Below are 71,471 nucleotides of genomic sequence, written 5' to 3'. Positions count from 1 at the left end.
GACCAACTAAGAGACATCTTAATCAAATTTAAAATTGGAAAATGAGAGGACTCAGTTTGCCTTTAACTGTGATGAGGACGGAGGGGTTCTGCTGGTTCTGCAGTTTACTTTTGCTCTTTCCTGTAATCAGAGTATAGTGTTTCTTTAGTGGGAGTTAGCGTGAAGCAAATGCTAGCGCTTCAGTCTCAAACAAATCCTCCTCTGACATTTAAGTCCTGAAAAATATTTTTTTGAATCTTAAAGAGTTAAGTGGAGACAGCATAAATCTGACTTTTGCCCCAAATATTTGGCATGCAAAAATCAACTGGTCCTCTCTGAGCTCCCTTTGAATCTACTGGACATTTAAAATAGAATGTTGAGTAGTTTGGGGTTGCAAGGCCAAGAACTCCAGGCCAAAGCTTTTAGGAACTGTTTGCTTTACACTAGAAGAAAAACTTCATGTCATACAAGTTTTGTCCATGAGATGGAGCTGTTGTGTCACAAAAGGAAATGTCCCTTTTAGCAATTGCTCAGAAAATCTCAAGAATAAGAGGAGATCCCCTTCCTGTGTCCATTCCACCCCTATTTTTCTATATATGATGAGTGTCCTTCTCCCATCCTCTAACCTCACGCTTTGAAGAAGGGCATATAGCCTTCTTCCAATGTTTATATTGTGCATATCCTATTGAATCTAGTTGTTTGGAAAGTGTGTGCTCCCACCATTTTCTCAATGTCCTACCTATGGCTGTTTTATTTCTGAGGCTAATCTTGTCTATCTGTCCTCATGCAAATAATTCTGGAGTGCAGGGGAGGGAGATGGAGGCTTCGTCACTGCTTGTGAAACTGCCAGCGTCCTGACACTGCTGAGGTGGTCACTCAGGAGCCAAGGAGAACTTGACTTTGAATCCCAGGGCACGAGTGCTGCTAAGCAGAGCCCATCACTTCTGCCATCTCGGACCACTCACCCTGGAGCCAGAGCTTACTCTGTGGGCACACATGCCCAGCCCAACCTGGAAAAAAGGACCATCCTGACATTTCCTTATTCAGAACTATTGTGTGTGTTTCCTATTGGGACATCCACCTTATATATTTTCCAGACATTTTCCAGATTGTTTATTTTAATCCCTTCTCCTTCCACTTCCTACAAACAATTGGGGGGGGGGGGAGGATAAATAAGTAAAATAAATCTCTTTTAAAAAGGACACAACTATTTCTACTCTGGAAAACATTGTAGAGTTGCTTACATTTCCCTTTGAAAATTAAAAAATGTTGTATTATTGATTCTCTAAGCAAAATGGTGAGGCATTATACTATGCTATACTCTTCTATACAGTTCTATAATTAAGCTATAACACTGGAGAATTCTAGCTCCAGGGTTTCAGAGGAGGAAAGGAGTTCCAGAGAGGTTCATTGCAAAAGTTGTCACTGTTATAAGACTTGAACTTGTTGGGGCTGGCTGCCCCAAAGCCCCCACCCAAGATTAGAGAAAATGGACTGCAAGTGCTGATTATTTATCAGCATTCAAGATGGAGATGCTTCCTCCAAACTTCTATTTCTTGAATTTTAGTAAATGCCAAATATGAGTACTAGAAGGTTGACCAGGGGAATGGATTGTCTACATTGTCAAAAAAGCTAAACTCTGAATTTTACTTAAGATTCAGCTTTTCTTCTCCTTTAGAGGAGGGGGAGCTTTATTTTACTGAAATAAATTCTTCGTGCCTCGCCAGCTGCAGAGCTGGCCAGCTGTTTGTTGTAAGCATCCTGAGCCCCGCCTTACCTGGCTGGCTTAGGTTTGGGAGCAAGGCTTGCTCTGCGATGTTTGGCTTGGCCAGCCCTCGCCTGAGTTGGCGCAGAGTCCAGTCCCAGCAGCTCTGTCTGTGGACATTCTATTCCTTATATACAAGCACCCAGAGACGGCATCAACAGCACTTCATTAAAAATAAGACACATGTTGGCATAAACGCTGCTTGTCTGTCTGGAGGAAGAGAGTGCTAACTAAGTCCCGGTATTGTATACAGCACACCTTTTATTTTCTTATTTTATTTTTTGTGTGAGTGAAATAGACAAAGGTTTATTTTCATATTCATATTCCAGATCATACATTTTATCAAATAATATAAGAATGGAGAAGCTTGTAATTCCCACATAGTCTCGCTACTTATGAAACAAAATCGTCCCAGTGTTTTAAGATGGGAGGATCCAGGTGAAGGTCTCTGCTACGGAAGTAGCACACTGAAGGTGGACGGGTTATTTAGATCCTTCTCAGAGGAGATGGAGTTATTACAGATTTGTCCCCTTCGAGACAGAGTGTGGCCGAGTGTTGGCATGAGGGCACAGAAGGGACCCCAACTTCGGTGCCAGGCATACCTGCTTTCAAAAAGTGCAGTAGTCTCTGAGGCGGTGCCACTGAAGCCAGGAACTGAAAGATGCAAAGAGCATAAGGGGAAGAATGTTCTGGAAATGCTTATTAAATGCCCTAAGTTAAAATCTGTAATTCAAACATAAGTTACCTCTTACTTGTAACAACATAAATTAACGATGATTCAGCCAATTGTGCAACTCTGAGTAGAAGAACAGGAATATGTCAAAGTCTCAATGCTGAAAGAGTTGGTATGCCCATGGCTCCAAAATTACAGACTCTGGTAAAATCGTGCAGAAAATGGTAAGGCAAGTATCAGCACCTCTGTGCACCTGGAAAACTATTATAAACAAAGGAGAAAGGGATGTTCTCATACAACAAGCTTTACCTGGGAGGAATGCCTGAGCTGCTTTCCTCAGACTTTTCCCAAATGCTTGACGAGCTTGGGATTCTGACTCTTCTGTTCACCAACTGTACAACTGTAGATTTGCCTAAACCCTCTGAGCTTTCGGTTCACACAGGTGAGGGGAAGATGGCATGAAGTAATGTGTGAGTGTCTTTGGTAGAATGTGCTTCGTGTTCTACCTGGGGGTAGGTGGTATTATCTCAGTGGCTTCTCATGACATCCCAGTGTGACCGTCCACAATCGCCAGGCAGGGCTGGATTGGGGAAAGTATTGATTAATCTTTATTTCCCTAACCTCAGAGGCTCCTGGAGAGATCCTAGCTGGCGCATTCTCAGAGGCTGTTTCTGGGGGTTCTGAGAAGATGTGGCCATGAAGGTAGTTCTCCCAGGGAGGCAGGGGCTGCAGGTGGGTGACCTGGAGAGACTGTGTGTGAACTGAGGTACTCCTCCCTGTGCTCCATGAGCAGTGGATCCAGTTATGTTTTGTTTTTTAATATACATTATAATTTTATTTTTTAAAGATACTTAGGTTACATAAAAAATATAGGGGATTCCCATATGCCCCACTCCTACCCTTTCCATATTTCCCCACATTAACAACATCTTTCATTAGTATGGTACATTTGTAACTATTGATGAACAGAATCAGAGCATTGCCACTAAGCATGACTGTTGTTTACATTGTGGTTTACACTTTCTCCTGCATATTTTTGTAAGTTATTACAAGATACATAATGACCTATATCTGTCATTACAATGTCATTCAGGACAACTCCCAAGTCCTGAAAATGCCCCCATATTACACCTATTTTTCCCTCTCCCTTCCCTCAGCACCTCCAGTGAACACTGCCTCCACATCATTGATAAAAGTTCTTCCATTGCTAGAATCCCAATAAGTCCATAGTAGAATAATAATAAGTCTACTCTAGTCCATTGTTCATTCCCCAATCCTGAGGATTCTGGGATGGGGATGCCCACTTCACCTCTAATTGAGAGGGGGCTTAGATGCCATGGGGCAGATGGATGGGACTATCCTGCTTGCAGTTGCAGACTCCTTCTGTTTCTTGGGATGGTTGTTTTGTCCATCATCATCTCCTGGATCAAATTTTTGATAGGCTGCTTGCAAAGAACCACAGTCCATCTTATGTACTGAGATTGATCCAAGCAGGGCCTTTTGCTCTTGGTCAAGTGGATGGAGAACAACACTTACCTGTAGTAAAAATCTCTAGTCAGGCATTTGCTATCGGCATAAGTGATTCCAGCCAGCTTTCCACAGTTTAATTTGTAGACATTTAAAAGACAGAGAGAAAGACCATCAGCAAGATGGGGGCAGAGTAAGGAGCTCCTAGAGTCAGCTCTTGCTACAGTGCAGTTAGCAAACACCAAGAGCTCTCTGGAGCTAGCTGAAGCACCTGTTTGGGGGCTCCAGGAGCCCAGAGGAGCATCCTGCCACATCCTAGAAGGAATGGAAGGAAGAGATTGCCCATCTGCAGAGAAGACTCATGAGTAGAGGCTCCACACCCCAGAGGCCGGTGCCCATCCTCCACTGGAGGCACAAGCTGCCTCGGGAGCTGTTCTGTGGCTGGAATTGAAAGCTCCACTTCCCAAAAACGGAGGAGGAAGAGGTGGTTGGGCACCAACTTCAGCTACTGATGAGTAAAATTCAGTGGCCTAAGTATAATCCTGAGAACAGCTAAAGTTTGAGCCTGTCCAAGTCAGAAAGAGTCTCGGAGCTGCCATCTTAACTCTGCGCCTGGAATGAGGGGAAGCAGGGTGGACTGAGAATCACAGTGCAGGAGGGACTGGTTTCTTTTCATCCAGGTCAGATTGCAGCTCTAGCCTAGGCCCAGACCCACTTCTGAGAAGGAGGAAGCTGCAGGGACCTGTTCCAGTCTCTCTGGGAGATTACCAGCCAAGCCATGGAGGTTGGTGATTATCCCACTCTGGTGGCATAAGCCGCCCCAGGAGCTGCTCTGTGGCTGGAATTGGAAGCTCCATTTCCCAGAAACAGGGGACGATGAGATGGTTGGCTGCTGATTTTGGCTACTGATGGGTAGACTCGGCTGGCTAAGGTATAACCCCAGGAAGAGCTGGGGTGTGAATCTGCCCAAGTTGGAAAGAGGCCAATGGCTGCCATTGTGACTCTACCTGCAGCCAGAGGGGAAGCTGGGCTGACTGCAAATCACAGTGCTGGTAGAACCGGTTTCTTTCACCCAGATGGACCTGTAGCCCTAGCCCCACCTCTGGCAGGGAGGAGGCTGGCAGGCCCTGCACCGGCCTATCCAGGTAACTGCAAGTACCTTTGGCTGGCACAGACTAAAATTGGGGCATCTACAAGGACAACTGCAGTCATCTTGGACCCACACTGCTTAGATTGCTGCCTACTCCTGAAGCTTCATCCCTACCCCAGGCAGGGAAGAAAGGGGCATGAAACTTCATCAGCCTCTCTGGGCAACTACAGTCTAGACCTGCTCAACTTGGATTATTCCAAACAGCTGTGGCTCTGTCCTACCCCTGGCAAAGGAGAAAGTTGGGAGAGGCTGCAGCTTCATTGGCCTCTGGTGCAATGAGGGCAGCTTAAGCCTTCACAGCTTATAGCACCAGTTATAACCTTGGCTCCTACTACACAATCAGCAATGGGGAAAGGGCAGGAAGCCCTAAACTAAAGAGAAAAACTACACCCAGAATAAATACTCTAGTAATCTAGATGCCAAGACACCAACCAAAAATTACAATCCATGCCAAGAAACGGGAAGCTATGGCCCAGTTAAAGGAACAAGATATGCCTCCAGATGACATAAAGGAGTTGAGACAACTCATCATAGATGTTCAAACAAATCTCTTTAATAAATTCAATGAGATGGCTAAAGAGATTAAGGATATTAAGAAGACACTGGATGAGCACAAAGAAGAATTTGAAAACATACATAGAAAATAGGGCAGATTTTATGGGAATGAAAGGTGCAATAAATGAAGTTTAAAAAACATTGGAATCATATCATAGCAGATTTGAGGAGGCAGAAGAAAGGATTGGTGAACTTGAAGAAATGGCCAATAGTGAACATATAAAAAAAACAGATGAAGAAAAGAATGGAAGAAAATTCAACAAGGTCTCAGGGAACTAAATGACAGCAAAAGTCATGGAAACATACACGTCATGGGTGTCCCAGAAGGAGAAGAGAAGGGAAAAGGGCAGAAGGAATATCTGAAGAAATAATGGTAGAACATTTCCCAACCTTATTGAAAGACATAGATATCCATGTCCAAGAAGCACAACATGCTCCCATCTGAAAAAATCCAAATAGACCAACTCCAAGACACATACTAATCAGAATGTCAAATGCCAAAGACAAAGAGAGAATTCTGAGAATAGCAAGAGAAAAGCAATGCATAACATATAAGGGATACCCAATAAGATTAAGTGCTGATTTCTCACCAGAAACCATGGAGGCAAGAAGACAGTGGTCTGATATATTTAAGATACTACAAGAGAAAAACTTCCAGCCAAGAATCTTATATCCAGCAAGACTGTCTTTCAGGGTGAGATTAGAATATTCACAGATAAACAGAAACTGAGAGAATTTCTAACCAACAGACCAGATTTTCAGGAAATACTAAAGGAAGTGCCAGAGTCTGAAAAGAAAAGACAGGCGAGAGGGGCCTGGAAGAGAGTCTAGAAATGAAGATTATGTCAATAAAAGTAACTGAAAGTGTCAAGAGAGTGGTGAAAATAAAATATGACAGATAAAACTCAAATAGCCAGGATTAAACTTAACCAATGATACAAAGAACTTGAATTCAGAAAACCGCAGCGCAATGTTAAAAGAAATAAAAAAGTCCTAAATAACTGGAAGAATAGTCCATGCTCATGGATTGGAAGACTAGATATCATTAAGATGTCAATTCTACTCAAATTGATATACAGATTCATTGCAATCCCAATAAAAATTCCACTGGCATTAAAAAAAAAAGGAAAACATGATCATCAAATTTATTTGGAAGGGCAAGTGGTCCTGAATAGCCAGAAACATCATAAAAAGGAAAAGTGAACCCTTATCTCCAGACTTTAAATCATATTACCTAGCTATAGTGATAAAAACAGCATGGTACTGGCCTAAAAACAGACACATAGACCAATGGAATCAAATTTATGGTTCAGAAACAGACCCTCATATGTATGGGCAAGTGATTTTTGACTAGCGTGTCAAGCTCACACAGCTTGGGCGGAACAATCCATTCAACAAATGGTGCTGAAAGAATTGGATATCCATAGCCAGAAGAAGGAAAGAGGGCCCCTTTCTCACACCTCATTCAAAAATTAACTCAAAATGGATCAAAAACCTAAAAATAAAAGCAAGAACCATAAACCTTCTGGAAGAAATTGTAGGAAAATATCTTTAAGACCTGGTGATAGGTGGTGTATTCTTAAAGGAGATAAGAGGAGGACTGAGTGTACTACTGATGTTTAATGTATGTAGAAGTTTTAATTAGCTTTATTGTAAAAGTGTGGAAATATATAGAGTGGGTGGTGGTAACACATAGCAAGTAACAGCTAGTTTACACATAGGGATGTGGCTGAAAATGGTAATCTAGATATGTAAATGCTAATTGATAGAATGCTAAAGAATAATCTAGGAACTGAACAGCACAGTAAACCAAGAGGTGGATGAGAACTGTGGTTGATGGTACAGATGCAAGAGTGTCCTTTGTTAGCTAGAGCAAACGTACATCACTACTGCAGGGTGTTGGGAATGTGGAGAAGCATGGGAAAAATTCAGCTGGAGTGACCTGTAGACTGTAGTTAGCAGTAATAATATAATATTCTTGGATCTATGTGAAAGGTATACTATGTTGATAATAAGGCAGTATAGAAAAGGTGAGCCAAATGTACATTATGGACATGGTAACAATCAGATGATATTATCTTATCTGTAGCAAATGTTCCACCACAGTGTGGTGTGTAGATGAAGGGGTATTGTTTGGGAATTCTGCTCATGTGCGTGATTGTTTTCTAAGTTTACAACTTCTGTCATAAAAAATATATTTAAAAAATAATAATAGGGTGGCTTGGGGAAAAACACACTAAATGTAAGATAAGGACTATGATTAGTAGTAAATTTTTGACAATGTTTTTCATGATTTTTAACAGACATCTCAGGACAATGCAAGGTGTTGGTAGAAGGTTGATATAGGGGACTCCTGTATGATGTTATACATGTTTGCTTTGTAAGTTCACAGCTTTTACTATACACTTAATTGTTTATGTACGTTCATGTATAAATGATATAAAGATAATAATAATAGGGTTGGTTGGGGGAAAATACTTTGGTTAGTAGTAATATTTTGACAATGCTCTTCAATCTTTAGTTAAAAAGGTTTAATAACAATGCAAGTTATTGGTGGTAGGGTGAGTTATGAGAGTCCTGTATAACGTTTTTTATGTATGTTTTGTAAGTTCACACCTATTATTATACACCTATTGTTTATGTATGTTTAGGTATGAGTGAATACTTCAATAAATTAATTAAAAAAAAAAGACAGTGGGAAATTTTAAAAGTTAAATCTGATGTAGCTGGATCCCTTAGATGAATTGTCCTAAAGCACTGACTGGCCTACTAGTTCCATGGAGTGGCTGGCTTCATCCTATGTAAAAGGACTCTATTTTGCTTTAGTCGTGCAATAGATTCACTGTTTGGGCCTAAGAAAGAAAAAAATAAACATAGCTACGACCTTTTGAAGAAAATATAGTCTTAAAAGCAACAACAACAACAACAAAAACAACTTATAAACAATTAAAACTATGTTTTTTTGTTTGTATACAGAAAAGCAGGCATGGAGCAGGCGAGGAGGATATGGGGCTTAGGCGGTGAGCGGGGTGCAGCGCTTCTGGACTTCCACGTCCGCTGGCCGTCCCCGATCACAGCGTCAGTTACCACGGCAGAGTCCCGTGTGCGTGTTTCAGTCGACAAACGTGCTCACTCCCTGTCGCAGCCCTCGAAGGAAGGAAGGTGCTCAGGAAACCGGCATCCTTGCAGCTCCGATTGGCCTTGATCGACAGCCTCTTTTCTTTTCTCTTCCTCTTCACTAACGGTGGTAACGTGTACTGAATATTTCGTAGACTGTAACCAGGCAAATATGGCTTATGTTGACCCTCTAGTGATTCCCCAAATTTGATGGCCCTAGGTCCAGCCACCCCCCACTGGAATGTCTTCCCTGTGCACCCTGCCGTGAACCCCAATCCCTGGCGAACAGCTGCCAAAGCTTTGTATTAAAAGTATCTTACCGGGAAGCGACCTTGGCCCAGTGGTTATGGGCATCCGTCTACCACATGGGAGGTCCACGGTTCAAACCCCGGGCCTCCTTGACCCATGTGCAGCTGGCCCATGTGCAGTGCTGATGCGCGCAAGGAGTGCCCTGCCATGCAGGGGTGTCCCCACGTAGGGGAGCCCCATGCACAAGGAGTGCGCCCCTGTAAGGAGAGAAAGTGCAGCCTGCCCAAGAACAGGCACCGCACACATGGAGAGCTGACACAAGATGACGCAACAAATGAAACAGAGTCCCATGCTGCGGACAAAGAAGAACACGCAGCAAATAGACACAGAGAGCAGACAACTGGGCGGGGGGGGGGGGGGGGGGGGGGGAGGAGAAAGAGAGAGAAATAAATAAATCTTAAAAAAAAAAAAAGTATCTTACAGATTTTCTGCCTGTTAACAATAGCTAATACTTTGTGCCTTGCTCTGTCCTAAGCTCTACTCTATAATGTATATTAAATCACTAGTCTGCAGTTTCCATATGAAGCAGCTACTATTACTAATCCGTGTCATAGATGAGAAAATTCAGGCGCAGAGAGGTTACGCCATATCCCCAGGAACACACAGCTAAATGCCAGAAGTAAGATTCCAACTCAAGTTGTCAGACTCTAGACCCCAGGTTTTCAATTTTAGTTTTCTTTATTTACACTTACGGTCCATAAATGAAGACTAAGTTAAAATTCCACCCCCGCCCCCATTTCTATAGTCTGCTCTGTACTAGTCTAAATTTAACCCTGCCACCCCACCTATCGCCACTAGATGGCAGTAGGAACGCCAGGTCGATCACTTCCTCCCGGCGCGGGCTGAGGAAGACGAGACAGACGGCCTGGCACGTCCGACCCGGAGTGGGAGGAAGCCACTCCAGCGATCACACAGCCTGGGGTCCGCCTTGCAGCGAGGAGTTCTCGGACTTCCAACCCAAACACTCAGAATCATTTCAGGGGCACAAAGCTCAGGCTACTGTGCTCACACACAAAAAATCGCAGACTGTGTAAAAACGAACTGCATAAACCTCAAAAGCAAAGAGCGGGCTTAGAAAAGCAGTGGCCTCCAAGGAGCGCCAGGCGAGGCGTGCCTCTGCGGTCCCCAGGCTGAAGCAGGGCGGCATCGCCGTCCCGAAATCCTCAAGATCGAGGGACAACAGGCCTAAGGGGGGAATACAGCCGTGGGGCAAAGCAGACGTTATTACTGTAGTTATGGACGATCTTGTAACACTGATATAAAGACAGTGATCACCAGAGGTTCTGAGCGGAGGGAGAGGGGAGAAGAGGTGGCACATGGGGCATGTAAGGGCGTTGGGACGGCCCTGCACGCCATAGCAATGATGGATACAGGTCACTATGCATTTTGCTGAAACCTATAAAATTGTACAGTGCAACGTGTAAACCATAATGTAAGCTACAGACCATGGTCAGTAGCAATGCTTCAATATTTGTTAATCATTAGTAACCAATGTACCACACTCATGTCAGATGTGATTAATAGGAGAAAACGTGGGTGGGGAAGAGGGCTGGGTATACGAGAATCCTGTATACTGTCAATGTAACTTTTCTGTAACCTAAAACTTCTTTAAAAATAGAGTCTATATATGAAGCGAAATAAGGAAGATGTCAAAATATTATAGGATCAATGAACAAAGGAAAAAAGAAGGTCCTGGGCAGAATTAGCCATGAGAAGACGTATGCCATCATTGACCTGCGCGAGAAGAGACCCTGACGTACCATTGACTGTCGGGTCTCGCTGCCACATCTCAGACACCCGGACCGTATTTTCTCAAAGGTGTGGTGGCAGTTTGATAATATTTATGAAGTCCAAGAAAAATGTTTGGTGATGTTTGCAAACTGGTCTGTTCCTCTGAGCACCATCCCCTTGGGTTGTTCTAGATCCTGAGGAGAAGTCTTTGATTAAATTAAACGAAGATTAGGACTTTGGTCTGACCGTGTCATTAGGGCCGTAGGGTTGAGTTCCCACCCCCTTGGTGGGGATAAAACAGACTCTCACACGGAAGTAGATATACAGAGAAGAGGATCCTGTGGCCCCAGAAGAGAGATGAGCCTGCTAGACTACAGCTGACCTTGTGAAGAGAACAGAGGAGCTGAGTTCAGAGAGAAATGAGCTCCAGGAAGAGAGACGAGCCTCATGCCAGCCTACAGCTGAGATTGGAAGAAGCTGGGACCACAGAGCCTCAAGAGGAAGAGGAAGGCTGAACCAATGCCCGCCATCTTGCTTCCACATGTGGCAAATGACTTTGGATAAGAAAAAAACTCTTACAGTACCTTGAAGTGGACTCCTTATGGCCTGGTAACAGTAAGCTTCTACCCCAGATAAATACCCTTCATAAAAGCCAACAGAATTCTGGTCCTTTGCATCAGTACCACTTTGGCTGACTAATACAGGTGTTAGAAAAAGACATCTCACCTCTCCCAATCAGCAGCCATCCCCAGGTCTGGGCTGATACACATCCTGTAGTGGATTATGGTTTCTCCCCTTGAGAAGTGCCTGCTTCCCCATCCCTTGGTTGACTTCTCTGGTGGATAGAACACAGCAAAAGGACTGCTAGGATAGTGGTAAAGCCAAGGCCTCATGGGCTTTGCCCTGTCCACTCCACTTCTCAAAATGTTCCTGCCACTGTTAGGGAAGCCTGGGTTTGGACGTAGGAGCAGTGAGCACCTATCCCACTGCTACGAGCACAAGACCCCAGACGCTGGCTGGGGATGGCCTTGTGAGCAAGCTCACAGGATGGCAAGAACAATAGATTGTCATTGGATTAAGCCACTTGGTGTTGGTGTGTTTGTTACGCAGCAAGATGCCTGACAGAAATTCTTTCCATGACCTACCAGGCCCTACATGGCCCTACCTCAGTCCCCTCTTTGACCTCACCTCCCAATCCCCACTAAACTCCAGTTCCTGTGCCCTCTTTCTCTTCCTGGAACACATAAGTTGGGGCTGTGTACTTGCTGCTCCTTTCTCTGGAATGCCCTCTTCCTGGGCTCCCTCACCCCTTCAGATCTTCTCACCTCATCTAGAAGCCTAACCTCTCCCCCTCCCCCTAGATGTCCTGCACCACACTCCACCTTGTCATGCCTTGCCCCTTACTGGGTTAATTTTCTTCAAAACATTTATCACCACTTGACATTGCTGTTGCATAATTTCTTTGCTTCCCTTCCTTCCCATCCCCTCATCCACCGAGCTCCACGAGTATGGGAATTCTCTTTTGTTCACTTTCCCAGCCATGATAAGAATAATGGCTAAGACATGCATGGGACTTATTATCAGTCAGACACTTTTTGAGGAATTCCTTAACTCCTCACACACAAAAATTCATGAAGTAGATACTGTTATCACCATTTGACAGGTGAGGAAACCGAGTCACAGGCAGGTTCTGTAACTTGCCCAGGATAACACAACAACTCACTATCAGAGCTGGTATTTAAATCTGGGCAGACGATTTTATAAGAGGTACTCAGTAGATACTTGTTTAATGAATAAATAAATGGATGAATGAGTTGCTTAATACTTCTGCTGTGGATGGGCTACTTTAGGGCAGAGGGAATTGTTGCCTAGTGACCCTGACTGATAGTACTTTCTACATTTATTAAAATGAAATTCTTCCTCAGCCTCCCAGTATTACAAGTTAACAGTCTAATTTTCTTTGCCCCTTTTTTGATTCAAATTCAGGAAAGTTTGTAGGGTGTAAGATCAATATCAATATGCAAAAGTCAATTATGTTTCTATTCACTAGAAATTAATAATCTGAAAATAAGATTTTAAAAAACTATTCAATTTATGGGGGCACCATGAAGAATAAAATACTTAGGAATAAACTTCACAAAAGAAGTGCAAAATTTGGACTCTGAAAACAACAAAGCATTGTTGAATGAGATTAAAGCAGACCTAAATAACTGAAAAGGCATCCATGGATTGGAAGACTTAATATTGTTAAGATGTCAATAATATACAAACTGATCTATACATTAAATGCAATCCTTATCAAAACTGGTAACTTGTCACTAAAGTTCATATGGAAATTCAAGGATCCAGGATAGCCTAGTATCCTTAAGAAAGAACAAAGCTGGAGGACTCACATTTCCTGATTTCAAAATTTACACAAAGCTAAGGTAATCAAAACAGTATGATATTGGCATAAGGCCAGACACATAACCAATGGCACAGAATTGAGAGTCCAGAAATCAACCCTTACATTTATGGTTAGTTGATTTTCAACAAGGATACCAAGACAATACTATGAGGGAAAAGATAGTCTTTTCAACAAATGATGCTGAACAGCTGGATATCCAGGTGAAAAGAATGAAGTTGGGCCCCTACCTCACATCATATACAAAAATTAACTCAAAATGGATCACCAACCTAAATTTAAGAGCTAAAGTCATACAATTCCTAGAAGAAAAAAGAGGGTAAACCTTCATGACTTTGAGTTAGGGAAACCTCTCTTAGATATGGCACTAAAAGCACAATTGGAAAAAAGAAAAAATAGATATAGTGGACTTCATGTTGCAAACGATGCCATCAGGAAAGTGAAATGACAATCTGCAGAATAGGAAAGAACATTTTCAAATCTTCTATCTGATAAAGGTCTTGTATTAAAAATATATAAAGAACACTTAATAATGAAAACATAGATAACCAAATTAAAAATGGACAAAGGATCTGAAGAGAAATTTCTCCTGAGAAGATATTCAAATGGCCAGTGAGCACATGAATAAAATGCTCAACAACATTAGCCATTAGGGAAATACATACCAAGACCATAATGAGACACCAGTTTCAATTAGCTTGTACTTTCTCACCAGCTACCTGGCTCTGTGATGGACATTTTCACTTGTATCATATGATACACTCAAAATTCCCCAAAAGGAGTAGTTATTGTTCCCATTTTGAAGATGATGAAACTGACATGCTCAGAGTTTGGCAGCTGGTAAGCTTGGAGGCAGAGAGTCAAACCCTGTTTTTTAACTTGGCCTTGAAGGCAGTATAAGAGTGTTGTCTCTGCCTCCTAACTCTCTAACGTTGGGCAAGGTGGTTGTCCTCTTTTGTGCCTTAGTTTCCTCATTGTAGTAGGAGCATTAACAAAAGCACCTATTTTTGTTGATTGTTGTGTGACTTAAGAGTAAATATCCTAGAGTGCTTTCCTGAGCATATAGTAATTGTTCAATAAATGTTACTAATTTATTGTATTAATAGTATGTCTTGAGGTTGTATTGTCTGTAATTTACTTAATATCCTTCAGTAATTGCATTATGATAAATAGGTGTGTACACCTGAAAACTACACCTTATGGGCAATTCACCTTTGAAGTTCCTTCATCAGGAATCTACGCTGGTTATGTATTGAAGGATCCCAATCAATAATCTGCACTCTAGGTAATGAAATGCTCTAATAGTGATTGAAGTGATGAATGCACAGCTCGTGATTATGTCAAATACCATTGATTGTACACTTTGAATGGATTGTATGCTTTGTGAATGCATATCAAAGCATTGATTATAAAAAAAGGAAGACTCCTGTAATTTGCTGATGCCAATTCTAGAGCTGACATCGGCAACTTACAGCTCACCTCCTGTTTTTGTATGTCCGGTTCTATTGGAATCCAACATACCCTTCCTTTAGATATTGCCTAAGGCTTCCTTTTCCCCTGCAATAGCAGACTTGGGTAGGTACATCAGAGACTGTGTGGTCTGCAAAGCCAAAATATTTATCTGGCCCTTTACAGAAAAAGTTAGCCACCCCTTGTTCTAAATAGGCAGTTAGGCAAGCCCTTCACATGCTGCCATCTCAATCTGCACCTGAGAGTTGACTATTTGGAAAAAAGAGTGTTAAAAAAAATTCCCCTGATTCAAAGGGCAGTGGTCAAGATGTGTAAGCTGTAAAGAGCACACAGGCTTGCATGAATGGAGCAGAAGCATTTGGGGAGCCCAATGGGGGAGCACCCTGGGTCTACCTCTGATTGACATTGTGTTCCCCCCCATTGCTCCAAACCAATGGAGGATCTGCTACCTGATCCCCTAGAATGTTAGCTGAACTGCTGCCTCAGCCTCCACTCAGCGTGTCCCCCTAAGTGTCCAAAAGGGCAGAAAGCAGCAACCTCATCGAGCTTACAGCAAACTGAAAAGTTCTTGCTGTTCAATGTGTGTGTGTGGGGGGACAGAATTGGGTAGAAAATGGTTTAGGGCAGTTTGACACAATTACCTAAGTAGTTCCTGAGCACTGAGCACTGTGGATAGAATACTTAAAAAATATAAAATACATAGATTATCAAGATGACAACAGTTATCTTGAGACCAAACTAACGTGGAAGAAACCAGTAGGGAGCATTTACAGACTAATCCCTGCATCGTGTGACATATGTACAATAACACGTGAGCTGGGGCATGGAGGTCCAGGGTTCATATAGGAAACATCGAAGGGGATATCCACACAAAGAGTGCAGAGGGGAGGGGCATGGAGAGGGAGTGGGTGGGTGTTGAGAGTGAGAAAAGTTGAGGGCAAGGCAGTCAGAGATGAGATGAGGGAGTGAGATTCTAGAGGACCCCTCAGAAAGGCAGAGGCGTTGGGTTCTTGAGCGTCAGAAGACAATATGAGGACGGCACTGCAGGGATAAGGGGCCAGCTGTGTGAAGAGGGGTGGGAAGAAGCCCATGGGAAATGTGACAGTTTGAAGCTGGATGGACCCCAGAAGTTTATCTTCTTAAAGGTAATCCATTCCTGTGAGGGCAGACCTATTGCAGGTGGGACCTTTTAATTGACTATTTCAGTTAAGGGTCCTTGGATTAGGTTACCTAAGTCAGGTATAGCCCAGGGTGCGTCTTAATCCTCTTACTGGAGTCCTTTATAAATGGGAGGAATATGAAGTGAGAGAGGAAGTCACTGAAGCCAGAGACGGAAAGCAAGGAAACCCAGAAGAGAAGGGAGAGACCAGCAGATGCCACCGCATGTCTTGCCATGTGACAGAGGAGTCCAGGAGTACCAACAGCAGGTCTTCAGGGAGAAAGTACTGCCTGATGATACCCTAATTTGGATAGTTTTACAGTCTCAGAACTGTGAGCTTGCAGTAAGCTAATAAATCCTCATTGTAAAAGCAAAAGCATTTCTGGTATATTGCATTTTGGCCAGTCTAGCAAACTAAAAGAGGGGGCCACTCATGATGGTGAGGAAAGGGTGATGTCTTGTACATGCTGAGACCCGTGCAGCAAGACCATATCCACAGGACAAAAAGGGGCACAGATGAAAGCAAAAGCCTCAAGTGACCCCACTGCCACTGCAGTCCAAAAATTCCCATCGTTCTTCTGGATATCCAGACTCAGGGATTCAAGGGAGATGCACAGGTCCAAGTGCCACGATGAATCTTTGGTTTCTTATTGTTCAGCTTTTGGTGTGTTTGTATCTGTTCTCCTTTGGTATAAAAATGAGAAGCGGGATGTGGCCAAAGTCACGGGCTGGAAGCCCAGTTCTACCATGTCCTGGCTCTGCGGCCGTAGACTGCTTAGTTCGTCTGTGAAAACTGCCTGGATCTACCTGCCTCTCTGGATGGGGGCAACATCAGAGAGAAGAGTGCCTCCTAAAGACTGGGTGTTCAGGTGTCTGCAGAGGAGCCGAAGCTGGCTCCAGGCAGGGAGAGTGAAATGCCCGTGGTAAGGGGGGAGGCTGGCCTTCGGGAAGGGGGACTGGATGGTGTGTGAGGGGGGCAGACCCGGGCTTCGTGCCTTGGAGGGGAGGTCACCCAATGCTTTGGCAGCAGGACTGGGGTGGATCTTCCGGAGAGCCCTAGCCCCGCCCAGGGGGCCGACTTGGGCATCTGCTTCACGGGGAGGTTTGGAAGGCATTTCACGGCAGTGACTTTCTCATCTTGGAGCACCCAGGTTCTCCTCCGTGCTGGGACGCCTGGTTCTGATTAGACCTCCTCCCGGGTGGTCCATCCTCCAAGACCTCGGGGCTGCTTTCTCTTTGGTGGTGAATGATCCTGGCAGCTTTGGTTTTTCCAACCGTGCAAAGCCATGTGGGGTAGAAATTTGAGAGTCTTCTCATCACTGTGCAGTCAACACCAACTGCCTCCCTGCTTACCAGAACAGCTGATGTTTCCCCCAAAAGAGAGTGGGATGACCTCCTTTGCTCATTTGTGCCCAAGGGGATCTGCTTGTCTTACTCTGGCTATTCAGCGTATTGTTGTTTTGTGCACATTAATAAAAGTTACTCTGAGAAAAGCATTCAGCATGGCATGATAGAAAAATAGTGGGCTTTGGAGCCTCAAATCCAAATATCCTGGTTGTACCAGTGAGCAATGCTCTGTGTCCTTGGGTAAGTTCCTTCCCCTTTCTGAGCCTTTTTTCTTATCTATAAAAATTGGCATGATGGTGAGCCCTGTTGGGAAGATTAAAGAAAATGTATATAAAGCATCTACTATGGTACTAGCACTTTAAATGTTCTATAATAAAGATAAAAATTAGCACATATATAATTAGCATATATATTAGTATATATATATATATAGAGAGAGAGAGAGAGCGGTAGAAAGACATGACAAACTGTGGGTATCTCATTTTTGTTGCCTGGTGAATTGCACGACCAGTGGATGCTTAGACATTTTCTATGACCCACAGAGGTCAATGCACTTGATGACCCCACAGAAGCCTGGAGGTGGGTTGAGTCAAATCTTGTGTCAGATGAGGGTATGCTAAACAACACTCCCCCTTTTTGTTCTGGAACTTGAGATTCTTACAGGAGATTGGTCCTTTGTAATTTCAAAGGAGATTTCTCTTCTGTTTGAAAGAGACTTCAAAGCCCTTGAAATAGGATCTTATCTTCTAGTTATAGTTTTAGTGTCCTGGAAAATTCTAAAGATCACCTTAGATTTAGAGAAATTTAGAGAGGGCCCAAACACTTCACTTTTGATGAGGAAATGCCCAGAATAGTTAAGTGACCAGCCTAGAGCTGCTCAGCTGTTGGGTGGTCAGCAGAAATCACTACTACAATGGCTAAATTTATTGAACCCCTACTATGTGCCAGAATCTGTTTTGAAGCAGTTGGCCTGAATGATCTTGTTTCATCTTCACAAGAGTGTGTTTGGCCCCATTGTATTGGTAAGGAAATAGGGACAAGTCTTTGGATTTCAGCCCGTGGTTTTCCCATCACAGGATAACCCCGCCATCCAGCTTTGTGGAAGGGCCTTGGACTTGGTAGATATGTATCAAAGGGAGTAGCTGTCAGTGTTTCTTGCTTATATCTTCTGCCATCTCATAGCTCTGGAGACTGTTCTGTGGGTCTGGAGAAACAGCTCCAGTAAGTGGGGATTTGCATTTTTTTTGGCAGCCCCACTAGAATCATATTGTGATTGGCAATAAAACAGCCAAGGGAGGAAACATATCCTGATTCTTGTTTGAGATTGGTGTTGCCTGTGAAAACCACATGGGCTAATTCTCGCCTCCATTCACAAAGAAGATGGAAGGGAATTCCATAGAGAACTTAGCACTTTCATCCTCCACACAACTGGAGTTAGCCTTAGAAGGCTACTTACTGGTCAAACACTCTACAGCACCTCATTGACAAAGCCTAACTCAAAACATGCATGGCAAGGAACAAGAATAAATCTTTATTTGGGCATGTTTCTATTCCACATTCAAGATTTAGTTGTCTGGGTGTACTCGACAGCAAATCATTTTTGGTGGTGGTGGAAGATTGCAATCTCAAGAAGAAACTGTCTCAGGAAAGCAGGTACTTAATAAGTTGTCAGGTGTGTGTGTGGGGGTGGATTGTGCCTAAAGTGAGGCTGGGGGTGGGGAAGAGGTTGCATTAAATGATGCCTTCTCAGGGGCCAGCAGTCTGTTATAAATTGTCTATGCTGTTGTGATGGTTGGATGCTGTATGGATCTCAGAAAAGTAGGTTCTTAAGGTTAATCCGTTCCTGTGGGTGTGAATCCATTGTAAGTAGGATCCTTTGGTGAGTAGAATCTTAAATTAAGATGTGACTCACCTCATTCAGGGTGGGTCTTAATCCTCTTACTGGAATCCTTTATAAGAGAATAAAATTTAGACAGAGAGAGAGAAAGCCATGGAAGCAAGAAGTTGGAAGCAATGAAACCCAGAAGAGAAGGGGAGAGACCAGCAGATGCCGCCATGTGCCTTGCCATGTGACAGAGGAGTCCAGGATTGCCTCTGCATCAGGTCTTCAGGAAGTAAGTATCATCCTGATGATGCCTTGATTTGGACATTTTCACAGCCTCCTAACTGTAAGCTAATAAATTCCCATTGTAAAAGCCAACCCATTTCTGGGTTTGCTTTTGGCACTCTAGCAAATCAGAATAGCCATGGTTTTCCAGGCAGGCAGCAAGAGTCACACACCTTGGCTCTCATCCTCTACAAGAAATGTTGCTGCTGTGAAAAATGGCTAATTTGAGCATCCTAGGTCTTTCTCATTGTGGTAGTGAGTAACTTCTGTCAAATAGTATGATTGCTTTTAATTGCAGTATCTAAATAATCCATAGTAATACTTTCACCTTCATACTTTCCAGGTTCTCTCCCTGTAGAACCTTTACACTTTTAATAGCTTCTGGCAAGAGCTCTGGGCTGTGAATTGAGTGCAGATCACAGTCCTGATAGTTGGTTGTCTTGATATTCTTTCCTATTTTTGGATTGTTTAAGCAAGACCGGATCTACAGGAATCTCCTTCATTGCCCTGATCACTTTTCCACAATCACATCATTGAATGCTTGTGTTTATTTCATGCCGCCTTCTGGGCATTGAACCATGCCCCCCACAAAAGACAAGTTTGAGTCCTAACTTTCCAGCCCTGTGGCTGGGAACCCATTTGTAAATAAGACTTTTGAAAATGCTGCTATTAGGTAAGTTATGGCCAAACTGAACACGGGTGAGCCTTAATCCAGTGTGGCTGAGGTCCTTATAAGCAAAGGAAATTGGACCTGGAAGTAAAAGCCAGAAGTCAGAAAAAAAAACAACAGAATGAGGGGATTGCCATGGATGGACGCAGAGATGCAAGCCAAGGAGCCCCAAGGATTATGTCAAGCCAGCATCAGAATGCTACAGGGTATTAGTTTCCCAGTTGCTAAAACAAATAGAATGGATTGGCTTAACAACAGGAGTGTATTGGCTCACGGTTTCATAGACTTCAGCAGAAAGCATGATGTGGTAAGATTCTGATTTTAAACTTCCAGCCTCTAAAACTGCAAGCCAGCAAATTCCTGGTGTTTAAGCAGCCCTGGCAAACTAACACTCTTTCCCCAGGCCATGTGCTCTGTGAAGGTGAACCAAATCTATTTTGTTCATCTTTATATCCCCAGGGTCTAGGATATAGAAGATGATCAAAAGTCATGAATATGATTTAGAACTTGAGGGGACCCGAGTTATGAACAAATAAGCTTAGAACTCTGAATTGTGGCAGAGACTCTCTGCTTTGGGTGCCTCAAGTGGCCAGCCGTGCTCCCCTACGGTCAAGATGGAGATACCTTTATACAAGTGAGTGTGAAACTCTCTGCAGTGAGTCAGCAGAGGCATTCACCTATGAAACTTACAGGCATACCTGGGAGATATTGCATGTTCAGTTCCAGACTACCACATTTAAAGCAAAGTGAGTCACATCAATTATTTTTTTATTTCCCAATGCAGAGAGAAGTTATGCTACACAATACTGTAGTCTATTGTGTATGTAATAACATTATGTCTTTTTTCTTTTTCTTTTTTTTTTTTACCATTTTTATGCATTTAATAATCCTTCAAAGGTGGTCTTCCCATTGCATTGGTATCAGGAAACCTGTCCTATGGAATTGTAGTTACTCCATTGCTTGTCCAAGAATTTTCTTGATTTCATCCTCAGTTGATCTGCACAAACCTTATGAATAGATTTTTCTTGGTGAGGATGAGCTTTTTACCACGTGCATGCAACTAGGGGCAGATTGAAACATGTTTTCCTGGTGAAAATGTAGAATTAGGAGTTTGAGCCACCAAAAGCTTTTCATTAGCTATATTATTATTTCAACACTCTCTTAAACACTCAAAAGCTCAGGACTCATTCCTATTATTGAAACTCTTCCTTCAAATACATTCTAATTCTTGAAAGTGTAAAAATATATAGACTTACACTAATTTCTCCCATTCACCTTTTCTTGGATGCAAAATTGTACACCAAAGATTTCATACCAGGGGTCTGTCATTGAAATTTAGCCTGCAGATTAATGTTATTTAGCTGTCACTGTGCTTAAAAATAGGAACCTGATATTTAAAAATCAGGATATTTGACATGATAATAACGTGGATTTCTGATTTATCTTTAGAAAATCAAAATACCCCACATGCCAACAGCTGACTGTAGTTGAGCAGGGCTTTAGATGGCTTGTGCAAGCTCCTGTTTACAGATCCATTTCTGTCTGCCTTGCTTCTCGGTGTCTGTTGTTCAATTCCTGAAAGTGTGTGCTTATGGGTGATTCATTTTCTTCTTTTCAAATTGCCATGAATACTGTTTAAAATTTTTTTATAACAATAAAAAAACACAATAGCTTTTGAGGAGCATAACTTATCATTAGCTCAAAAATTAATCTGTATCTCTTCTTAATCTATACTCCCAGAATTAATGAAAATTTGAGAATGAAAAAGTAGATGAAGAGAAATGAAATGATAGTGATTTAGATGGCTAAGGTCTTTCCTGATCATCTCTTTGTTAACTAGTTGAGTTATTCCATGTTTGACTTGTGGTTTCCAGTGTTGGCAGATGTGAGTATGCCCTGGAGTGAAGAGCTGGGGAAGCAGCCACGGTACAAACATCTCATTTTTCATCTGGGGAAGATGAGTCGTCACTGGGATGGAACTCCTCTGTGGCCTCATTCGGCTCCAGCCTCATTTGTGAGGGACTGACGACAAACCAGCTGCCATCAAGAAGCGATGTAACAGTTCGGATAAACCAAAGACTCTGGGAACATAATTTCACCAAGAGCCACAAACAATTGCTATCATCTGAGGCTTCAGTGTGTTCACAATCAATGTGCTTTATGTACAAGGAGTGCCCTGTTGTCCTGCAAACCTAACCCGTCCTTTCACTTGTTGCATAGTGCAGATCCTGGCCAGTTAGCATTCGTATTCCAGGGATGCTTTGCCTTCATCTTGTTGTGTAAATTTGGAGCCATATAAGGAATTTTTCTTTAGGTTGATTTTCTTGAGAATATATTTATTCAGGCAATAAGATCTCCAAATGACTTGACCTTTTTTTTTTGCCAGTATACCAGAGTTTCTCAATTTCTATCAACCTGTATGACATTTGGGGGCAAATAATTGCTTGTTGTGGGAGACTGGCCTGTGAATTGTAGGATGTGACCTCTACCCACTAGACACCAGTAGGCCCCTTTCCCCCACTCTGTGACAACCCATTGCCAAATGCTCTCTGGGGGTAAGGGGTGGAGGGTGTTTTAATCTGCTGGGCTCCCAAAAGCAGTATATTAGAAATGGGTCAGCTTTTAACAATGGGAATTTATTAACTTACAAGCTTACAGTTTCAAGGCTGATAAAATGGTCCAAATCAAGGCATCATCAGGTGACGCTTCCTCCCTGAAGACTGGCTGCTGGCAATCCTGGGTTCCTCTGTCTCAAAACAACGCACATGGTGGCACCTGCTGGTCTCTCTCCTCTCGTCTGGGTTTTGTTGCTTTCAGCTTCTGGCTTCCACGGCTCTCTCTTCACCTGAATTTCATTCTCTGATGAAGGACTCTAGTACGAGGATTTAGATCCACCCTGGGTCACACCCTAACTGAATTAACGTAATCAAAAGGCCCTACTTACAATAGGTTTATACACATGGGAATAGATTAGCTTTAAGAACATACTTTTCTGGGGGTCCATACAGCTTCCAACTATCACAGAGGACAACACTGTTCCTGATTGAAAACCATTGCCCTAGACGTTTACTTTCTGAGATCTTTTGATTTTGCCAGAGCAGTTCATTTTGTCATCAAAGATCTCAAAAGGGACATGGGAGTCAGAAAAATTGGGTTCACTCTCTGGACCCCTGAGAGGCAATAGATTTAAAATCAAACCCAAAGCCCGATTTCCCATCCTTTTCCTATGGTAACCCATTCTATAGCCTCTGGGTAAGTCACTTAAGCTTTCTGAGCCTCATCTTCTTAAGTCCCTCCCTCCTTCCTTCCTTCCTTCCTCCCTCCTTCCCTCCCTCTCCATCCTCCTCCTTCTCCTTCATAAAATGAGACCTATCTGCTGAAACTAGGTAAGGACAAAATGAGACAACAGATATGCAACAGCTTCCACAAAGTAGGTGCATGAGCTCTTCTCATCCCCATCGCCTTCCTGCCCCCTACGAGGCAGCTCGTAAGTGAGAACAATCTGCTTTCAGTAAAACACTACTCACCACATTTGGACAACAGGGTCCTATCTCCAATTCCAAGCACTCCTGTTACTAGGGACCTTGGCTGGTTGGCAACGTGGAGAAGGACGCCTGGAACTCTTCTCTCCTCAACCCTGGGCAGGTCTGTTTGTTATTTCCCTAAAGGGTGGATTGAGGACTGCTGGCCCAGCTCACCTGAATCAGAGCCCTGATGACTCAGGAACCAGGGCCGGGCCTGGGGACACAGACGGTGTTTGTAGCTCTGTGCTCCCACACCCTCCCACGAGTGCCATGTAATAATGCACTTCAATGCTTTCTGCATCGACATGTAAATAAAGTGTATTTATTTTTCTGATTCTTGTAAGAAAACCCAAAGCCACGAGATGGTGTTTGGAGCTCTCAAACCGACAACCTGAGGTTTCCCTCCCATAGAGCATTCTCTGCTGTTAGGGGTTGAATCATGTCCTCAACAAGACGTGTTCAAATCCTTAACCCCAGCCCTGTGCATATGAACCCTTTTGGAAAAAGGGATCTTTGAAGATGATATTCATTAAGGTGAGGCCAAATGGAATATGCCTGGAGTCTATATAAGCAGAGTAAATTTGAACACAAGGAATAGGAGACAGAAGAAGAAGTGCGATGGAGACAGAAGATGAGATGGGGCTGCCCAGCAAGCCACAGTACGGATTTCAGAGAAAGCATGTCCTGCAGTTGCCTTGATTTTGGTCTTTTAGCTTCCCCAACTGTGAGATAATGAAATCCTGTTGTTTAAGCCAGTCAGAGTAAGATATTTGTTACACAGCCCTGGCAAACTGGGAAACCCTCCCCCTGCATTTGCACAAGCAGTTACGCAGATCTGTTCTTAACTGGGTCCCTGAGATGTGAACCTCTGGGAGAGAGTGGGCAGCTGAGGAAATATGCCATGCAGCGAATATCCTTGTTCTTCTGCTGTTAATAGTTAAATCTAGTTATGCTTTGAGAAATGAAATTGCTTTTGTACTTGCCTTCAACTGCAGGAGACCCTATGGATCATTTTTATTTTTTTGCATCATGCTTCTCTCTTCCTTTACTAGATTTTGAATCTCGTTTGTACAACAGTACGGGCAGAATTTTTAAAAATCTATTTATACACACTCGAAAGGCAATCTGTATATGCTTGAGTGTGCTGTTAAGAAAATGCACGGCTTTTTCAGCAAGGCCTTGAAGATCTTATCAGTAAGTGGCATAAGAATAAAAAGGAAATCAACTAGAAAGTTTGGAGAACTGACTTAGTTTTAGAACACTTCAAAATTAGAATGGAAAAATTAAGTTCATTTACATGTAGATGTTTTTGCAGGTGTAGAATATCCCTGAGGGACACATGAGGCTCTAAAAATAGCCATTGCTTCTGCAATTGTGGGGTTAGGAGAAGGGGAGTTTAGTTTTCATGATTTATGTTTGTGAATCTTTTGCATAGCTACCATGTGCATATATTCATTAGCAAATAAAATAGAAGACATAAAATAAGAAATGAACAAGTAAAACATAAGCTTTCCAGGATAAGGAGAATGAAAAGAAAGGCTTGGGACAGTTTGCAGAGATGAATTTCATAGGAAGTCAGGAAAGAGGGAATGTCCAACGGATCAGTGGGCGAGACCGAACTTAGTTATGCAGCTATGGGAGGTGAGCAGCGGTGGGGTTAATTTGGAAATTTTCTTGTGGTCAGAGTTAAGAGTGAGGCGTGATTATCACTTAGGTGATGTGAAGCCCATAAGTTAGAAGTAAACCGATGTTTGTGGAATAGAATATGTTTATATTAGTCAATGAATAGACCAATGAGAATCACAGAGTAGTCCATTTAATTTCCCCCAAAGTGGGCTAAAGGCTAATGCTCTAGTACAGTTTGGAAGGTGCAACTGTTGGGGCATCTAAAATTCTTCTCCAGTTTGTTAGCTTTCTGGTGGTCTGGTGAGCTAAGGAAAGAATTTAGAATAGATGGACTGCAAATCTTTTGGTAATCTTTCATAAGTGTTTTTTAAAAATTAGCTTTCGGTTAGACTTGAACAACAGAGTTTGGGTTATATTCTCTGGCAAGAACCTGAATACAGAGACTCTACCTTGCCAACTAAGGACAAATCCATATACTTTGGGGGTCAGCCATATCTCACTCCAGCTTTCTGCACCGAGAAATGTAAAAGGGTTGGATTTCCTCCTCCAACAGACAGGCTAAGAAGTGAACATTGGTCAGCTTTGTAACCCATCAAGGGCAGACCTCAGAAAACTTCTGACAACGTGAAAAAACGCGGTGTGCTTTTTTAAAAATCTGAACAGCTGGGTATATGTCTGGTGCAAGAAGCTGAGATGGTGAGCTGTGTGTTTGCACAATCAAATCTCTTAGACCACGGGCACTTGTCTCAGTCACCGTTGTGACGGAATGACGCCCACGCCATGTCAGCTAGCCCATATCATAACTTACTTTCCCATGTGCCTTTCGCCAAGTCAGCTGCCCTGCAAGGGGTGGGGATGGGGGGCAGTGGTCAGTGCACCTCTCCATCCAACCCACACCAGGAGAAGGGGAGCAGGAGGAAGGCGTGTTTTGGTGGCTCGGCAGTTTGCTGTGAAGTGCTAACAGCCCTGTCTTGCTTTTTAGCTTATAGGGTGTTATCAAGAGGTGATTGGGGGGTGATTAGATGCCAAAGGGAAACTGAAGAATTTCACCAATCTTCCTAGGCATTTACTGCCTCGTATATTACAAAGTGAAAGAGATTATGTCTTAATTCTAGCAGGCTATGTTCTTCTGCGGTGGCCACTGACATTTAAATCTATGGGAAACATGTGCTGAGCTGCTGAGGTTAATAACTGTGCTGGCGATTCTTCCAGGAGCCGAGAAGGTCTCTGTAATCAGGGACAATTGCTACATTGGCCTCAGCAGAGCGACAAGCTTCATCTGAGTCACTTGACCTTGAATGTGCTGCGGGGCTTGTTTGGGCTCCTCCTGAGTTTCCCATCAGGCTGCGGGTGGGGTGGGGAGGAGGCAGGGGGTGGTCCCGGAGGAGCTGCGCTCTGTGCCGGTCCTTCCTGGACCCAAACAGGGCTGGGGCCAAGGGCAAGCTCCCCCACAGAGCCCACCTCCCCCTCAGAGGAAACGCAGCAGACATTTAAATATTTCCAATCCAAACAAGACACCCTGAAGGAGTCTCCTCCTGTGGCCTCCTCCTCTGCTTCAGGCAGGATTTGAAAAGATCAGACAATGCACAGACAGAGGCAGCTCTGCTCGGGAGGGGTCGGCCACCGAAGAAGGCATCAAAGCACGCCATTGGCACCGCGTCTGCTTTGGGTCTCGGGGCGGCTTTCCAGCGGGGGGACAACGAACAAGGCGTGGTCTCCTGAGTCGGTTGTATGAAAATCCCAATCTTCCACCCCTAAACCCCGAGTCTCAACCCAAAAAATACCCTGGAGGGCATTTTTCCTCCCTGGGGCATACTTTCTTTCAGGATTCTAACGGTAATTCTCAGAGAACATCTGTCGCAGCTGCTAAAACCAATGCCATACCATGATGGGTTGGCTTCCATAATGGAAATTTCTTGGATGGCACTTTTGAAACAAAGAGAGGTCCCAGGAAGGCGGTGCTCTCTTCCTGAAGACTCTGGGGTTCTGTGGCCGGCTGGCCGGCAAGGCTTGGTCCTTGGCTCTTCCTTAGCAAATGCATATGGCAGCCTCTTCTCCTTTCTCTTCCGGGTTCCATTGACTTCCTGCTCCTGGTGGCTTCTCTCTGTGTCCAACTTCCCTTCCTTATAAGAACTTCAGCATCCAAAGTTAAGGCCCGTGCTCATTTAGTTTGGGCACTCCTTAATTCACAACATCTTCGAAGGTCTATACATAAATGGGTTCACAACCACAGAACCAGGGTTTGGAACCTGAACATGCCTTCTCTGGGGGACCTGAAGCAATCCTCAACAGTATCCTTGAACCCTGATCTCTTCCAAGATGTCTTTCCTGCTCTCTCTTACCCCCCACGGTTTAATCAGATCTAACTTTCTCATCTGAGTTTTGATGATAAAGGGAAGAAAGCACTGCAGTTAAACCCCATACTCCTACCAAAAGCCCGCTCAGAAATTCTGAAAAGTCTCTACTAACATTTTTTTGTGATGTATATACTTCAAAAAAATATACAATTTACAAAAATGATGAGGTGGGGGGGGGGTTGGGGAGTGCGTTATATGGGAACCTCTTACATTTTTTTGTTTGTTTTTTAATGTTTTTTAATGTAACGTTCCTTGTGATCTATTAACTTTAATAAAAAATAAAGAATAAAGTCAGTGCTGCATTCAGAGAAGAAAAATGAAAGTTGTAACTTCGGCCTTGTTCTGCATGTAATTGTTAATAGAATTGTGGTTTCATTCATTCTTGCTTTTAGAATCTTATTTTCCAAATTAAAATCCCTCAATGACTCATCCTTTGCTACGGTTTGAGAAACAAAGAGTCCTACCAGAGAAATCAGGAAAACTCTCCAAGGAGAAGGTCCAGGCTACAGAAATAAGATGAACGTGCAAGAAAACTGCAGCTCTGGCAGGAACCTGGTCGTCCCCTGTCTCTGAAGTATCTGTGGAACCTTAGGAAATCCATCCTCGATGGGTCCTGTTTTCTCCCAGAACTATGGGGACTTTTCAGTATGCTGGAGGTGACACTAGCAGTCATGGTCTTCACTGTCCATGATTATAGTGGGAGTGAGGCTCACTTTTCTACTCTTCTCCATGAACCCCTGAAGTTCTATGTGGGGGGTCAACCTGATCAGGCTCCCTTCTTCCCTCCAGCCAGGGTCAGCCTGGGGGTTCCTGCTCTTCTTTTCTCTGGGCACACTCCATCGGTAAGCTCAGTGGGAAGCTGGCTCTGAGCGTGGGTCCCTGGAGACCATCTCCTGCTCCTGGGAGCTGAGCCCGGGACCTGGAAGTCCCGGCTTGTCTGTGGGGTGAATGGGGCTCACAGAAAGAACCAGATGGCCAAGTGGCTGATTGCTCCCCAGCATCGTGGGACATCCCAGGCATCCCAGGGACATGCCTGGCTTTGCTGTCCTCCTGCACTTCCTTAGAAGCTGTGGTCACTTGATGTCTTGGGTGCTTGGTTCCCTCCGCGTGGGGTGAAGGTGGAGAACAGGAGCTTAGTGGACAAGCTTGGTGTGTGCATCTTAGGAATTGCCAGAGCAGCATGGTGATTTCCTGGTATGTTGGGCAAGGGCAGCCTTCCAGGGAGGTCAACTCCACTTCTGCTTCTACCCCACCCCCAGCCCAACTCAGCTGTGAGGTCACTAGGTGGGGCTGGGCCCATGGGGTCCAATAGCCTGGGTGGGGATTACAGCTCTCCAAGCACTGGCTCTGTAACTGTGACCACACCTGCTCCCTCCATGGAGTAGGGTTACCCTATCTGGTAAGATGATAGAAGAACCCAACGAGATAACACCTGCTGCAAGACACAAGGATTGGAGTGGTTTGCCATGAACGCCTTTTTCAGCAGGAAGTGTTTATTGACCACCGCATTATGCCAGAAACGAGCTGTTTTGTAGCCCATTTCAGCGTCCCATCAATAGTTAAGCTGCTCTCAGTATCCCCATTGCCCAGTTTAGGAAACACGCGGACAGTTTACCTAATGCAGTGAGCATATTATTTGGGGGAGGACTTCCCGGGGTGGCCGAGGGTGGGGGAGATGGTCTGAAGACCCTCTCTCTCTGCAACCTTTAACCTTTGCACACCCTCCAGGAGCTGTTTCCCCAGGTACAGGGAAGAACGGGATTTCACCCTGGAAGCCTGGAGCAGGCTCTTTGTGGGGCTCATTCGTCTGCAGACCAGTTCCCTGCTCTGGCGGAGACCCAAGCCCTGCTCATGGCCTTAAGGTAAAACGTTAGCTGTTTGGGGCTCACCTGAAGGTCGGGGTGCCCAACCACTTCACCTGGCTCCTCTTGGGAAGAAGTGGCAGTGCAAAAGGAGTAGGCGCCCTGTGGGGGCCCCAGGGACCTCCCCACTGCCTGGGGCGTTGTGAAAGCGCCTGGTAGTCAACAGAGGGCCAAATGCCCTGCAGAGGCTGCCCCGGAGGCGTTCAACTGCCCTGTGCTCTCAGTTCCAGCCAGGATCCTGGGGGGGGACCCTGCTTGGCCTTGGAAAAACCAGAGCTGCGTTTTAATTGGGAAGAGGCTGTTTTCTTCTTCTCCAGGATTAGAGGAGGGGAAAGTCCTACCATTAGGAAAAGGGAAACCTCAGAATGTGATTATTGAACCACTGTGGTCAATTTGGAGTTGTGGCGAGATGGCAGGCTTGATAAAGCCCGTCCCCGCTTAGAGGGAGACCTGGAGCGGAAGACGGGATTTCCAGCAGGTCTGCATGCCTGTCTGCACGTGGCGTGTGCACACGTGTGCCGACGTGGGTCCTGGGACTGCCCGTGCGTGTGGCACACGTGCATGCGTCTCTGTGCGCAGGGCGTGCATGCGCGTGGCCCTGCGTGCGCCTGGGTGCACGTCTGTGGGTTTTCTCCTGGCACTGACGGGTGCAGCTGGCCTCGAGGACGCCTTCAGCGCCTCTGCTTTCTCCAGTTCGTCTGGGAGGGGTCCCTGGAACTCCTTGCTGGATGGCTGTGACCTAAGGCACGGGGGCTGTGTACCCCGCAGGCGTAGCAGCCGCTGCGGTGCATGAGCCCTTCAGCGTTCAGACGCTGCCCTCGCGGAGGGCCCCGGGCAGGGCGCGGCTGGCTGCGCAGAGGTCCTGGTGCCAAGTGGCCAGCCCGGCTGCACCGTGGGACGGGCCACACGCCTTCTGGTGTCCCCTTCACATGCCCCCCCACCCACACCCTGTCCCCACGCTCCGCTCCTCCCCGCAGTCCAACTGCCCTGCGAGAATAAAGCCCGAGCAGTGGGCTCATGGAGCTGTGGCTGCACGGTGCAGCCACGGCAGCTTCCGTGGCTTCCGTGGCCCCGCGGCTTGAGGCTGGAGCTGTCGCTCAGTGCAGGGCGAGCGCGCCGGCGCCGGGAGCCCCGTCCTCGGCCCTGCGCAGCTTTGAAAGTGGCTGGTGCCTGGTGTCACCCTCGGACGGGGCAGGCGGGGTTTCTGAAGCCCCGCGGGGGTTCCCTCGGGGCGGCTGAGAGCAAGGACTTTGCAGGCAGGAGGCCAGCTGAACGCGAGTCCAGTCCCTTGCCTCACCCACCTGACGGCTGGATTTCCTCACCTGCCAGCCGACCTCGAAGGCTCTTTGGGAAAATGAAGTAAGATCCTGTCTGTTGTTATCAACCCTGAGCATTAGAATCGTCTGGGGAACTTCTTTAAAAAAAATACTGAGGCTCAGCCCCCATGCCCCTGGATTCTGACTTTACCGGCTGTGGGAGGTGGCAGCCAGGGGCGCGTTTTGGAAGCTTCCCGGGTTCTCCAGGTATGCACTGGGTTTGGGACTCCGCTGTGTGCGGGGCCACCAAGCCAGCTGCTCTTAGAGGATATGATATCCCTTGGAGTCCCAATCAGACAGCAGGTACTGCCCGGAGTCCCCTGTGCTTCCACTTAGTGAAGCAGCCCTTTTCTTTTTTTCAAATTTTTAAAAAAGATTTATTTATTTATTTATTTCTCTCCCCTTCCCCCCCTCCAAACTGGTTGTCTGTTCTCTGTGTCTATTTGCTGCATTGTCTTTGTCCACTTCTGTTGTTGTCAGCGGCACGGGAATCTGTCTCTTTTTGTTGTGTCACCTTGTGTGTCAGCTTTCCGTGTGTGCGGCACCACTCCTGGGCAGGCTGCACTTTCTTTCATGCTGGGTGGCTCTCCTTACGGGGTGCACTCCTTGCACGTGGGCCTCCCCTACGCGGGGGACACCTCTGCGTGGCAGGGCACTCCTTGCGCGTATCAGCACTGCGCATGGGCCAGCTCCACACGGGTCAAGGAGGCCTGGGGTTTGAACCGCAGACCTCCCATGTGGTAGACGGACGCCCTAGCCACTGGGCCAAGTCCACCGCCCATCAGCCTTTTCTAATTAATAGCACCTCCCGTGCCTCTCCTTTCCCTTGGAGGAGAGCTGTGAGCGTAACCCTCCCCGGCCCTGCAGGGCATCAGCCTTAAGGCTGCCTCTTGCCTGCTGGATGCCGCGCTTGACTGAGGGGGGCCTAAATGACAGGCCACATGCAGCACGGGGATCCCCACACCGCAGCCCTCCCCAGACCAGGCACGCATGCGAGTTGCCCGGTGAACCCAGCGAGAGGACCCGGTGACCGCACCTCGACTCCGTTTCCCCGGTTATCCTATGACGACAACGTGGTGGTCGTGTCGACGTGCCTCGCAATACATTAGGGGGTCATCGTGGTGAAGGACTTGGGAAGTGGGGACAGGGGATACTGGAGAAAGTCCAGATTCCAGTAGCCAGGGCCCACAAGGACCGAGGGGTGAAGTTTATCTGAGGATGAGGGCTGACTTTCAGAGCCCCGGCACGAGATGCAATGGCAGCCGCAGTGACTGCCAGAGGAGAGGAATGAGGTTTCCCCTCCCCACATTCCTGGTCCCAGACCCCATCGAATTAAAAGCAGCCTGTGGTTTCTGAGCAGGGTCCAGAGGTGCTCGGCCAGCCTTCCGGGGGCGGTGTGCTACAGTCTGGCAGGTTGAGTCATTTCTTGCCTGTGGCCCAAGCTCCCGGGATGTCAAGTCTGAGAAAGGCAGCTCTGGGAGCCCAGCCTCGGGAGCCGTCCCTGATGAACGCAGGCCCTTCCCAGGCTGGGAGAGTGAGCTGGACCAGGGCTATGGGCACAGGCCTTCCCGCTGCTCCTCATGCATACATTCACTCCAAGATGAAAGAAGATTCGGAAGTGGCCTGGGCAGGGCCCCCGCATCACGCATGTCCCCAGGCATTTGACGTGAGTTGCTTGGAGCTCTGTAGAAGCTTTGGAATTGGAGAGCTGAATATTTATTAGTGTGATTGCTATGGGCACAGGGAGCCCTGAACTTCAAGAGAACTCCCAGGACTTCCATTTTTTTCATTTTTCATTTTCAAGGATCTTGACTTCTGTGCTCAGTGACCCTCACTGGCCCAATGTCTAAATCTGTGATGTTTTTCCTTGCAAAGATAGTGTTTCATTCGGGCAGGTTTGGTAAAGTGTATTTCCGTTCTGATAAAATACATTAAAATACATTTCCATTCTAAATAAGTTGGTGCCTGTTTTGAATTAATCACCGCAATGCACAGCAATTAGGTGTATGACGAATCCACAAGAGACGTTTTCTTTCAGGAAGGAGGTGACGGTCCCGTTTTCATACCATACAGTGGCGTAGACGGTGAGCCTAACAATGTTTCCCAGCAGTCACACTTCCACTTTCTAAAATACAAGTCAAGATTATTCTCCCTAAATGCTCGAAGCTGCCTCAGCAAGCAGTTCGGAAGCTTTGAGCATGCACAACTAGAGAATTGACTTACTTCCCCAGACTTCAGTGGGAGGCCAAGAAAAACAGGAACATGTCGGCCTTTCAACCAGAAGGTCCATCAAGGCACTGGATGCTCGCAGGGAGCAGGGCGGTCTCCCAGGGGGCTTGGTCCATTTCTAAGCACTGCTTTGCCCCCTTTGGACAGGATATCATGAGACGTTTTTCAGAGGTTCGTCTCAAGATTTCTCTTTCTTCTTTCTCCCTCCCTCCCTCTCTCCCAGCATGTGGGTTGTGCTGCCGGATCCATTTGTACCCGGGGATCACTCTTACTTGAACATTGCTTTTTCCTTTTCCATCCTCAGAAGGTTTTATCCCAATACAAGAAGTTGTTTTCCCACCTGTTCCAGCCACCCCCTCCTTCTATTTGGAGACGTCAGACATCATGACTACATATAAATACTCTGACTTATTGCTGAGGCAGGTAGATGTTAGGGTTTTCACCTTGACTTCTCTTTACAAAGATTACTAGAAGCAAACAAAAGGTCTCATTGCTTTGAATAAAAATGCGGAGAGCCTATTTTGCAGAACAGGATTCAGAATTAGGCCTTGCATTTTCCCAAGGGCCCGTAATCAATCCCAGTGGTATGTGGACGGACAAACTCTTTCCAAGAAACCTTTTTAGATCTTTGCTTAAATGACGAATGGGTTACCCATCTGAATCTGTAAATCATCCGTAATTCAAACTGTTTTTCTAGAGCCCTGGTTCTCAAAGTGAGGTCCCGGGACCACCCTCACCTGGAAACTCGTTAGGAATGCAAATTCTTGAGCCCCACTGCTGAATCACAAGTTGGGGGTGGCTCCTTCTTCTGCCTTTAACAAGCCTTCCCGGTCATCCCCGTGCACGCTGGAGGTTGAGAAATACTGCTTTAGAGCAAAGAGACCCACTGCTTCTGTACCTGCAATGCCAGATGCCAAATTATTCTACGCAGCCCTGGGGAAAGCACGGGAAATGAACTGAATCCCTGGTAGCCAGAGGGCCTAATGCATATCTGTGAACAGGGTCAAAATACAGACATCCCAGATGAAAAAAGACGTGAAGCTAGTCGCATAACTACAGTGTCTAGCATTTGGGCTGTGCTCAGTAATTATCGGGTTTCTTCCTTCTTTACTTAGGTAGCCTTAACTAAAAACAAAAAAACACAGAATGATTCTTATGTGAAAGAAGCAAATGCCTTTTTCTGTATCACAATGGATGCTTGGCGCACATCCCCAACAAGACCCAACTCTGTCTTGTGGGTGTGACCCTCTTTGTAAATGGGAGCTTCCAAGATCCCATTTAGATGAGGCCAAACTGAATCGGGGCGGGCCATAATCCAGGAGGACCGAGTCCTTACAGGCAGAGGAGGTAGAAACACAGGAAAACAACCGAAGGAGACGGGGGCAGAGAGTGTTGGCAAGCCACCCCCAGAATGCTAGATATCTTGATTTTGGACTTCTAGACTCCCAAACTGTGAGACCATGAAGTCTCGTTGTTTACACCAAGCAGTCTGTGCCCATTGTTACGGCAGCCGTGATGAATGAGGGCAGGCATGCTCCGTATTTTACCTCGCTTCTGCCTTCTTTATTTATACAGCCCTAACTAAAACACAAAAATCGATACACACCATAACTCTTGCACCAAAGAACCAAATGCCTTATTATATATCACTTTATGATTTAAGCCGAAACTCTATGCTTTCAAAATACACTTGATTGAAAATACAATCGAGGCCTTCGTCCTTTTGAGTTAGTCCATTTATTTTCACTCCTAAATGCAGGGTAGCCCTTGCTTCAGCATTAACCACTAAAATTTGAGGAACATTTGAAGCCAAGCACAGCATGTTTCTCAAACAAACCAGAAAATGAAGGGAAGGCAAATGTGTGTGTGTTTGTCTGTTAAGAGAGGAGACCTTATATTGTAAGGAATTTTGGCTCAAAAGGAAATGAAAACATATCTTATTTGGGGACGACACTAGAGATGATGATTGCAAAGGTGGCCAGTCAGAATTTTTTTTTTTTTAAATACGTTCAGGTCAATGAATCTTGATCTGGATTAGAGCAAGACATTAAATGGAAAGAGGAAAATAGAAAAAGCAAGAGCATTTCCCAAAACCAGAAATTATATTTCCTGAATGCAAGGTACTTATAAATGTCTCAGTCGGAAAAGCACCGCAGAACGGGCCATTTAAGTTTTTTTTCAAGTTCTCATTTTAAAGGCTGCTAGAAACCTGACTCACCAGCTGCGGTGCTCCTTGCCCCACTAGGGGGCGCGCTCGCCTTTTTAATGCGGTCAGTGCCACAGACGCAGTTTTTTTATCGTTGAGGTCCTGTCATTCTCTGTATAAACAAGTTACGTTCAAGTGTTTAGGATATAAATTACGACCATGCAGGCTGCCTTGGAAGGAATGTAAACACAGCACTGTGGTCGGAGCAAACTCTGAAACTGACTTTATAATTTATAGCAGGCCTGAGTAGCTCAGTTTAAAAGGCAGAAGGAAAAAAAAAAGCCCTGTTTAACTGCAAATATGATAATGGAGATACGAAAAAATGTTTAAATCACTGCTTAATTTTGGAAATCTAAGAAGGAAGCCCAAGGATTAGGGAGATGGTTAAGATTTTTTTGAAACAAGATGTTTTACTAAATGAGCCCGTCTTTAGACCAAAACCCGCTTATACAAAAGCCCTGCTCATGAGTTACCTACTGAGTGACAGTCAGTGCATCGTGATGGATTGAGAGAAAGACTTTTTAAGGGATGGGGAAACAGAGGTCGGTTTTCCATTCAGGAAAGGGGGAAAAAGATCAAAAACAAAAAACAAAAAGCCAACCGGCCCCGCGTTGGCCTAGCCAGGAGGACCGCGTGTGACACGGTCGGGATCCACGAAGTGGGCTCCGCTCACGGCTTGGAAGGGCTGCGTGGACCAAGAGGGAGCTGGGCGAGGCTTCAGCTGGCCTGATATTTTCTCTCTCTTGAATTCTCAGAGCGTGTCCGGCTCTGGCACGAGCATCCACGGAAAGGGGTCTGAGGGGACGCGAGAGGGATATCCTCAATTCCTTGTTAAAAAGGAGGACACCAATGAGTCTCTCTTGCGGGGACGCTGCTAACCAGGGCAGCACCCCAGAGCACTTTATGGGGGTGAATCTACGTTTCTGGGGGAACCAGGGTAAATGTCGTTGTTCCAGAAAGGCTGAAAGACTCCCAGATGTTTCTGGAAACTGGCACCCACCGGTCCGGCAGCCTTTGCCTCTGGTCTCTTTGCAAGGACCTACCCATCACCTGTGTAAGACTGGGTGCCGGTCAAAGGGGAAGCAGGGTGCTGCTCTTTGGCCATCCCCAGCCGGCTGCCTGCCATCTGTCCTGCGTCTCAGCTGTCACCTTGTGCTGCCGGGGACCAGAAAAGGAGCACAACAAAACTCTCTCCTCAAATTCACTCTTGCCTTTCCTTATCTCGCCTGGTTTTCTTTTAAGTTTCTTTTGCCTTCTGTGTTCTGTTTAGCTAGAAACAAACTAGGGTGCTGGGAGAAAAAGATATAACAGAAAACTTTCTTTTTTCTCTTTCTCTCCTGAGAAGACCCAAAATGGGACCTGGCCTGTGTTCCTCGAGGCGCAGACTCCACACCACGTCAATTATACAACTTGGGGGGAACAAAACAGCAGTGTAGGGTTGCCTTACTGGCGGGTGGTGAAAGGCGCCTGGATGACAGGGTATCGGTGGAGGAAATATGTCCCTAAAACAACTATTTGTTATATACATTTTATTGAAAAAAATTTTTTACATCAAAATATTTTGGCAAAAAGTATACATAAGTGCAAATATATCCTCCTTTTAAAAAATACAAGCAAGAGTGTGAGTATACATGAAGTTCATAAAAATATCTTTAAAATATGGTGGTAGAAAACAACCTTGTAAAAACGTTGTATGGTCAATACTGAAAACCGCTTTCTTAAACTAGACACATTAGCTCTAAATACTTTCTGGATAAAGTTCTTTGGCACCTGCGTACAAATGTAGGGTTTGGCAAGACAGAGCTCTCCTACTTAGCTAGGCACCAAGACGGGGATTTCTGGAAATCTTGTGCTTAGCACTGCCTTTTTTTTTTATTTTTTTTTTTTTAAGCACACAAGTTTTCATAGACAAAGAAAACAGCAACAACAACTTGTCTGCTTTTTTCAGACCCTGATTACTGAAGACAATGAAGATCCCAGAGTGCCACGTTTACGCCTCTCAGCTAGTTCATTGCTACCATCTCCACTAAGGAAATTCCGCTCTCCGTGCCATCCCCCGCCTCCAGGGAGCCTCCACGTATTCTCGGCATTTTCTTGCCAGGGGTTGTCTTTCTATCGCGGTGGAAAAGTGTCAGTAAACAATGCTCTGCTGGGTATTTTGGCTAAGTGACAGGTGTGGTACTTACTGCTACCTGCGTGCACGGTACGGGTAACCCCGGGAGTCCCCCAGAGTGCCTATCTGACCCCACCGGGGTCAGCGCCGCCTCTTCTCTGTCCAGTCACATCACGCAGGGCTTGATGTCCTGGCAGACGCTCTGGTGATGGTGGTGGTGATAATAGGACCCGCTGGCCGATGGGTGGAAAGAAGAAATGCCGTTAAAATTGAGGACGAAGTCCTTCCTGTCACACACCGCCGTGGAGTGATGCTGGTATCGAGGCAGTCCCACTGAAAGGAGAAAGAGGAAAAAAATCTATCTTTTTTTAAGGAACAAATTCACCCCATTGTTGACTGGGCACATTATTATTTTTTTAAATTTTATTTTAACTTGTCTTATTTTAACCCAGGATATGAGAGGGGCTGGCGTGCCCCTTTCGATATTGCTATGAGACTGGTAGGGAAATCCAGCCCTTGGAAGTTTCTTGAAGTTCCAAGTTGTAGGTCATAGGACTCTGGCATCACGATGCTTTGTGTTCATTCGCACAAATACAGACCCCTGAAGCCGGTTCTGACATGCCTCAACTCCCACATATTTCCTTAAGGCTGGCATTTCAACCCCAGGGTGAGCACTGGGGGACAGTCCGGCCCCCGGCTGGTGGGTCGCACACCTCTCAGCGTGAGCCCCGGCCGGTGCTGCCCTGAGCATCCCCTGGCTGTGGCTGGGGACCAAGGCCCCAGACCCAGAACAGCCACCGCCCACCTTCCTCTCCTCTTGAGCCTCCTGCCTTGTTTGCCAGCTAATTGGCACGGTCAGAGTAGTGGGTCACAGCGGGGCTAGCCCCTGTGCCAAAAGGGGCTGATGAAAACGGTGCTATCTCAGCAGAAAAGGACAGGAAAGAAAACTGCAGACTGTCCCCTCCGCACGCCTCTGACCTGCTTGCGGGTCCCCAGCGCCGTAGGCTACATTTAGAAAAGCTCAGGGCTACCCGAGAATAGAGCGAGGTTCCCGGGTCGGGACTGGGCTGCAGAACTCTGCGCCCCGGAGGCCTCTGGCCGCGCCGAGAGCCCTCGGGGACCCGGGACGGGAAAACACAGCTGTCGCCGCCTCCCCAGGGCCGCTCGGCTCGCAGAGGACCCGAGCAGGCTGCCCCGGGGCGGGGGCCGCGCCGCCCACTTTTACTTTTGCTTTCCCGGGGTCGGCGCGGCCCGGGCCCGGGCGCCTCTCGGCCTCGCCGCGGTGGGGAGGCCCCGGCGCCGAGGTCTTCCCAACGGGCCGCATGCTCCGCGGAGGACGGCTTCTGAGCGGCCGCCTGACTCCCTCCGCGCTGTCGCCGACCCCCGCCTCGGGAGCCACGGGGCTGCGAAGCGGCTGCTGACCCGGCTGGGTTTATGGACCGATAAAACCCACCGTAACCAAACACGCGCCGCGCACTGCTCCACTCCAGCGCGCCCGGGCCCAACCTGGCCCCGGCCGGGGCTCGCTGCTCTGCACACACGTGGGTGCCCCCATCGCGTTACAACACATTGGGGTGCAACTTCCTGACCCTCCGAGAGCGGGTCCCCGGCGGGTCGGGGAAGCGAGCGCGCACCCACAGGCCGCGGCCGGGAGCCCGGAGGGACGGCGAGGCCCCGGCTGCCCCTCCGCGAGGCCTGCGGTGCAGGGCAAGGGGGCCGAGCAGGGCCGCGGGCACCCTCTCCTGGGTGGATTCCTAAAGAGCTCGGCCCACCGCCTGCCCCGGCAGAGCCCCCCCAGGCCCGGCTGGGCCTGCACAGCCTCAGGGGGCCGCGGCCAAGCGAGCGCGCCTCTACCCGGGCCCCACAGGGCGCCCGCGGCTCTCTCGGTGATGCCAAGAGGGCTGGGGGGATAGAATGTTCGAGAGAGGCGGGAGCCAGGGGGCGAGGGGAGGAGGGACAGCGTCGGGACCTGGGCAGGGCCTCCCAGCGCCTTCCCACTCAGCCCAGGGGTCCCGCGGGTCGGGCACCGTGAGGGCGCACGGGGAGGGCGCGCGGCCGGCCTGCACGGCCTGCTCCAAGACAAAGAGCCGTCGCTGCAGGCCCCGCGGTGCTCAGGGCTCGGGGTCTGGGGTGGGACCTGCGCGGCCTTCTGGGGCCCACATCGCTTCCTGAGCGGGTTGGTTGGCGGCTGCTGCGCCCTCGCCGCTGGCCGCAGAGCCTGGGTTCAAGTTAAGAGGGGACTGCCTGGAGTGTGTGTGTGTTTGAAACCTCTGTGAGGGGAGAATGGAATCAGGAGCAGCGTCCTCTGTATTGGTGACTTGTTGAAATTCGCATAAAATTGAACAAGACTGCTCTCAGGGGGTGAGTCAGGCTAACCTCCTCTTCGGTGTGGTCCTGCCCAGACTGGCTTTGTTTGGTTAACCTCTGAGACCCGCATTTAAAGGCCTATTTGGGAAATTCCACCGTCAAGGGAACCAGGGTCTTTCGCCTTGTCTGGGTTTCCCTGTTCCCAGATACTCCCGCTTCAGGGACACAGGACCGTGGCCTGTGCACGGGGGACGGAGGGGAGTGTGGGCAGAGCACTGCCCAGGACCAGCGTCGGACCCTCTTTTAATCCGCAGTCCCTGGGTGCCTCAGAGAGGTTAACAGGAGGTTTATCTCCCCTCTCCCGATAATCCTGGCTAAATATTCAAATGTCCTCCTCCACCCCCACCCATTCCCCTCCCACCTTTCACCACCTTTGGCAAGTCAATAAATTTTCGTAATCTGCCACGGACACAGTTTTAACCAGCCACACAGCAGGCGGCTCGGTCACAGCAGGAGCCGCGGGTCCTGCTGGCACAGGACAGACCCCTGTGTCCCGAATGTGGGTCAGGGGACTCCGCAAGAGCTCCCCTTCCCGCCCCCCCCCACACACGCTGGCAATATTCCTCTCTTGTGAGAGATCCAGGGGCCCGCTCTGCTTTTCTCCTCTCCTCCCTCCCGCTGCACCCTTGCCCAGCAAACCTCCTCCCCCCCACAGAACATTCCCCATCGAGAGGTTTACCGCAAAACGAACGCAAATGACGGCAGAAGCAGCTAGACCTAGCTCCTTGGCCAACGTCCCCACAGAGCACAGCTGCCTTCTCCCAAAGCCGAGCCCTCCTCCCAGGCCCGCAGTGGGAGTATCTGGGAACAGGGAAACCCAGACAAGGCGAAAGACCTGCAGTGGGAAGGCAGCAGGGCAGGCGGCGTTGCACCCCCTCTTAGCAGGCGGCGGTTCTGGGGGCCCGGCTTCAGGCCAGGACTAGGGGAGGCCAGTAAGACTCCAGCCAGCTTCCCACCCCTACTGCCCAGTGCCCTCAGACCCCAGGCTGCGGCGCCCCAGCGGGAGGGGAGGCCACGCGGGGCCTGGGGCCCCGGGCGCCGACGCCGCTCCGGGCCGCGCCGTTACCTGAGAGGTCGTCGCGGGCGTTCTGGTGCAGGTAGCTCTGCTCCAGCGAGTAGGAGGACATGCTGGAGTGCAGGCCCGCGGAGGCGGCGGGGTTGCTGCTCGGCGTCAGCGCGGGTGGCTGCTTGAGGTAAGGCGAGGCGCCGGGCGAGCTCCAGTGCGCCGCGGGGCTCGTGTAGGGCGAGTGGCACTCGATGGCACTCGCCATGGCCGGCGACGAGGGCACGGGGCTGCTGCTGCTGTCCGGCCCGTAGTCTCCGCCGCCTCCGCCGCCGCCGCCCCCCGCGGCCGCGCCGACGCCCCCGGGCCCGGCGGGGACCGGGCAGCTGGCCATGTAGGTGGAGCCCGGGTTGGGCGACATGTGCGGGACGTGGTGGTGGTGGTGGTGGTGCGGGTGCGCGTGGCCCGGGGCGCCCGCGCCCGCCTCGTAGCCCGCGGGCATCATGTCGAGGCCGCCGTAGCCGGCCTGGCCGTGGCAGGCGAGCGGCGCCGACGGCGGCGCCTGGAAGTCGAAGCCCTGGGGCAGCAGCGAGGCCCCGAAGCCCAGGCCGCCGACCACGCGGTGGTACATGGGCTTGAGCGCCTGGCACTTCCGCCTGAAGCCGCGCGGCCGGCGGCGGAACGAGCCCTCCTCGAACATGAACTCGCTGGCCGGGTCGATGGTCCAGTAGTGGCCCTTGCCGGGCCGCCCGAGGCCCTTGGGCAGCTTGATGAAGCACTCGTTGAGCGAGAGGTTGTGGCGCACCGAGTTCTTCCAGCCCTGGTAGGCGCCGCGGAAGAAGGGGAAGCGCGCCTGCAGGAACTGGTAGATCTCGCTGAGCGTCAGGCGCTTGCTGGGCGAGCTCTGGATGGCCATGACGATGAGCGCGATGTACGAGTAGGGCGGCTTCTCGGGCCGCCGCAGCCCCGAGCTCGCCTTCTTGGCGGCCCCCGCCCCGCCGCCCGCGCCCCCGCCCGTGCCCTTGCAGGCGGCCGCGGCGGCGCCGGCGGCGCTCGAGGAGGCCGCGGCCGAGCCGCAGGACGCGGCCGCCGCCGCCGCCGAGGCGGCGGGGGTCTCCAGGGCGGCGGCGGGCGGCGGGCTCCCCAGGGCGGCCTGGAGGGCGCCGGGCGCCGGGCTGCACGCGCGGCGCAGGGGGGCCGGGGGGCCGCCCTCGGCGCTCATCGGGGTCCCGGGCGCGGCGCCGGGCGCGGGGCCGGGAGCGGGGGCGCCCGCGCGGGGGGCGGGCCGGCGGCCGGGGGAGCGCCCTAGCCCGGCGCCGAGCTGCGGCCGAGGCTGCCCGGGGCCAGCGCTCCGGCGGCTCCTCGCTCAGCGGCGCGGGGGCTCCTGGCGGCGGCGGCGGGTCGGAGGCAACGCCCGGCGCATCCCGGCCCCGGCCTCGGGCCCTCGTCGAGCCCGGCCTCCCGCCTCGCGGAGCGCCAAGTGGCCAGCGCCCGGCTGCGGCCGCCGCGAGCAGGGACCGTGGCCGGACCCGGGGGACGCGCTGACGTCCCCTTCAGGAGCCCTCGGCGCTCTGTCTCTCGGACTTCCTCCCTCCCTCGCCCTCCCCCGGCGCCCTCCCTCCTCCCCCCTCCTCCCCCGCCCTCTCCGCCCCCACCGCGCCCTGCCCCCTCCTCGCGCCGCGCCGCTGCGGGGAGGGCGCCTGGCCCGGGTCGCCCGCCTCCCTCGCTCCCACCCTCTGCCCCCCGAACTGGCGGCTGGCCCCTCGCTTATCTCTTGCCTCGCTCTCCAGGGTCCCCTATGCCTTTGACTTCTCTCGGCCTCTTCCTGCACCCTCTCCCTTTAAGCGAAGGAACCACAGACTAACTCCCTTTTTTTGTTGGTGTTGGGAGGACGACCCCCATCCCCAGCAAAACTCGGCCACCTATCTATCACTTTCTGAGATCTTTTTCCTTGCCCCTTACCGCACCCCCGCTTCGCATCCCAGAGAGCAGCCGTGGCTGCCGGGAGGACCAGCCCCTCCTCCTCCTCCGCTCCAAAGCTTCCCCCACCCTCCACCCGGCGAGCGGTGCAGCCGCTGCAGCCGCCGCCGCCGGCCCGGAGCCTCCTGCGCCGCCCTCCCCAGCGCCCGCGCGCACACCATTTGTCAACTGCATTTAGACATTGCAGCCCCCAGCACACGCCACGGTGCCAGACCCTAAAGGTAACGTGCCAATCCTCCCTCTGGCGGGGCCTGCAGCCTTGGCGGCTCTTCGTGAGCAAAGGGCCAGCGCCAGGGCGCCCCAGCGCTCGAGGGGTGCGCCGCCCCCCTCCCCCGGGGCGGATCGCGGGCATTTTCGGAACTCTGGAGTGGAGGGGTTTGGATATAGCTACCCAGCCAAGTTTTTTAGGGACTGTAGTCGAATGGGGATCATGTTTGCATTTGCTTCCACTTCCTTTTCGTTTTCCACATGTTTTGTTAAAAATTTAAAAAAAAAAAAAAAGGCCAAAAGTAGGCCGCCTCTGAGATAAGCTCTGTATTTGCATTCACTCCTGAAGGGTGTGTAACTGTCACTAGATTTGCATCCTTAGCCTCAAGGTTGCCCACGGTAACTCTGTGCCATATCTAAGCTACCTTCGGTGGGAGAGGAGAATACTGCGCTTCCGCTGTGGCTAATTCCTCTGCAAGTTAAGATTCAGGCTTGGCGAGAGGATGTGCCCTCAGGAGAAATCATTTCCAATGAGACCCGACAGTTAGTTATTGGATTACACGTGTGAGGAAGTGTAGTCTCACCAGGGACAGGAGCTGGGAAGTGGGAGGAGGCAAGCGAAGGCCTGGAGCTGGGGGCCACCGAGGGGCTCCGGGGGCCTGGGGTGGGGGCGGAAGGGAGGTGCTGCAGGCCGGCCACCACGGAGGCGCAGGGCTGGGCTGGGTGCAGCTCGGTTCCACCAGGAAAGGACCAAGGTGCAAGGGTGTGCGTGCTGCGAAGCCGGGGAGATGGTGTGTGCGTGAGTGTGTGTGCACGCGCAGAGGGGGGTGTGGTGATTCGGGAGGGGCAGCAAGAGCCTTGGGTGGAACAGAGGGGAGGCAGCCCCTTGGGCCTGGATCTGGCGCTGTCCCCAGGCCCCTGGCTGAGTGTGCTGGTGGGTCTGTGGAGGCAAGGGGTGGGGGGAGTGGGGAGAGAGGGTGGGGGCTGGGCTGGGCTGGCCCCAGACAGTGACCTGAAGTTGAGTGGAAGCAGGCTTTTTCCATCAAACTGCCTGGATACCACACACAGAGAGCAAGTGTCAGTTTACTGCCCTGAGCCGGGCTCCTTTTCCCTAAGCTCCACAGTAATTAGACAAAGAAAACCTAAATTAGCTGAACAGGCGTCGACAGCTTCCTCCAGAGCACCCCTGGTACCTACAAGGGAATGTGTCCGAAAATGGCTTGATTGTAGCTGAGAATCAGCTAAAAAAACACGGCCAAACCCGAACTCAGTTTACCACTCATTTCTGATAGAAGAAAAGAAAAGAAAAGAAAGTAAAAGAAACGGCCTGCTTTTCCCCAGATGCTGAGGGTTTGCTTGGGTTGGGGTGAGGGTTTGCATTGTTTCCAGTTTCTAAGAATTTCTTTCTGATCTGGTGAGCACTTTTGAGGGAACAAGTCCCCCTTTATATCATGGTATTTTCCCCTCTTCTCTTTGCCATTTTACATGGAATGGCTTAAGATTAACTAGCTAAATATGGGATCAAATCCAATGTGGTCACTAAATCAGTGCTTAAAGTGTCTGAAAAAAAAATAATGATTTGTGTAAAAGAGAAACTGGAGTGGGGAGGACAGTTGTCTAAAGAGAGCTCCAGCAGGACAACTTCAGGGTCTGTGTGTTTTAAACAGGAAGAAAATGGTCCCAGCTAAGAAGCCGTCCCCTCATTTGTGTGTGTGGCGGGGAGAGTGGTGATGGCAGAGGTGATGGCGAATAGAGTTTTGGGAAAACCCAGCAAGCCGCTCTCACTGCCACTCTGCAGCGGGTCCGCTCGGACCTGGTGCTCAGTGTATGCTGGGTCTTAGAGGTGTACCTGCTTTGAGAGCAGGCCCTGAAAGATTTTAGGACCCGGAGACTGAAGAAACTTAAAACCCAGGCAGGGCCAGTGATCGCCCTCTATACCAGGAGTTTCAAACTTTTTTGGCTCCTTTTGCAAATATGATGACAGCTGGAGAACCTGCCTCAGGCAATACCCCACTTTGCATGGGATATTAGGGGGTGCAGGGACCTCTGGCTGCTATAGTCAATGGGGAGAAAACCCCACTCTACCTATTTTTCAGCTTATTCTACCTATTTTTCAGCTGGTTAAATTATCAGGGATTTTTTTAGGGCTCCCTTCCCCATCCAAGTGACAATGAACACATTTTCCTTAAACTCTCTAAACTCGCCAGAAATGCCATTTCTAGTCTGGTTTGGGTAGGCAGAGGAGAGAGATGAGGGCACCAGCCAGGGAGAGTTGCTACTGGCTTGGGACTGGCAGCGCTGGGAAGATGCAGAGGTTGGTTTCCATCTCGGAGGAACGGTTCCTCCCCAAAACTCCTTCTTAGGGACCCACTCTTTTCCATGATAACTGTTTCCCTGACGTAGAGCACCAGGACGCACACAAGGCAGCTGTGCCTGCTTATCATAGACCTCTGCACACATCACGGCCTAGAGACTAGCATCCTCTTTTGCAAGCGGGGAAACTGAGGCCGGGAACGACTTGCCAAAGGTCACACCTGGGCCAGGTCCTGGGGGTGCAGATTGGGTGCTCATTCCACCAGATTGCCGCAAACCCTTTCTGAATTGTCACTTGGGTCCCTGAGGTCTACAGATCTCGTGGGTAAGAGTGAGTGTGACAGCACGTTATGTCGAATTCTTTATTCCTGGCAAGAATTTCGGTTTCGCAGACAGCGCAGGAGGGGTGTTGGTCTCTGAACCCAGGCCTTCCTTAGGACGCCTCAGTCCGAGGCACCTCCCCATGGTGGAGCCTTAATAGAACAAAGATCGGGACTTTTTTTTTTTTTCTTAAGGGAAGGAAAGGTATGGTTCCTTTAAATGACTGTAGATTAGCCCAGGCCTCCCCTGGTGAACCAGAAATGCAGAGCCTCACCATTCTCCTAGGGTGGACCGTTTCCGTCGCGGATTCCTTTCCCGCTCCAAACCCTAAGGTCCCACCCCCGCTCCGGCGCGGGGGGAATGTCAGCTTCGGGGAGCTTGGGTTTCTCCGATTTTGTTCTGTAATCGGCGTTTATTCTAGGAAATCGCTTCATTTATTGCGGCTTAAATTCGATGTTCTGAGCATGCTTCCTCTGCTTCGTGGGGTTTACATGAAAAGGTTTAGACTAAATCGGTTACCGGCAGAAGAGACGGGCCCGCACCGACCACGTTTCCGGCCCTCCCCGGCTGGTACTTGGCGCTCTGCTGTCCCGCGTCCCCCCCCTCCCTCGCGCCTGGGCTCTGGGGGCCGCCAGCCGCCTTCCCAGTCAAGTCTGAGATGGACCAGTGCTTTCACCCTGTGCCTAGTGTACAAAGCTTAAGTGTTTGGAGGATTCGCCAACGCCCGCGAGGCCTTTCTAGATGCGGGCGTTGGTCCCGGGGAGGTCCGTGTGTCTGAGAAAATGTTGGAGGGATACCAGCCAACCCACAGGCCTCTCGGGACTTTTTATCTGAAAATTCGGCCCTGGAGCAGCATCAGAAGCCCGCGCCCGGGCTGGGATTGGAGAGGGGACCGTGGCCAGGAGGGCTAGCAGGCGGAATTTTACACCCTTTCCCGCGTCTGCGCTCCTTCCTCAGCCCCAAACCCCAGACCTCCGGGTTTGCACACCAGCCACCCAATTCCAAGTGTTTATTTGGGCAGATTCTTCCGGTCTCCAAAAGCCTGTGTCCCGGGAAGGGCTCATTTTATAGCTACCTTCCTGAGAGATCGCGGGCAGCCCCACATCTCCTGGGCCTGGCGGTAGGCATGACCGGGTCACCAGCTAGGCTCGGTCTGAGGACGCTTTGGGGAGGGCTGAGAAAATGGTCCAGCCTCGCAGACCCCCTCCGCCGTTTTCCGTCTCTGCACTCGCCGGATTGGGAGGCCACGGTTTTCACTTCGGTGGGGAGACCACAGCCTTGGGATGCTCCCGGGAGCAGGCCCCACCTGCTCCGGTCCCTGCGGGGGAACCAGGCGTAGCACCGCGAGGGCTGCGACTGGCCTGCGGCATCGCCTGCGCCCTGCTGCGGTTGTGGTGGGAAGGCCAGGCGCTCGGAAGGCAGGTTTCCCTAGCAGGGACACAGCCCGCCTAGAAGGCAGCGCTGGTGACTGTGGGAAGAGGAGAAAGGGGTCACGGTTGGAACAGGGACTTCTGTGTCCCTCCTAAGGGGACAGGAAGGAAAAGACTCCCAGCGGCGAAGGAACACAAGTAGGGAAGACCGTGCCACCCGTTCAAAGTCTCGGGAGAAAAAGGGCGGAAGCGAGTCTGAGTGGTGTCACCCCTCAGAGGCTTTGGTATCCATTTGTGCTCTAGAACAAAAGCGTTCTAGAGGGGCCGGGGGCCGGTGGGAGCCGGGCTGGGCCTGGGGGGCGGGCGGCGCAGAGAGCCCAGAGGACCGCGGGACCTCGATCCGCTTCCCTGCGTCCGCGCGGCTGTGCCTCGGCCCTGGGTGGCTTCACGCCCTTCCCTCCCCAATGACCCACCTCCCGGGACTCGAGGGTCAATGGCTCGGCCTCACTCGCACGCAGGGCAGCGCGAGCGGGAGAGCCGGGCCCACCCTAGAGGCGCCTCGGGGACAGCGCGGGCCCACAACTGGCCGTAGGAACGCCGAGGACCGCGCGGGAGCCCGCGCGCCTGGGACCACCGCAGAGCCCCCTCGAGAAGCCCGAGGGCCGCAGGCTCCCTGGCGTCCCAGCCGGGGCCCGGGGCGGGCTCGGCCCCTTGCCACCCCCAGGCAAATAAATATGCGCGGGGGCGGCGGACGTGGCGGAGCGCAGGGCCCCGCGCGCTCGCGGCCGTGGTGAACTTCCCGGCGCATCCAATCCCGCCCGCCCTCCCCGCCGAGCTCAGGATATGGGGCGCGCTCGCAACTCTTCAGTAAAGGAAACATCGCCCTTCCAAAAATATAAATCAGCTGTGACGTCCAAATATTTCTTTTGTCCTCCAGCATCCTCTGCGGGGATAAATAAAACGCGCTCGGCGCCCAGAGCCCGGCTCGGGACCTCAGGGCGCCCAGACGCCGCCTCTTAGAAGCGGTCTTCAGGGAACTCTCCCTTCCTCCTCTTCATCCCCCTCCCCCGTTCTCTACCCCATCTCCCCCCACCCCACCCCGCAGCCTGACTGTCCGCGCCCTCCCTAAGCAGGGAGGAAGATCGCTTCCTGGTGAAAATCCCCAGGGAACGCCTCCTCGGAAGGGGCCGTGAGGGCACGTCGGTGATGGCCCAGGCGGGAGGACCAAACAGACCCCCGGCTCTCAGGGAACACCCCGGCCGGGCATCCTCCACGGGTTCAAGCCCCATAGCCGCCCCTCCAGGCCAGCCTTGACCTCTAGGGAGCGAGCGGGCGGCTGCGCCACGCCCGGCCGGGGTCCCGCACCGAGGGCAGTCTTCCCTTCCAGGCAGGTCCGGGGAGTCCACGTGCGAGGCTGGGGGGATCCCGAGCGGGGCATCTCTGAAGTCTGCTACTACGTGAGGGAAAAGAAGAGGGCTGCGCAGCCTCAGAGGCTACCGCCTGTCCCCAAGCTTGCCCCTTGCGGTTCTGAGCCTTTCACACCCGCCGAGATCTTTGAGCCGGGTCATCCTTACGCGCTCCCCACCCGCTTCTGTTCAATCTGAGAGAGATGAACAACGCTTTCGGTGGAGTCTTCGAAAAGAAATGTATTCTAAGGGAAACCGCACCCAGCGAGGGTAGCTGAGGAACTGGATGGAGCCTGATGGAGATTAAAAAAAAAGAAAAGAAAACAACAAACAAAAACCACACACACACACACAAAGAACTAGAGGAAAAAGGCTTGCTAGCGGCCTGGAGGTGCGTCCTGCACCGATTCTCGTTCCCTGCCTGCTTCACATTTAGTAGCTGGGAGGAGACCAGGTTTCCGTTAGTGTGATGAAGCGTGCGCCCCCACCCATAAAGCAAATAGCGCCCGGCACCCACGCGGTGCGGCCTGGAAGGCGTCAGTGGGCCGAGGGGTCCCCACACAGAGAAGGCTTTGAGAATACCCGACCCCCCACGTGCCCAGACCCACTCATTCCTGCTCGCCCCAATTGTCAGGACCCCTCCGCCCCCGACCCTTGGCCACGAAGGTTCCGTTCCAGGCCTGGAGCCCCCAGGCTGCCCAGTAGGGCTGTTTTCCAGGCCCCTCTTTTCTCCCGGGGGGAGGTTTCTTTATTGATGAGCTGCCTCGAAAACCCCCGCCCGAAATGTCCCAGAAGGATTTAGACAATCCATCACCCACCACTTCAAAAATGCTTCCTCTCTTTCAAACACAATCCTCGCACACCAGACGGGCTGCGGTGGGGAGGGGCGCGCACTTGAAAAGAGAACAGCTATATAATCAACGTCAAAGCCATCCCCGCAAACTTTCGGAAACAGGGACTCGGGCCAAAAATCCCTCTAGATGATTTACGCACCCCCCTCGCCCTCACCCGGTCCCCACTCGCCTCTCCCCGGGGCCTGCGATCGCGTGGCTGGCACAGCCAACGCCCTGCCCGCGCCTGGTTGAACCTCCACGCATTTTGTATTGTAGGAAAAAGCGTTTTTCATGTTCGATCCAGGGGAAAAGGAGTCTCTTGAGACTTGGTCGCGTTCTCCTGGCTGGTGGAGAGAGCTGAATTGAGCAGGCCGGAATGAATGTTCCTTTCCAGCCCTGCGAGATAACCCCAGATGCGCGGGCTCCGCAGCTGCCCCTTGCGCGCGTGTAAAGAAAAGCGGGAGTTCCTTTCGCATCCGCTGGGTGGCGCCAAGCTCTCGGGAATAGCTGCCGCTGGGCTGCCGGCCGTGCGGTTCCCGAGCCCGACCGCCAGGCGGTCAGACCCCACCCGCGCTTTCACCGCGTCTGCGCCCCGACCGGGGGTGCCCCCAGCCTCCCCTTCCAGGCCCAGCCCAGGCTTTCTGCTGCGCGGGGTTTAGCCCCCAGGCGCACAGATGCCTTCTACTGCGGCGGGCCACCTTAGGACACATTCTGCTTTTCCTACCCTCCTCCCTGTTATTATACAAACAGGAAAATTAGTCCCGTACTTGGTACCCCTCTGTTGAAATGCGTGCGGAAAAAGTCAAGATGCGATTAAGTTATTTTGGTTTCCTGAAGCTAGGGGCAGGGGCGCTGTGCTTTCAGTTTTTGAGTTTCATCTTGAGCTCCTGGAGCGCTCCTGTGGTCCAGAAGACACACACACACACACACACACACACACGCAGCATCTGGAGACCGCGGTTCTGATTCTGAGCCGGTGTCCTGAGAGGCTCTTTCCTTCTCGGGATCTCAGTCGTCTCATCTGCGGAGAAGTTCCAAGACAACTTTCTTGTGTCTAGTGTCTACAGCGGCCGAGAGACAACCTTTGACTTTTATTAATTTTCACTCCTTTTAACTAAGGGAAGCCTTTGCAGCTCCGGGGGGAAAGAAATCCTGGTCCAAGTCTGTAAGATAAAAGAAAACTTTAGGAGTCATTGGGGGCAGCCGGCTTCAAAGAGGAGACAACCGACAGGGGAGGGGCGGGTCAGATGAAAAAAGGAAGGGGGGCTAGTTTGGGACTCCAAACCAAGATGCTGCCCTTGAGCTCTGGCTCTGCAACATGGTCTCTGAATGAACTGTCTCTGAGTGAGACAGAAAGACCTTCTGCCCTGTAGTTGACTTTAAAAAAAACCCAAAACACTCTAAAACTTACTTTAGGTGGAGGTGTAATTTACATAGAATAACAGGCATTCAATTTAAGTAAAGCGGATGAGTTATTATTTTATCTTTTTATTGTGAAAAGCTTCATAACACACAGAGTGGAGGGGATAAACGCTCACATACCCATCCCGCAGATTAATTATTAAGATTTTGCCACCCTTGCTTCAGCTATTGCCTCTCTCTTTATATTTTTATTTCTTGCAGAAGAAATACTTTAGAGTAAACCCCAGACTTGGCCCCCCCACACACACACACCCTGCCACAGGAAAAAATCCTTTTAAAAGCACACATTTTTATTCCACCCTGTGCCCTCCAGTTCAGGTCTGGCTTTCTCATACCCAGATTACATTTAGATTCAGACAAGCACTTATTTCTTTGGGGAAGTTTGGAATAGGGCTGGGAAGTGGTCCTGGATGTGTGTTTCACAAAGAGAACCCTCAATTCTGGTGCCTACCTTCCCCCATTGCCAGGGGACTTCAAACCCCCAGTTTTTTGGCTTTCCTTCAGCTGCTGGGTCTGTCAAGAAGACTGAAAAATACCTTTTCCACCCACCCTCACTCCCTGGCTGGGATGGGTAGCTGTGAGAGCAAGCTGCAAAGAGGAGGGTTTCTTTCTGTTCAGTTGTCATAGAGGTAGCTCCACACTTCTTCCATAAAAGTGCAGACAGATATACATACAGAATATATTTTTTTAAGATAACATGTGTCTTTTGGCAGTATCTATGTATATATGTGCGCTTCTGTGTGTGTATCAATGTAGCCTATTGTTTCCAAATCGTTTATCCAGAAAGATCTAGTAAGGAACTAAATTCTTTCCTATTGTTTGAAAGTGCCGCGGGGCGGGGGTGGGGTGGGGGGTGGAATAGGCTGGAAGGCCGAGGGGTCCTGGGGGAGAGGACAGGGGAACATGGATTGGAGCCTTACCCCCAAGTCACCAGGACCCTACAAATATTCCACAGGTACGTGTTGGTTGATTTGTCTGATTTTTTCCCCCTGCTCCCCCCAACAGGACGTGCTGACATCCTTGGCGGCTGCCTTATTCTCACTGCAGCCACGGAAAGATGAATGGGGTCGTTGAGGTCAGAGGCTAGTACTAAATTACAGTTTGACGACTTGCGCCTGCTCCCGGTGACCTTGGGTAAGTCACTTGTCTCTGAACTTTAGTTTTTATTTTTTGTAAAGTGGGAATAACAATAATAAAATAATCCCTCCCGCGGTGTCTGTAAAGATGAAGTCAGGTCATTGTTGCGAAAACGTTGTTAGCATTCTGACATATACAAATTTAGACCGTAAGACTTGGCCCACTCCATCAAAAGCGCTGTTTAGGTTTCAGACGCTCTTGAACTCTCCTGTGTCCTTGGGATCTGTCATTCTCTGAGCAGCCTCTTAAACGCGCGCGTTCGCTCCTGGCCTCACTTAGGAAAAGACCAATCTACTGTCTACAAGTTTAAACCCACTCCAGCGGGCTCTCACGGTGTGTCCCGGCTCTGAGTGGCGCCCCGGGGCTCCAAGCAAAAGGCCTTCTCGGGGACGTTCCTCCCTTGGTCGCAAGACCACGGTCCCTGGAGGGACCAGCCTCGTTCGCAGCACCCGGGCGGAGACGCGCGCCCGCGCAGCGCTGTGCGGAGGTGCTCGCCGGCCGGCGCGGGATGCTGTGGCTAGCGCGCGGTGCCTGCGTGTGTGTGTGCGCGCGCGCGCGTAGCTGAGCTGGGCTGGGCCGGGGGGGGGGCGGGGGGCCCATTCGGGAGCAGAAGGCCGGGACAGGGGAGAGCGTCAGTTATCTCCAGCCCGAGAGCCCAGTGAGCCTCGCCGAAGCGCCCGCGTAGTAAGTCGCTTTACACTGGGAGCAAGGGCGATGGCCCATGCGTAGGACCTGGGCTTGCTCGCGGGTCCCTGCGCCCCGAAATCCTACCCGGGGAAACCATGACTACGCCGTCAGGACACTTGCCCGCGTGCCGCGGACGGGCGGCGAGGGCGCCTGCGAGTTAGCGCTGCTACTTACGGACAGTGTGTGCCCGCCAAGCAGCCCCCCCGTGCTGTTGATTGCCCGCGGGTATGTACTTTTCTCCCCGCATCCGTATCTGCAAGAGACCAGGCTCTGGACCGCCTGGGACGAGGTGGCAGGGTGGGCGGAGATCCCTCTCCACCTGCCCCCAGGGAGCCGGTAGCCCAAGTGCCCGCCAGGCAACGAAGGACCCCCGTCCAGCACCCCACTCCTTCAACCGCCGGGCTTGCAGCTCTGGCCTGTGAAAACGCAGCCTGAAAGGTGAAATGCTGAGGCTGTGAAAGCTCTTTGCCTTTACCTTGTCCCCGAGTATTCCTCATCCTCCAATACATCCTGCACTTACCAGCTATACGACCTGGAGTAAGTTACTTCATCTCTCCCGACCTCAGGAGGTTTCTATAATTGGGGTCGTGATAACAGCCGCTCCGTAGGATTAAAAGAGCTCGTGTGAGCGAATCGCTTAGACCAGAGGCCGGCTCCAGCAAAATGCTCAGGGGAAGTCGGTCCTGAGGCTGAGGGTGTGGATTGCGCTGACCTTGGCCTCGCGTGGGTCGTCGCGTCCGCACGCTTTCTTCTGGCCTGACTCCTCTCTGCGGCCCGCGGAACTTGGGGACAAGTGTGTCCCCCACTCCTGCCCCAGCCCCCAACTAAACTCTTGAGCTTTGTCTGAGCATTTGATTAAGGATTAAGGGCTAGAAATCGAGCAGGGAGAAGACGTGAAGGGCTGGAGAAGGAACCCGCGGGCTAAAGGCTCAAAGCCGGACCGCTGGGGCAAGAAGCAGGTGCATGCGCACGTGCGCGCGGGCGGCGGGGGCTGCTCCCCGCGGCTGGGGTTGCCGCGTGCTGGCGCCGTCTTACTCCCGGGAAAGGAATCCGGTGGTCGGCGTCGGACCTGACTTAGGGGCGCCCCGGTGTCCACTGAATGCTACCGAATTGTTTGGGGGGTACTGGCTGCTTCTGGAAGACGGGAGCTGCTGCGACCAAGGAGCGGGAGGATGGTCTCTCGCGGAGAGGGGTGAATGGAAACGCGGTCACCGAGGGCGAGCACTGCAGAAGCTGGGGATGGAAAGGCAAGCAACATTTTTATCTGGTGCCTTCCCTCCCCGCTACCCTTGGCCAGATTTGTCTCTGGCTAGGACCTGCCTCCAACTACTGTATGGGAAAGGCAGAAAATAAGCCATCATTCCTTGGCCTGCCCGCTTTCTGCATTAGATCCAAGCCGGCGTCTCACGGACCCGGGGAGGCGCGCCGGGCCGAGTGGGAAGGGCAGGCGGGCTCCTCAGAGGCGGTACCTGGCTTCGGGGTTGCTGCTCGGCGGCCGCAGGCGCGAGGCGCGAAACCTCAGGCAGCTGCCGCTCCCCGGCCCTGCCAGCTCGGAAGGCGTAGAGAAGGGTCTCGCGGAGGGCTGCTCCGCCGGACCAGGAGGTAGGAAATTCAAGCGGAAGTGACCTCCTGAACCTCATCAAATGCAAACGCCGCAAGAAGTTTTCTAAGGAAAGAAAAGCGGAAGGACGGGGAAACGGAGAAGCCCGGGGTCCACCTGAGGCTTGAATGGCTTTTTCAGAACTTCGGGCCCCTGGGGTTTGCAGGCTGCTCTGCGGTAGACCGAGTATTGGCAATGAACTTCGGATTTTCCCCTCAGGCCGGTGAAGGTACCAGCTGACTTCCTCCAATATGCATATATTACATATATAAACACCTTTGCAGTTTAATAGCCATCCAAATAAATCATTCACGTAAACTCTTATTCTTAAAACGAACTGGCACAAAAATAATTTTCCTTCTCCCGGGTCTTTCTCTCTCCACATTTCCTTCTCTTCATTCCTGCCTTTTGCAGCTAAGGTTTCACCTCCAGGTTCGTGGCCAAAGGGTTTTTATGTATAATTCTGCTGTCTGTTCTATTGTAACGTCATACAAGGCTGTTCCTATCGAAACACACACAGGATAGATTCAGAACTTTGTTTTCCCAATTAGAGGGAGAAGGTTTTGGGAAAGCAAACGTACCTTTTGTTTGATCCTCCTTGGTTGTCAGCTAGCTGCCTGTTGTTGAGTAGTGGCAATCTTAATGAGAGATGCAGCTGTGAGTAGTTCTTGGACTTTCTAAGACTGACCTATCTGATGAGCCATCCTATCTCTGGAGTTAAAATGTTATGAATCTGAGAAACTGAGTTGTTTCCATATGTTAGCTTTTCATTCAGCAAAAGGGTAGGCAGTGCTCTAAAGTAGTTTTTCCCTTGAAAAGAAATGCTGTTTGAGGCCATGAAGACATAAACTAAACCTCCAGAACCCAAGTAAGTGTGGAACCAAGTAAGTGTGGAAATTTACCCAGAACAACTGTGCAGGCAGGATTTAGGGAAGGAGGCTGGAGGAGGCACGAGAGGGTTGCTGGACTTTATAGATCCTTTGTAGAATCATGTCCATCTGAGTAAGGGACAGAAGGCATTTGGGGCCCTGCACTGGTGATAAAGAGAGAGGGCCAAGTAAAGAAAGGTGGGAGAGATGGCTTCTCCTTAGGGAGGATTTTCTGTCTGGAAAGCAGGTTTCAGCATCAACCTGCGATCTCTGGTAGGAGGCTTTGTGGAGGCAGAGGTTGCATGTTGGCATCAGGCAAAGGGAATCTACCTTAATGAGCCTGGCTAAAATTGAATTTTATCAACTTCTTGTTTTGGGGCTTCTACCTCTGGAAAATTTTATTGCAACTGGAGAACCCTCAAAAAAGATCTGAGACTGAAGACCTTCCATTTATTAATCGGGTTAACTAAAAATGCAGTTGAACTGTTGTGAATTTTATGGATATAGGCATACAATAAAAAGAAAAATAATATAGATGAAAAGGGTAGATAAGTATGACTAGAAGATAAAGTTTAGTCTCTTTTTTTAGTTTATATCTTGTAACATCAGCATGTATAAGTCCATAGTGATGTGAAAATAATAAAGTTTGGATGTCTTGAATTCACTGTAATTTATTTCTGATCCCTTTCTAACTAGGAAATTATTTTGAGGTCCAAATTTCATTCATGCCTGGAATTTGGATGTCTTAATAAAGTGAAGATTAGAGTTTGATAGTGTAGGTAACATACGCCTTAAAATATTTTTCCTGACCTTTTTCTTCAAGTTTTTCTGATAGACTGGCACAGTCCAATTTACTTTTGTGCCATGATTTAAAAGTACAATTTCAGTTGAAGAGAGTAAAGGTAATCATGTTACTCAAATAGTGCGGTTCTTTTGTACCAATAAAGTTACCTTCAAGTCTGCCATTTATACCATTTATACTATCTCTTAAAGCTACAAATATTATTTTAAGGAAAGGATTAAACTATCAAAATTTAAATTTTTAAAAATTTTAAATTACTTATTTTTAAATTAATAGATCACAAGGAATTAAAAAACATAAAAAAACAAAAAACGTAAGAGGTTCCCATCATTTTTGTAAATTGTATTTTTTAGAAAATATTTACATCACACACAAAAAGTTACACTAAAAAATATAAGAGGTTCCTGTATACCCCCCAATCCCCCCCACCCCACTCCTCCCACACCAACAACCTCCCTCATCATTGTGGCAGCCTCATCGCACTCAGTGAACACATTTTGGGGCACTGCTGCTCTACGCAGATAATAGTTTACCCTGTAGTTTGCACTCTCCCCCAATACATTCAGTGGGTTATGGCAGGGTATATAAAGTCCAGCCTCTGACCCTGCAATATCATTAAGGTAACTCAAAACCCCAAAAATGCCCCCACATCACATCTCTTCTACCCTCTCCCTGCCCTCAGCAACTACTGTGGCCACTTTCTCCACCTCGATGCTAAAATTTCTTCGATTACTCTTCACAATAGTTTTATGGTAGAATATCAGGAAGTCCACTCTAGTCCATTCTGTGGACCCTGGGATGGCGATGTCCCCTCTACCTCTAGATCAAGAGGGGGCTTTGATTCCACATGGATGATGGATGCAATTCCTCTGCTTACAGTTGTAGGCACTCTTGATTCCCTGGTGTGGTGGTTGACCATCTTCACCTCCCAGACAGCTGACCTGGGTAACACCAAGGAGCTAGAGAGTAGGAGTTGCCGCTCTGCTGAGGCTCAGGGCCCAGGTGGCACATGGACAGTCCAGAGATTCAAGTCTCCTGAGTATGCACCATCCCTAGCGCCAATCACAGGTTCAGTAAAAGTGACAGAAGAGGCATGTGCAGAAAAGTCACATCTGAGTCCAGCTCCATCACACTCAGGAGCACAAATTCCAAAGTAGGGCCCTCTGACATGGCACAGAGCTCCAAATTCATCTGCCATGCTTATATAACCTGTGGATCTCCATAGCCTTCAGGAGAACCAGTACCTAGGATTGTATCTATTTTGGCTTTTTCTGGGGTCCTGCTGAGGTGTGCATAAGTGCGACCCCTCTGATGACCTCCCGACTCTTTTTGGAAGACTCTTAGCCATATCAACTCATTTGTCTTTGCCATTTTCCCCTTTTATTCAAGGTCAAAGAGCAGTTTTTAACACTTGATCCAACATGTAGGCTGAGATAATCTGCTAGTCTGAGTTGACCCTTCTATTCGAGGTCTCTTTCTAGTTACTTCTCCAGTTAGTGATGGTAGTAATCCCTTGGTGCTAGGGAGGCTCATCCCCAGGAGTCATGTCCCACGTTGGGGGGAAGGTAATGCATTTACATACTGAGTTTGGATTAAAGAGTGGCCACATTTGGGTAACATGGAGGCTCTCAGGCAGTAACCCTTAGGCACCCTACAGCTCTAGACCTAGTTCATATTTCAGGCACACAGGCTCCTAAGCATAGTCATCAGTATCAAGGGCTCATTATTGGACCATCCTTCCTTGTTGATCTTTGCCTTTGCACTTGGAGGATTATGGTTGTTCCATTGGGGAATGTGAAAGAGCTCCTCTGGGTGGGAACTCAGCACTCCCTCAGTTGATGTTTGTAACTGTAACTACTATAAACATACCCAACACACATCCTAACATATTTATGTTCCCTATATACTTGCCCTGGAGAACTCCCCTCTGACCCATGTTCCCCCCATCAATAACACCCCATACCAGAGTTCCTCCCCTGCCATAGTGGAACCTCTCTGTGGTCCAAAACTTCTTCAACAATGAATCCTAATATATTGCCAAATTCAATTAATAGGAAATTGAAATACAGCGATGGGTTTAAAGCTTAGAAATAGAATACACAGTAATTTAGAAATACTAAAATAAAAAATATAAAATGAAAAATATTATAAAGCTTTGTTTCTAATGTTTTACCTTTCATCACTGTAATAGGTGTTGCCCTGTATGTATAGTGGCAAGACATTTTCATTTCTTCCTCAGTGTCTACATCCTTTTTTTCCCCTAATTTTTAATTTTGTCTTTAAAAAAGTGTTAGATCACAGTAATTCACATACACAGTATAGGGGACTCCCAGATATCCAACATCAAACCCTTTTCCCAGCAATGATCTCTTTACATGTTCATGTTATATTTGCTGCAGGTGATGTGAAAATTTTGAAACATAGCTATCAAGCATGGTTCCATTTTGGTTTACATTATTGTTTATATTTTAGAATGTACAAATTTCTAAATTTTTAATTTCCTTATGGGAATTCTAAATTTTACTTTTGTTTTTATATCATAACATGCATTGCATTTAATTCTGATTTATTTCCTATTTTCTAGAAAATACAAACGATTTGGCAAATCTCCTATTAATCTTCATATTAACCCTTTAAAGAGAAAAAGGTAAACATCATCCCACCAACACTCTTTGAAACAAGGAAAATGGAGTCATTGGAAGATTACAAGAACTCTGAGGTCAATACATTTTGACATTTTCATAAGAATCAAAATGGCAATGCCTTGCTACATTAAGAGAATTTTCAAAGTGTGTGTTTCTTTGGTTTGCTTGGCATCTCCTTCCTTCTACTGGTGACAGTACCTCCATGTCCTTAGGGAGAACTCTCTTCCACCCACTCAGTGTTATACTGATGTAGTCACACTGACACCCTTGGTCATGTGATGGGTATGTGACCTGTGCCTGGCTTTACTACCCCATCCTCTGGCCGCAGTAATTGGCCAAGTACAAGCAGGGGTCAACCTCCATCACTTAGAGTTCCCTGGGATGGTTAGTATAGATAAGAGAGAGGCTCACTCTTTATCACTTTCTGTGGCCATCTCATCACTTCCCTAGCTCCCAGGGAAGCCTATTTTCAAAAGAAAAGGATGGTGCTAGCATTGGAAAGAAGCAGAGAAGATAGAGTGTGAGCTGACATTATCGAAGGCTGGGAGCTGCCCTGGAGTTATTTAATCAGTCAATTCCTTTGTTCAACAAACATTTTTTTTGAATACTAGTCATTCAAACAAGCTAATACATAGACAAGAAAATATCTGGTGATAATAAGTATGATGATGACAGTACAACAGGGTGATGCTGGAGAGAGCTGGCAGTTGGGAGCTACCTTAGTTTGGGTGGTCAGGAAAGCCCCCTCTGGAGTGATATTGATCTGAGACCCAAATGATTCAGAGAGCCAGCTTTGGGAAGATCTGGGCCAGGTGAAGCAGAAGATACAAAGGTCCTAAGGAATGACCTTGGCATGTTCAAAGGAGTTCAAGAAGACCAGGGTGACTGGACTGACCTTCTGTATTCTAGGGGTGAATCAGTCTAGGGATTGAGAGCTAGTTGTTCAAAATGAGTTTAAGTTTATTGGCAATAAACTTAAATCAAGAGTGATGAATTCTGACTTGTGGGGTCTTCTGGATAAGACAGTTTCTCCTGCAACCACCCACCGTTCTGTTATAGCAACATGACTATTTACAGCATAATACAGATGGTTACACTGGTTATTTTTGTTGTTGTTTGTTTTTTAGGAGGTACTGGGGATTGAACCCAGGACCTTGTACATGGGAAACCAGTGCTCAACCACTGAGCTACATCCACTCTCCAATGAGGGTTGGTTTTTTCATTTGTCTGTTTGTTTTGTTCTTAGGGGGTACTGGGGATTGAACCTGGGACCTTGCACATGGGAAAGCAGGCAGTCAACCACTTGAGCTACATCATCTCTCTTACACTGTTTTTAACAGTACCTTGACCCCATTTTTTAAGGAGGTACCCACATTTTAGTGGCATACCCTTGTAGGTATGTTGACTTTCCCATTCCCATGGGTTTGGCTTAGATTCCTCAGGACACCCTCTCAAGCTGAGGAAATAAGGCCAACTTTCCCAAACTCTGCAGGCACTGATGTTTGGCTATGAATTATTATAGGTTAGTGACAGATTTTAGGAAATCCTTAGTAAGTTCAGCATTATTCAATCCGTGGCAGATAATGCATCACGACTAGGACACAATATGCTAGGAAAGGACCTGGAGTAGATTCAAAAGAGGGTCACATCTCTGATTAAAGGGATAAAGGAAGGCAATTATGATGAAAAGATCATGGTGGTGATGGAAATTGGGTTTGAGATGAATGAAGAGGGATTTTCATTGTGGTCTTCAAGTAGATGAAGGATTTATAGCTTCAAAATCAGAAGTGGTTTGTTGAAGTTTTAATCTATAGTGTAAGTGAACCAAAAGTGTATTGGTTAGGATGATACAGGCTGCAAGCAAAAGAAGTCCTTTTTCAAAGGGGCTAAAACAATAAGTGTGTTACCTCTTTGTTTTAGTTAACTAAAAGCTGACAAAAGCAATATCCCAGAAATGGGTTGGCTTTTACAGTGGGGGGTTATTAGGCTGCAAGCTGACAGTTTTGAGGTTGTGAGAGTGTCCAGATGAAGGCATCAGGCTCCTTCGGGTCTCAGTGCTTTCAGCTTCCTGGTTTCTGCAGCTTCCTCTCTCAGCTTCCGGAGGTCTCATTTCATGCCTCTGCACTCCACTGTTTCCAGCCTCTAGCCTCCAGGATTTTCTTTTTCAGACTCTGAAGGTTTCTGTCTGAGCTCCTGCTGCTCTCTGTATTCATCCCATTTATAAAGGACTCCAGTACGAGGATTAAGATCCACCCATGGCCATGCCCTACTGAAGTGATCTAATCAAAACAAAGGTCCCACCTACAATAGGTTCACACCTATGGGAATGGACTAGTGTAACCAAGGGTTAAGAATTAACAAATGATTATGATTACTATACTCTCTAGTATATTGTAGAAATGCCAAAAGTAAATACCTAAAATTACTGAAACTTGCTGAACTAGAATCCAGATGCCTTGATCTCTGATAATGATTGTAAAGCTATATAACGTTTATCTCGTGATTGCAAAAACCTTGTAACTGACCCCCTTTTGCACCCCTCTTTTCCTATCTTATTTTACGACTTTGAAGTTACCTCATCTCTAGACAGCCATTAATGTTTATTTATAAAGGAAACTGAGTCAGCCCAGAACTAACTCACCAAATCCCCAAACTATTTTACTAGGTGAAACTAGATCTAAACAAAATTGGCCTGCCTGACACGGGCAGTAGCTTCTATGACTAAACATGTAATTAATCTGCACATGCTAAATAATTAATCATCTCTAATTAATCAATAATTAGCCACTGTACTCATTAGTATAAACCTGCCTGTCTTTGGAAATCATTAAACTATAAGAATTATTGTAGTGTGAGGAGACAGATTTTAGGCCAATAGGCCTTCTGTTATCCTTGCTATGTGCTAGCTGTAAACTCTTTTTCTGTTTGAAACCCCAGTGTCTCAGGAATTGGGCATTTGAAGTCTGTCAAGCAGAAAAAGCCAAATTTGCTCAGTAACAGTAGAACAGTTTGGGAGCTGGTTTGTTACCAGCTCAGTGATGCCATCCAGGCCCCAATTCTGTTTTTCTACACTGTTAGACACAGAATCCATTACATCCTAGAACTTGTTTATGTCCTGGTTCTAAAATATATATGGGGAAAAAAAACTTCTCTTCCAACAGTGGAATAAAACTTCTCCCTTCAATGTTTTGATTGGGTCAGTTTTGGTTCCATCCTTCTTGGACATGCCACGATCTCCAAGGAATTGTCACTTGTAGATTGTCTTAAGCCTGGACCAGTCAAAGGCAGGTGGAGTGGAGTTGACTTGGACTCTTCAGATCACCCCTTGGACCTGGGAAATGGGTTCAATCTTCCCTGTGTCACATGTTCCCATGGGTCTCATGAGATGAACAGATGAAATCTGCATTCTTTAGGAAGGAGTTTGAGGGAATGGGTACAGAAGAGAAAGTGGGTCATTATACTAGCATGAGGGATTTGGGGAAAATACATGGAAGGATGATCTTACATAGATTTTTCTTTGTATTGTATTTATTTTTCTTTTTACTTCTTCTAATTTTCTTTTAAATGTGACATTAAAAAAATATGAAGTCCCCATATACTACCCCCACCCCCCCGCCTCCCACATCAACATCATTGTGGCACATTCACTGCACCTGGTGAATACATTTTGGAGCACTGCTGTACCACATGGACAGTGGTCTACATTGTAGTCTACCCTCTCCCCCATTCCATCCAGTGGGCCATGGCAGGACACACAATGTCCAGCATCCATTCCTGCAGCACCACCCAGGAAAACTCCAAATTCTGAAAATGCGCCCACATCATATCTTCTTTCCTCTCCCTACCATCAGCAGTTACCGTGGCCACTTTTTCCACATCAATATTACAATTTCTTCTCTTACTAATCACAATAGTTCCCCAGCAGAACAAGAGTAAGTTCACTCTAATCCATACTCTATTCCTCCATCCTGTGGACCCTGGGATGGTTATGTCTAGTCCCCCTCTACATCAAGAGGGGGCTTAGATTCCACATGGATGATGAATGCAATTCTCTTGCTTGCAGTTGTAGGCTTCTTGGCTCCCTGGTGTGGTGGTTGACCCTCTTTACCTCCCTGTTAGCTGGCCAGGATATGTCCAATAAACCAGAGGGTAGGCATTGCAAGTATGCTGAGGCTCAGGGCCTGGCTATCACATGGACAGTCCAGAGATTCAGGTCTCCTGAGTATACACCAACCCAAACACCAACCACAGGTCTGGTAAAAGTAACAGAAGAGGCATGTGTAGAAAGGTCATATCTGAGTCCTACTCCATCATGCTCAGGAACACAAATTCCAAAGTAGGGCCAACTGACATGGCCCTGAACTCCAGAGCCATCTGCCACGACCATAGAACCTTTGGGTCTCTGTAGCCCTCAGGAGAACCAGTACCTGGCTGTTTCTGGTACCCTGCTGAGGCGTGCATAAGCATTAACTCTCTGATGACCACCCGACTTTTTTGGAGACTCATCATCATATAAACTTATTTATCCTTTCCATTTCCCCCTTTTATCCAAAGTCAAAAAGCAGTTTTTTAACACCTGATATTACATGTAGGCTGAGATATTCTGCCAGTCTGAGCTGACCCTTTTAATCAAGGTCTTTTTCTAGTTACATTGTCAGCTGGTGTTTGGTAGTAATCCCTCGGCACGAGGGAGGCTCATCCCTGGGAATCATGTCCCATGCTGGGGGGAAGGCAATGCATCTACATGCTGAGTTTGGCTTAGAGAGTGGCCACTTTTGAGCAACATGGGGGCTCTCAGGAGGTAACTCTTAGGCACTCTGCAGCTCTAAGCTTAGTTCATATTTCACACACACAGGCTCATAATCAGAGCCATCAGTATCAAGGGCTCATTGTTGGACCATCCACATAGACGGTTTTTGAATATTGGAAGAAAGTAACATGGAAAGATATGGAATTTTTTCCTTTGAAATTATTGGGTTCTGTTTGTCTGAAATATTATCTCTGATCCTGCCTGAATGTGGAATCATGGTGTGGTAGGAGTAGAAGAGAGTACTTCTCAAAACTGCCCATCAGAATTAGGGTGCTGGTTAACACACAGATTCCAGAGCCTCACCTCAGAGACTGAGATGTAGGAGTTTAGGGTGAGGCCTAGGCCTTTCTAATTTTAAGCAGTGATTCATATGAGTCTGATGCAACCTGTCAGCTGAGCTCCATTTGGAAACCACTGGTAATGAATACAGAGTAGACATATTTTTTTGAGCACATAGGAAGCATTCACAAAAATTGATCATGTACTAAATCACAAGTCTTAATAAATTTCAAAGCTTTAGCATCATATGGACCATATTTATTCACCTCAATACAGTAAATTTATATATTTATAACAAAGACGAAGGATAGCTTAAAAAACATGTTTGGGAACACCCCCCAAAAAACTACAAAATACTGATTGAGTTTAAAAGGTTGTTGTGGGGAAGCAGATGTGGCTCAAGAGACTGAGCCTCTGCCTACCACATGGGAGGTCCCTGGTTCAGTTTCCTGGTGCCTCCTAAAGAAGACAGTGAGCTGGTGCAATGGGCAGGTGCAGAAAGCTGACACAAGATGATGCAACAAAAGACACAAGAAGAAAAACATAATGAGAGACATAACAAAGCAGGGAGTGGAGGCTCCCAGTGCTTCCTAAAGAAGACAAGAAAGACAGCAAGCTGATGTGACAGGTAGGCACAGCTAGCTGACACAATAAGGGATGCAACAAGAGATACAAGAAAGAAAGCATAATGAGACACAAAACAAAAGCAGGTAACGGAGTTGGCTCAAGTGATTAGGCACCCATTGGAGGTCCTGGGTTTGTTTCCTGCTACCTCCTAAAGAAACAAGGAAGATGAATAGACTCAGCAAGGGCAAACAACGAGGAGATAGGGAGAAATAATAATTTAAAAAACTTAAAAAAAATGTTATTGTGCGGAGAGGATGTAGCTCAAGTGGTTGAGCACCTGCTTCCCATGTACGAGGTCCCAGGTTTGATCCCTGGTATCTCCAAAAATCAAAACCAACCAACCAAACAAACAAAAACTAATTCTCAATGGGGAGCAGATGTAGCTCAGTGGTCTGGTACCACCTAAAAAAAAAATATTAGTCTGCCAAAGGGCTGCTGATACAAAGTACCAGAAATCTGTTGGCTTTATAAAAGGCATTTATTTGAGGTAAAAACTTATAGCTCCCAGGCTGTGAAAAAGTCCAATTTGAGGCACCATCAGATACACTTTCTCCCCAAAGTCAGCTACTGTTGATCCTGGCGTGTTGCCACGTGGTGAAGAAGGATAGCTGCTGATTTCTGCCCAGATTTCTCCTTCGCTCTGGGCTACTTCTCTCCCGTGCAGCTGCTCCACTTCTTCCCTGTTTCAGCTACAGGTTGGCATAGGGCTTATCTCTTAGGGCTTCCTATATCAGTCTTGGCTGTTCTGCTGTCTTTCCAAGGTTAGCTGTAAGCTATCAGGCAGATGGCTCATTGTTCCCCAGGTCCTCAGTCATTTGAGTCTTAGTGATTTTATCAGTAATCTCATCAAATTTAATTTGATTAGATTTAATTTAGTTGAATTTAATACAGTCAAAGGGTATCATACCCAGAGGAGTAGATTAGTTTACAAATATAATCATTCTCTTTTTAGGATTCATAAAATAATTTCAAATCGGCACAGTTATCATAAGGGGAATTATGAAATATTGAGTGCGATTGACAGAGAAAGCACTCCACTTCAATGTGCAGTGGACATACATGCAGGAACATTTATAGCTTTGAAAATAGTTATCAAAAATTAAGAAATAATGAAAACAAATAAGCTAAAATTTCAACTCAAGTAGCTAGAAAAAGAGCTGTAGGATAAATTCAAAGAAAGAATGTATTTGTCTAAGTTCTTAGAAACAACAGCTAGTTTAAGCAGAACATGCTTTTATTAGAAGATATCTAAAAGCTCTCTGCTTCCTCATGAGGACTAAAGCGACAGTTTTGGAAGTTATATCACCAGGAGCAACACCCAAACCACACTACAAAAAACAGCTCTGGAAAGACTCTACTGCTGGCTGCTGGGCACCCCTGTACACCAGAAACTCCATGACTAATGCACTACCAAAGAATAGTTTCTACGTCCCCCACACGGGTCAAGGAGGCCCAAGGTTTGAACTGCCGACCTCCCATGTTTTTTTTTTAAAGTGGGATTAAAAAATATGCAATAGGTTAAGTGATTTTTATCTATTCTCTAATACTTAAAATATTTGATAAGTAGTTATCATAGTCTTCATTTTTCAGACGAGAAAACTGAATTCAAGAAAGATGAAGGAACTTTTTCTCAGTCCCTCAGTTGTAAAGGATGTAGAAAAACTCAGGTTTTTCTGGTTACAAAGCCTTCATTCTTAACTACTGTTTTATTTCCCAGAAGATAGATCTATTTGACTAAATATATAAATTAAATATCTGAAGAGCAAAACCAGACTCAGAGTTTCCCAAAGAGTGTTCCAAGGAACAGAAGACTTTTAAAATTCTCTGAGGAATAAAACAGCTCAGCGATCAAAAAGTTGGGAAATGCTGGATTATGATTCCTCTCTTGGAGACTCATAGCAGATGTCAGGATGTTTAAGGCTTTGGGAATTATTACTGCAAAGAAACTGTTTAACTCTGTATAACATTCCAGGATCCAGTAAAGTAGTGTTTCAAGGAACATATTTTTGGAAATGCTGCCAAGCATTGTACCTCTTATTTCTGTTTCATGTTTTATTGCATTGGACAGAATATCTAGACAATGGTAATAATATTGGTGATAGTTGGTATTTTATTTTTCCCCTGATTTTAATGAGAATATGTTTAGTATTTCATCTGTAACTATGACATTGGTCATGCGTTATAGATAGATATAGAGATTATTTACTCTGAAAATAAGAATCCATTATTTTTCATTTTCTGACCTAAAGAATCAGAAGTAGATGTTGAATATGAAGAATCAGCTTCTTAAACAGGGGAAAAAATCAATAGGAACATATTATTTGAGGAAATGGGCAATATCTTTCATGAACTAAGGGACTGTTCCCAAAGTCCTGTTGTGGAACTTCCTCCTTACACTAAACAAACATGGGTCTCTTGAGAAGAGCACTAGGCTAGGAAAAGGCACCAGCGTTTTCTCCTGGAAGGGTGGCATTTGCATTTGTTTTCCACCTCTACCCTAAGCTAGAGAATAGGGATGGCATATTTCCTGTTCATCACTCATTCAAGAAATAGGTTTTGGGTGTCTCCTATGTACCAGGTGCAGATTTGGGTGCTGTGTCTCCAGCAGCATTTAGCATGTGGTGGTGCCTAGTAATTATTGCCTGTCCAAACCAAGTTTTAGAGAGTTGTCCTTGATGTGGTGCTCCTTGCAATCCCCCAAACCAATCACCATTAGTGTAGCAGTTTGATATGGTTCATGAATTCCAAAAATAGATATTGGATTATGTTTGTAAACTGGTCTGGATCTGAGCATGATTAAATTATGATTAGGGCTTTGATTGGACCATGCCAGTAGGGTACTGAGTCCCTGCCCCTTGGTGGGTGAGAACTCACAGATAAAAAACATGGCAAAGGACAGAATTAGAGTTTTGATGCTGGAGTTTTGACCTGGAGCCCCGGAAGTGAACACACAGGAGAAGAACACAGAGGAAGAGAGATAACTCCTTAGACATGGCAGAAGCCCTGGGGAGAGAGACAGTGCCAGTTGCCTGATAGTCTACAGCTGACCTTGTGGAGAATACAGAGAGGCTGAACCTGGAGAGAAATGAATCCCAGGAAGAGAGGAACCCAGGAAACCTGAACCCTGGCAGATGTTGGCAGCCATCTTGCTCCAACACGTGTCAAAAGACTTTGGTGAGGGAAGTAGCTTATGCTTTATGGCCTGGTAACTGTAAGCTTCTACCCCAAATAAATACCCTTTATAAAAACCACCCGGTTTCTGGTATTTTGCATCAGCACCCCTTTGGCTAATACAACCATCATGTGGTGATTTCCTGCTCTGCTCCCCTTCCACTCTGCTCACCTCCCCTTCCTTCCTGTCTATCATCTTAGCAATGCTGAGGATCTGCTTCATGTAGGCTAGGATGTGGATAAACATCTTTCCCCAGAGACATGCTGTAGATATCCTTGAGCCTCATACAACCCTGATTCTGATGTGGCATAAGTATTCAAAAAGGAACCAGGCAGGAAGTTTTTACTAATCTAGACACAGGGCCTTACTTTTGGCAGGAAACATCCTTGGTGATGGACTTGACCAACCTCAGGGAACTGACAAGGGAGTGATTGCATTTATACTTTAGAAGTCATTTTCTCACCACCAATTTCCTTGTCTACAAGTTTATGAGGCAGTAACTAGCCCCTCTGTGCATACTGAATTCTGACTTCATAGGTCTATGGCACTTAGAAACAGCGGGCTAGCTTTTATATTTACTTTTATTAGCAAGCATGCCTTGAGGCTAAACAACCACCCCATATTTCTATTATAAACTTCACTATGAATGCTCCCTGGCATTTGCCCTGTCTTCAGGGAGACCTTGGTCCAAGTCATTTCCTAGCCCCCTCCTCAAGAATTGTTAGAATGAGAGGCAGTGTGATCGCAAAGCACCTGGCTTGTACAGATGTCTTCAATTTTGGCTGCGGGTGCAAGGTGGCTTTTATGAGAAACTGTGTTCTGCTAATCGAAGAGGGTGACAGATGAAGGGCTCGTTGCTCTGGTCTCCTTGAGAAAGCCTGGGGATTTCTATTTTGCTGTTTGTTCCCAGCCTGGGACCTGTGAAATTTTGTAAATTTTATTTGAATGAGTGAAGACAGTACAAGTTGAAGGGGAGGTAAAAGGCTGTAAATTAGGAAGTATTACTTTTTAGTCTGAATGTGTCTTTTTTTGTGAGTTGGAAAAGATTTCAAAGGAATGAGGACAGAAAATGAATAATATTCCTGTGAGTGGATGAAGCCATACTTTATTACTTTATTTTTTGTTGTTGTTGTTGGCATCTCATTGTACTTTTTAAAAAAAAATAGAAGTTGTGAGTTTACAGAATAGTCATTCATAAAATATAGGATTCCCATATTATTAACACTTTCCATTGTTGTGGTACATTTGTAACAACTGATGAAAGCACACTTTTATATTTGTATTCTTAACCATAGCCCATGGTTTAATTTAGGGTTCACTTTTTGCGTAGTGAAGTTGCATGGATTAAAAAAAGATTATTCTGTTACCATATATACAACCAAACATTTTCCCTCTTTTAACCACATTCAAATATATATTTCAGTGCTGTTAATTATGTTCACAATGTTGTACTACCATCACCACCATCCAAAAGTTACCAAGACTTTTTCATTATTTCAAAGAGAGACTGTACATTTTAATTCTGAACTCCCTATTCCCTACCCCACCCCATCTCCTGGTAGCCTATATTCTAGGATTCTATGAGTTTGCTTATTCTGATTATGTCATATCAGTGAGATCAAACAATATTTGTCCTTTTGTGTTTGAGGGACCCACATGTTAGAACTGATGGTTATGAAGGCACAGAGGGCGTTTAAATGGTAAGATTTTCTACTATCAAACTTGGACCAAGGGTCTCTGAAGGAGAGGTGGGATGTTGGGTTTACCAATGTGACTCTAATTTATATCCACAAGGCAAAGATCCATCCAACTTAATCACTCTAATTTAAGGGGGCTTAAGGGAATCCTTTTATGGTTCTGCTTCATAGGGTCACAAAATTCACTGGCCACAAAATGCCCAGTAATTACACATAAACTACTTAGAATACAAACATTGGTTTATTTTGGAAGGGGCATAAATTCTCATCTGTCATCCTGTCTGATTTAATAGTGCTCCATGCTTAAAATATCACTCAGATAGCCTGTTTTGCAAGGCCACGACTTTAAAAAGGTGTTTATCTTCATTTTCAAATAGAAAGTGTGCGCCCAAGGGTCCATCGCCTAAGGATTACAATCCATTGGTATCTTCCTGAGGGCTGGTTTGGGGGCAGGCTAATCCAGGACTTCCGTTTCTCCAGAACTGGGGAAGGGGGAAGGATACTAGTCCCATCAGTGCTGCCCCACTGGATTTTTAGCTGTTCGCACGTTGAGTCACGTCTTTCCTACCTTGTTCCTCCCGAGATCAAAGCCCGTGGGGAGGTGTGGGGTCCCTGGTGCGTGGGTTTCTGCGCGCCAGAATGGTGTGGCGGAAGTCCCGCCATCTTTGTTCGGCAGCATTTAGCTCCGCCCGTCGCAACCACGGCGACGCAGGGGCTTCTCTTTTCTCGCGATATCTCGCTGTTCTCGTCCTTGCTTCAAATCTCCTGAAAAGAGCTCCCTTAAAAAATTCTCATTTTTCTCTCTAGTTTGGAAAGAACATTTATTCTTCAAGTTTGTTATTCCAAGGACCAAAGTCCTCCCCGCTTTGTTTTTAATACACTGGTGGAAGTTTGCTAAATTCTTTATTTTAAAAAAGAGCTTCCCTTGCCCCTGGGACAAAGAGAAAAGTGAAAAAAAAAAAAAATCAAAGGTTTCCTGCTTTTCTAGGTCACCACAATGTGAGTGTGAAGAAAAGATTTCCAAATCCTTTTTGATTGGAATGAAATTCGGGAGTTGGTCATCTGGCCATCGGAGGGAGGCTTCTAAGAGAACCTCACAAATCTTTGGATTTTCTTCGCCTCTTTTGCCTGGATTTGCACCGTTGTGGTCTGCACGGATGAGGCATGGCTGTCTTCTCTAAGATGTCTTAGCTGGAAAATCCCCGCAGACTCTATAGGAGAGCGTTCGTTGCGTGTTCTCTCCTGCAGGGAATGAGGATTTAACAAAAGATTTTGATGAGGAGGCTCTGTGCGTACATGGTGAAATTTAATTCACTGTTCCTCTGCTTCTCTGAGTCCTTAGAGTGGGTGGGCCAGCTGAGAAGATGGGATTACGTTTCTGGGCCCTTGTGTGAACTCACTTCATATTTACTTGTTTATTTCCGGAAAATTAGCTAAATAAGATTACAGAACCCGATCAGACCCGTAAAGGCCAGCATCTGAAATACCTGAGATTTCATTGACTTAGTCTCTGAATTAGGGAAGCATTTTATTTTTTACAAGCGTTACTTTCCCCTTTTACTTTTTCAAGCACAATCTTTTTTCAAGTTTCATTGTTGCTGAATAGGTTATCTGTAGGTCAGTGGGTTTACAGGTTGTTTGGATTTCCTAAAATTGTGCTTTTCCCTAAATGTGGCAAAGAGATTGTTTACGGAGTGCTCTGTGGAACAGGACGGCTCTCGAAGCTGACATAATGCTGCTATTTCTGTTTCTTTCTGTTGTCCCAAGTAGAAGACGAAAATCTGCAGAGAAAAATCTGGACTTTTTAAGCTCCCGGCCAATTCTGTGGAGTTCAGAACAACTTTTTTTTTTTTTTTAAAGACCTTTTTTTCCATGACCTTCAAGAAGCAAGCTACATTTCACAATACTTTTCCTTTTGATGAATAATTTTCCAGATACAGTATGTGGATGATTTTTGGTTTAGATATGCAGTCCTCCAGATGCAAATGCAGATGTTTATAAGTTCATGGAATATAAGATATAAATGTCTTGACTTTGCTTATGCCTTAAGAATCAACCGCTTTTCTATTTAGAAAGCGGAAGAGAAAAAAATTGCCTAAGTTCCTGCTTTAAACACACTTTAAAGGAGGTCATTTACATATGAAATTGGATTGCGTGACAGCAAACGTGGACAAATTTTGATTAAACTCGTTTTCCTTTAGTCTGCTCATGCTGTGGATTGTGCAAGCATGTGTGGACACACAAGTACTTATCAATATGGAAGGCTTTAAAATACACTTTGCTTAGTTTAGCAGCACAGTAATTGGTTCATAACCTCATTCTGAAAAAGACTTTTTGAAAGTTTTTTTTGTTACATTATCTTTAGAATAAGGATAAAGCTATTAAGTTTGTTGAATTATTTTGTGTTACTGATCAGGAAATAATTTAAGGCTCAGTAATTCCATCATGTAATAGTGTCTTGTGTATAATACTTTGGGGTATTTTATATGATAATTTATTGTTATTATGAAATTATAAAATGGAGACACTTCAGAATGTGATCTTTAGGTAATGAGTACTTTTCATCTGTGTAACTCTGGTAGGTCTACAAGTGAACATTTGGAAAGTTTCGTATTTTCAACAAATATTTATTGAACCATTGCAGCATGCCAAGAGCCTTTGCTAAGTGCTGGCAGAAATGGTCGCTGCCAGGCCCACAGTGACAAGCTCGCTAGTGAGATAGTAAGGGGAATTGTACTTACGGGTCCTGGGTCCAGTGCCCCACCACTCCCCTCTTGTTGCTGGCTAA

At 47.7% G+C, this 71,471-nt stretch overlaps 1 protein-coding gene across 1 annotated transcript; it reads right to left on the bottom strand.

The window, feature by feature from the left end:
- Window positions 1–36,537: 36,537 nt before the first annotated feature.
- On the bottom strand, window positions 36,538–42,043 carry FOXF2 (forkhead box F2). Its single transcript, XM_023591403.3, has 2 exons — window positions 40,570–42,043; window positions 36,538–37,469 (listed from the first exon to the last, which is right to left on the bottom strand). Exons 1-2 carry the CDS (start codon window positions 41,726–41,728, stop codon window positions 37,303–37,305), a joined length of 1,326 nt encoding a protein of 441 aa, XP_023447171.2. The 5' UTR covers window positions 41,729–42,043; the 3' UTR covers window positions 36,538–37,302.
- Between the last annotated feature and the right edge of the window lie 29,428 nt (window positions 42,044–71,471).

This window comes from Dasypus novemcinctus, chromosome 22, assembly GCF_030445035.2.
Source record: "Dasypus novemcinctus isolate mDasNov1 chromosome 22, mDasNov1.1.hap2, whole genome shotgun sequence".
Lineage (NCBI taxonomy): Eukaryota > Metazoa > Chordata > Mammalia > Cingulata > Dasypodidae > Dasypus > Dasypus novemcinctus.
The sequence above is the reverse complement of the archived record's forward strand: the minus strand, read 5'-3'. Positions and strand labels throughout refer to the sequence as shown.

Coding starts and splice junctions, on each gene's coding strand:
- FOXF2 (XM_023591403.3), bottom strand. CDS start 41,728: ATGAGCGCCGAGGGCGGCCCCCCGGCCCCCCTGCGCCGCGCGTGCAGC. Junction 37,470..40,569: donor CGCCCGCGACGACCTCTCAG/GTAACGGCGCGG, acceptor TTCTCCTTTCAG/TGGGACTGCCTCGATACCAG.